The 71,764-nt window shown below is 47.6% G+C and overlaps 3 protein-coding genes across 3 annotated transcripts; 2 read left to right on the plus strand and 1 right to left on the minus strand.

Moving 5' to 3' along the window:
• The first annotated feature begins 15,277 nt into the window (after window positions 1-15,277).
• On the plus strand, window positions 15,278-16,255 carry LOC137159984 (olfactory receptor 52P1-like). The gene has a single exon (XM_067558447.1). It carries the CDS (start codon window positions 15,278-15,280, stop codon window positions 16,253-16,255), a length of 978 nt encoding a protein of 325 aa, XP_067414548.1.
• Window positions 16,256-27,027: 10,772 nt separating this feature from the next.
• Window positions 27,028-27,966, minus strand: LOC137159985 (olfactory receptor 52P1-like). The gene has a single exon (XM_067558448.1). The coding sequence runs from the start codon at window positions 27,964-27,966 to the stop codon at window positions 27,028-27,030; it is 939 nt and encodes a 312-aa protein (XP_067414549.1).
• Window positions 27,967-45,562: 17,596 nt separating this feature from the next.
• LOC137159991 (olfactory receptor 52P1-like) lies at window positions 45,563-46,501 on the plus strand. Its single transcript, XM_067558455.1, has one exon. It carries the CDS (start codon window positions 45,563-45,565, stop codon window positions 46,499-46,501), a length of 939 nt encoding a protein of 312 aa, XP_067414556.1.
• Window positions 46,502-71,764: the final 25,263 nt, after the last annotated feature.

Genomic DNA, 71,764 nt, shown 5'->3' on the forward strand with positions numbered 1-71,764 from the left:
TTCACCCTCCTCTGGACATCTCTGTGCAGTACTGAGCACCCATCTCAAACAGGATTTTGCAGAATTAGAGGGGTTGAAGGAAGGGCAACGAGACAGATGAAGGGACTGGGGAAATTCATCTAGGGAAAGAGGAGGAAAAACCTGGGATGGTTACCTTAGAAAGGAAGGAAATAAGAGGGGATTTGAGAAGAGTCTATTAAATACTGACTGGTAGAGAGTATATGAAGAATGTCTTCTCTCTGTCTTGTAACACAAGGTCAAGAGGACATTAAATTAAATCGAAACATGGCAAAGCCACAACTGATTACAAAATGAATGCTTTCTTCACTCAGTGCATAATTACACAGAGAAACTCATTGCCACAAGATGAAGTCAAGGGCAGGAGCTAAGGAAGAATCGGAAAGGTTTTTTGGACATTTACATGGATAGTAAGAATCTTCCTTTAGAATAGATACAGCTAAATAAATATCTGGAAAGCCTGTTTGCCTGCGTGTTTGAGGGCACAAGCCAATCTCTAGCTATTAGGCGTTAAGGTGACACACTCAAGACGGTCAGGTTTTCCCCCAACACCTTCTTCGGCAACCCCTGGGCAGTGGCTGTCAGAGAGAGGACATTTGACTAGAAAAACCATAGATTTGATCTGCAATGCAATTCCTCTTTTGGAAATGAGCCAAGTTTGTCCCATGGAAATACACATTACATGCCAGGCTGGGACTTTGTACTCTGTTACTTCCCTTTTTTCATTTGGTGATACACGTTTCATTATTCTGCTTTATTGAGTGACAAGAGTAAGCAGAGAAACCCATCAGCAACCCAGCTGCTTACCCTTCTCAGGATTGAATACTGATAATCTTTGCAAATGTCAGAAAACATTGAGGGATCATAAACAATGAATAGGGTGGGTCACTGAATAACAGCACTCAGGACTTGTGGCTAAACTGGGTCGAAGGAAAGGATATGTGTTCTAAGAACAAAGAAGGTAGGCGATACTTACACATTGCGGGACTCTCTTGTGGGAAGCAGTGACTCACAACAAGATCTAGTAGGTGTGAAGGGGTAATTAGCTAAACATGAGCTCCCTGCCTGACCCTGTGGCCAAACAAGTTAACACAATCTTAGGGTGCTAAACAGGGGAATCTCAAGTAGAGGGAGAGAAATTATTTTACCTCTTCCTTTGGCACTAGTGCAAGTGCTGCTGGAATAATGTGTCCAGTTCTGACGCCCACAATTAAAGTTGGATGTTCATACGCTGAAGAGGGGTCAGAGAAGATTCACAAGAATGTTTAAGGATTAGAAATCCTGCCTTACAGTGATAGACTCAAAGTGCTCAATCTATTTAGTGTACGTGAAATGGTTAAAGGGTGACTTGATAACAGCCTACAAGTACCCACACAGGGAACAAATATTGAATAATGGGCTTTTCAGGATAGCATAGAAAGGTTTAACACCATCCAATGCCTGGAAGTTGAAGTTGGACAATTTCTGTCTATAAATAATGTGTAAACCTTTTAAACAGAGAGTAATTAACCATTAGAGCAATTCACCAAGGGTCATGACAGATTCTCCATCACTGAGAATTTCTAAACCAAGGTTGGATGTTTCTCTATAGGCTCTGCTCTAGGAATTCCTTGGGGGCAGGTCTCTGGTCTGTGCTATACAGATCAGACTAGATGATCACAATGGTGCCTTCTGGCCTGGGGCTCTGTGAACACGTCCCTGCAGCACATACAGGAGTCAGCTGGAGGCATTTTGTTTGCAAGCTGGTGCCTGAGCCTAACTGAAGGCTTTTTTCTTTTACTCATGACAGTGCTGAATTTATTCCCACAGGCAAAGAGTCTCACGTGACTTTGAAGCTTTGAAAATGACACTCTAGGCGTGTTCTTCACAGGTGTGAGATTTCCTGTGAGCCAATGCATGAAAGAACATTTCAGATAAGAAAAATACTGACGTGACCCCTTAAAATCTGCACCTTGAGAAACGTATGTACAACTGTCCCCATTAATGGCAAACAGAGCTGGCTAACAAATGATCCCAAAGAGTCCCGGGTGCAGCGTCTGTGTCCCAGTGGCTCACTGTGTCAGCCAGTGGTCAAGGGCTCCTGCGCGTGGCAGCTGTATTTACCTAGGCTCTGACATGACCCAGAACTGCCAGCTCTCGTTATATACTGTGCACACTTCTCAGCTTGGTTCTTGTTCTCGTGTAGTGGGAGGAACAAGAGCAGCAGCCCAGGTGCCTTGACATCTGCTACTCAGGGTGTGACAGTCTTCACCAGATAGAAATCGTCCCTTTTGTCCCACTAGAAAAGAGAGGAGGTGGGACGGGAGCACTTCTCCCCTGCTTGGGGCAGCTTGGAGGTTGTGGGGGCCACAGGTCATTTTGAAGCATGAAGACGTTGGCACCCAGTATACTGTTGGAATCGGGGCAGCCTGGGAGGGGGAAGGAGTTTGTAGATAGGGTCAGAGCCAATGGGAGACAGAACCAGCTGAGGAGCAAAGATCAATGGTTCTTTCCACTGAGGAAATGCCTGAAGTTGCACAATTATCTTTCAACAACCATTAAAAAAAATTGAAAAAATGAGTAAATGAGTGACATCCAGGCTACAATTCTCTGGCTGGCCCAGGGAAACTGTCCCTGAGACCTGCCCAGACACACTCAGGTCCATGAAAGCTCCCAGCACTGGCCTGGGACCAACAATAAGAAAAAAAATTGAATTTCAACATTGCTGCCCCCTGTCATGCACCCCCCCACTCCCTACACCCACAACCTCCAGCGCTGCCACATTGTGATCCCGCTCATCCAGGACCAACATCAGGTGCTGGACACACCACACAGTGACAGCTTGTACAAATATCTACACAGCCTGGGTTAATCTCTGTGTCTGCCTGCACCAGTTAAAGGGGGGATAAAGGAGGAACAACCTGCACAGCCTGTCCGGGGGTGAAGAGAACCCCAGCAGCAACTCAGTGTGTGCAAGGAAGAGGAGAGGGGCAGACCCGAGGGGAGGGGAGAGAGGACATGGACACTAAAAGGAGCCAGCGTGAGTAACTCTTCCTCAAAACGACACAAAGCTTTAGCGTATTCCTGCCAGCTGGAAACAACTTCCTGATGCTGCCTTTACATGATGGCCACTGCTGAAGTTTTCAGGAAAATGTTGTTTGATTGGTCACAGGGGGAGGGATGGGCTAGAGCGAGGAAGGTGTCAGACACAATCTACTACAGTATGTCCACATTACAGACATGCATCTGGTCCCGGAGATTGCAGGAGGGCTAGTTACAGCTCTTTGGTGTGTGAAATAGGCAGGATGTCCATTCCCTATTTCGTCCTGAAAGAGTCTGAAGGAAGATGCCCATTTTATGTGGCTTTCTAAGACCGGGCATGAAAGATGGGGATTTCAAAACAAAGGGACCCTGATTTTGCTTAAATCAATGATGCCAGTGTCAATCTGGAGTGAGCCACTGAAGGCAGAATGTGAGAGCAGAATCCGGCCAATCTGTAAAGCCCTGTGTGACCCACTCATGTTCTGAAATTGGGTATTACAAATACCCACTGCAAAGGTCCTCGCTATACTTCTTAACCTGGCAGTAAAGTTGCTGAATTGTAGAACTTGAGCGTAGCACAGAAAAAAACCCACAGACCAAAAAAAGGGAGATACTGTGTCCTTCCATCTATCTCAGTAAGAGACAAGGTAATTATCTTAAAGAAAGTATTTGTCTAAACTATTTCCAATAAATCTTTAGTTCCACTTTTAAGTACCTTCGTGTTTCTGACAATATTAAACAGTTCAAGTCTCCATGGTGGAGAATTCCTGCCCAGATTTTTCTTGATTGGAACCTTCCCGAGCCCTTAGCACTAAGATTATTGCAGAAACAGGCAACTCACGAGAATCCCATGCAGCAGACAGAGGAAATCTTATTACTGCGACCCGAGAACGAGTGTATGAATCTCACGTCTGACACTCGCGGTGCTGGACAGGGACCTTTATGAGTCTCCTGTACAGTCCCTGAGGACTCTCAGGCTGGCCAGGACTCCGGGACAATTGCCTGAGCTCTGTGAGCAGTGGTAACAGCAGAAAATAGACCCTGGAGAATTTCAGCCAAAGAGCCTCCCCCGAGAGTGAAGAAATGATTCACTGATAACGAAGTCTCAGATTGTTGGAGCAAACTGAGTCTTGCAGACTTGCTAGAGTTGTCCTGCTCTGCTAAAACCCCAGAGAGAAAAGAAGAGCCAAGGGTTAGATGTGCTCATTTATCTCTCAGTATTTCTGTGCTGCTGCTCATTGTCATAGAATCTGAGCATCTGCTGCTACTCCTGGCTGATGAGCCCAGTGCTGAATCCGGGAAACCGCAACATGCACGTGGACAGGCTCTTGCGCATCCATGTCTCAAACGTAGGATTTCCACACTGAGTAACAGTCCCTCCCATCTGGTAGCCTCTCTGACAGAGGGCAGCACAGATTGCCCAAGCTTAGTCATAAACCCCTCGGTGCAATATCCTGTCATGGGGAAGCGCAGCTTCCTGATCCCTCTTCACTGAGTAGCAAGTGCCCTGAAGTCTGTGGACTGACGGCCTTTGTCTTTTTATCCCACCTAGAATAGCTGCACGGCTGTTCTTGGGGTAGGGAGGGTGCAGGGAGATGTTCAGAGGTGAGTTAAGTGTCCATTGTCCATCCACATTCAATGGGACTTTGCTTCCCACTGTGCTTGTGCCTTTGACAACCTCCCCCCGGGGTCTAGTGGATCATGCGCTGGTCTGGAACTCAAGGAGGAGGATGTGCAGTATCCAGACCACAGTAGAGCATAGTCCTGAAATAGGCAGTAATGTTGCTTGAGATAAACAAGCACGGCTGTACCTCTGGGTCCTCATATGGCCCTCCTCACTGTTGGTCCCCATATGGGTGCCCTACAATTAAATAATTTTTATCCTCACAATCCCCTGAGGCAGGGAAGTGCTCTCCCTATTTTACAGAGGGGAAACTGATGCCCTGTGTAGATTATGAGATGATATGTCCAAGGTCACACAGGACCTCTGTGGCCAAGTTTGGAATTGACCAGGTATCCTGAGTTCCAGACCAGCGCATGATCCACTGGACCAAGGGGGATATTGTGAAAGGCACAAGGGCAGTGGGCAGCAGAGTCCCATTGAATGTGGATGGACAATCGACACTTCACTTATCATCCAGGCCAGGGAAAAAACGGTTCGTGACCTTTCGTAACTGTTGTTCTTCCGTACGTCTGTCTCATGTCCGTTGCAATGTAGGTGTGTATGTGCCACACGCACCGCCGACGGAAGGCTTTTCCCTTAGTGGTATCTGCTGGTTTCTTCTAGTACTTCCTGGAGTCGTGTCCTCATGGCGCTCGTACATGGGACCCTGCCGACCCTCCACCTGCTCTGCTCTGTTCCTTCTTGCCAGGTCACTCCAACAGAGGGGCAGGCGGGGGGGTCTTGGAAAGGACACGAGCAACACATCTTGAAGAAGAGTCAGTGGGCACAGCCAGGGAACACTGCTAGGACATGTGAAATGACGCGGGGAGAGGAGAAAGGCGTCACAACCGCTGACTCCTCCGTCTCCCCACCAGGAGCTTCCTCATCCTGGATCCCACTGTCCAAGGGCCAGCAGGAGGCTGACGAGGCAGACAGGGGGTTGAGATTTTGTGGGGTCATGGGTGTGTGTATAGGAAGAGATGTGGGGTGGAAGAGCTTCCAGAACATCAGCAGGAGGCTTTGGGGGAGCAAGGAGGATCTGAGACCTGGAGCATCGCAGCTCTGTGTGGGCTGAGCTCTGCTTGTCCCACAGAATGGGCAGGTGTCGGGTGTCCGTGAACCACTCCAGCCACCTGCCCCTGCTCACAGTTCTATTCCTGACCCAACAACTGAAGCCTCCGTGGGCGTGGGGGAGTAGAGACTGGCCCATTGAGATCTGCTCTCCCATGGTGCCAAGGTGACCCCTGCTTGGTGTTGGGGTGGCCCACAGGCAAGGAAGTGCACTGTCTGCAGTAGAAGCATGGAGGTGTTCTCTGGGCATGGGTCATAGGCCAGCATATGACTTGCGGAGGGGGGTGCACAGGAAGAAGCTGGGGAGACACATGGGGCTCCTGGCCCAGTGTTGAGCTCTGGAGGGTCAGACAGCCTGTTGCAGCACCACCCTATTGCAGATGCTGCTTGAGATACGTGAGCAAAGCAGAGGCAAGGGGCCTTCGCTCCCTGGGCACGCAGTGGGTGTCATGGGAATTGGGTTCCCCATGTACTGGGCAAATTCTGCAGGGCTACCCCATCCTGGTGGCCATGAACCCATTTAGTAGCCTTTGGGGGCACGGTCTGTGCCTGTGTTGTCTGATTGAGCAGTGCTGTGTGTGGGTTGCTCTCTCATGCTCTCTCAGGCACTTCTACTTCTTGGGGACTGCCAGAAGTCAGTGTGACATAATTAGGCAAATCTGTCAGATAATCCAGACTTTGAGAGAGTCTTTCAGAAGGGTTTGAAATTTTTCAGCCTCCTACAGTCCTGAGGAAGAGACATGGAGCAATATGTGGAACACGGATACAGAGGAAAATTAAAGTGCTTGAAAGGAAATGGACCCTGCAGAGAATGTAGAACAGAGAGCGAGGGAGGGAGCCATGACAGAAGAATTAACATACGGATTAGGGCTCTCCTTTAAACTGGAGACAAAAATGAACTCATTCCATATCTAAAGCGTGTCTTCTGTACCTTCCTAGAGATGAGACATGACTCAGTATCACATCTGTTGGTATTGGGATGGGCCATATAATGCTCTGAGCTCTACCAATAACTGTTTCTGAAGACGAGACCTAAGTCTCTGGAAAGCTTATGTCTGCAAATATTAAATTTCATAGAATCATAGAATATTAGAGTTGGAAGGGACATCAGGAGGTCATCTAGTCCAACCCCCTGCTCAAAGCAGGACTAACCTCAGCTATATCATCCCAACCAGGGCTTTGTCAAGCCTCAGCTTAAAAACCTCTAAGGATGGAGATTCCACCACCTCCCTAGGTAACCCATTCCAGTGCTTCACCACCCTCCTAGTAAAAAACTTTTTCCTAATGTCCAACCTAGACCTCCCGCCCTGCAACTTGAGACTGTTGCTCCTTGTTCTGTCATCTGCCACCACCGAGAACAGCCTAGCCCCATCCTCCCTGGAACCCCCTTTCAGATAGTTAAAGGCTGCTATCAAATCCCCCCTCATTCTTCTCTTCTGCAGACTAAACAAGCCTAGTTCCCTCAGCCTCTCCTCATAAGTCATGTGCTCCAGCCCCCTCATCATTTTTGTTGCCCTCCACTGGATTCTCTCCAACTTCTCCACATCCTAAATGCGGCCTCACCAATGCCGAACAGAGGGGAAAAATCACTTCCCGTGACCTGCTGGCAATGTCCCTCCTAATGCAGCCCAATATGCTATTAGCCTTCTTGACAACCAGGGCACACTGCTGACTCATATCCAGCTTTTTATCCACTGTTACCCCAAGGTCCTTTTCTGCAGAGCTGCTGCCCAGCTCGGTTAGTCTTTAAAGTGCCACAGAACTCTGGTTGTTTCTGGCACTACACTCCTTTGAGCAAAGCGAGCAGATTTTGAGAAGAGCCAAAGAACACGGCAGTGAGCCTACGAAGACACAAAGGGCAGAGCTTACAAGCTTTAGCAACTACAACTTGAAAGAGTAACAGAGGGGTAGTCGTGTTAGTCTGTTTACAGCAAAAACTATGAGAGTTCTGTAGCACTTTAAGGACTAACAAATTTAATTTCAGAAAGCATAAGCTTTCGTGGGCTTCAGCCCACTTCTTCAGAAAGAGAAAAGCGCTGAATGAAGTTACAGCCTCTTAGGAGACCTTGGATAAGATAGACGGGGCATCCGGGTTAGGCTGATGTTGATTCATCAGGGCCTGCAATACAGAATACGGGAGATGAGTGAAGAGGTTAAAACCCGCACGATCCTAAATCTAGGGGAAGGTCGCCCTGAACCCCAGGAGGAGTCACATGGAGCCATGAGCCAAATACAGAACCTCAAGACACTAAACATAAAGAAGAAAATCAAGAAAGAGAACTTCTAGGACAATGATACCCAGAGAGTCCAGAGGAACAACTTGATCAAGTCACTGAGAGGGATCCTACTTGTACAATACCCTTTAGACACACATCTTGCAAAGATTTTCATGACTTCTCGATGAGCAATCAGCCAATGCTGAGACAGTTATGTGCTACAGAGAAATATGCTTGGCACAACAGGAAGAAGCGCAGTAGGAAAGGACAGACTGCATGTAAACAGGTACAGGCAAAATTTGATTTACATTTATTTTTGAGGCCGTTCCACCTGTTTTATTTATAAAAGAAGAAAGAAACTGTACAATAGAAACTGTACCTCCCCCTCCTGAGGCTTCAACCCCCCAGCAGCATCCTCTGTTTAGTAACTTGAAATATGGTAACCCTACCCAGGAGTGTGAGGTCTGTAGTCAATAAGCTGGCATGGGCTGGGGGTAAGTCACTGCCCTGTCTGCTCCCCAGGACCCACAGCCTGACGTCATCTCAAAGACGGACAGACAGACACTCATGCGGGCACCAGTAATAAGTGCCAGCCACCCACTTGGAAGATCATGGTCCCTGAATGGGAATCGTGCACGATGAGATGGAGCCAGGCAGCATGAGATACCCCCTTCAGCAGGCGGAACAAAAAACGCAGGGTGCCCAACCTGGAGGCGACACGCACAAGGGCAGTGGGCAGCAGAGTCCCATTGAATGTGGATGGACAATGGGCACCTCACTCGCCTCTGAACATTTCCCTGCACCATCTCTACCCCAATGACAGTCTGTGCAGATACTTTAGCTGGGATAAAGAGACACAGGCCATCAGTCCACAGGCTTCAAGGTACGTGACTGATCAGTGAAGGGGGATCAGGAAGCTGCACTTCCCCATGGCAGGATATTGCTCCCGGAGGGGTTTATAACTAATGTGGGGCAATCAGTGCTGCCCTCTGTCAGAGATGCTAGCAGATGAGAGGGACTCTTACTGTGTGTGGAAATCCTACGTTTGAAACAAGGATGCACAAGAGCCTGTCCACATTCATGTTACGGTCTTGGGGATTCAGCACAGGGCTCATCAGCCGGGAGTAGCAGGAGATGCTCTGATTCTATGACAATGAGCAGCAGCACAGAAATGCTGATAGATAAATGAGCACATCTAACCCTTGGCTCTTCTTTTCTCTCTGGTCTTTTAGCAGTGCAGGACAACTCTAGCAAGTCTGCAAGACTCAGTTTGGCCTGACAATCTGCGCCTCAGTTATCAGTGAATCATTTCTTCTCTCCCAGGAGACTCTCTTAGGTTGAAATTCTCAAGGGTCTGGTTTCTGCACTTCCCGCTTCTCACGGACTCCGGGGAATTGTCCCCGAGTCCTGGCCAACGTCAGAGTCTGCAGGGACTATACTGGAAAATCATAAAGGTCCCTGACCAGTATTGGAAGTGTCAGATGTGAGATTCGTACACTGATTCTCAGGTCACAGTAAGAAGATTTCCTCTCTGCTGCACTGGATTTCGGTGAGTGGCCTCTTTCTGCAATAAAGTTAGTGCTAAGGGCTTGGGAAGGGTACAAGTCAAGAACAATCAGGGCAGGAATTCTCCAGGATAGAGATTAGGGTTTTATTGTAAATAGGTCAGACAAATATTTGATTTTAAAACTATTTCCTTTTCTGTTACTGTGTCCTTCTGTCTGTCTCTGTAGCTCCCTTTTTTGATCTGTTTGTTTTTTTTCTCTTGTTCACTCAAGTTTTCCAATTCAGAAACTTTACTTCCAGGTTAAGAAGTGTAGCCAGAACCTCTTCAATTGGTACATTTGATAACTGAGATTTCAGAACAAGAATGGGTCACACAGGGTTTTACAGATTGCCCAGATTCTGCTCTCACATTCTGCCTTCAGTGGCTCATTCCACATTGACGCTGGCATCACTGAGAGCAAAATCAGGGCCCCTGTGTTTTGAAATCCCCATCTTTCATGCCGGGTCTCACAAAGCAACATAAACTGGGATCTTCCTTCAGACACTTTCAGCACCTTAACAGAATAGCTCTCGCTGTTGCAGGACCTGAAGCCAGGATCTTCACAGCAGGGAGCCTAAAGTTCAACACTAAGGGTGAAATCTTGGTCCCATTCATTTCAATGGCAAAACTACCATCAGGGGCAGGATTTCACCATAAATGCACATTTAGGGACTTAAAAAAAAGGCCTGATTTTCACCGTCCTTGATCCTCAAGTGACTTCAACGGGAGTCGTGCTGTGGCATCTGAGGATGGGTGAGCTCAACTGGACCAGAGAAGGACTGACACGAGAGTAGCTGAAATCTTAAACTCACAGTTTAGAGGTTCAAAACAATTAGGGTGACAACTTATTTCGGCCAGGGGGCTGCTCTCTCTGTTCTCCTGCATCTCTGGTTCTGTAGAGGACGAGAAGCACCAAAATGCAATAAAAATAAAAGCATGAAGCAGAAGCAGAAGAAACCAGGCAGGGTTGGAAATCTGACTGGGGGAGACACAGGCACACACAGTGTGTGTGGGGAGTGGGATGTACAGAATTCAGATCACAGTGGCTCGGAGTCCTGACACAGAGTGAAATTGGGAATGGACATCCTATTTCATTTCTTTTCAAGAAAGAAAAGTGCAGAGTCCTCCACTTAGGAAGGAAGAATCCCATGCACAGCTATAGACTGGGAACCGATGAGCTAGGCAGCAGTTCTGCAGAAAAGGACCTGGGGGTAACAGTAGACAAAAAGCTGGATATGAGTCAGCAGTGTGCCCTGGTTGTCAAGAAGGCTAATAGCATATTGGGCTGCATTAGGAGGAGCATTCCCAGCAGGGCGCGGGAAGTGATTATTCCCCTCTATTCGGAATTGGTGAGGCTGCATTTAGAGTATTGTGTTTTGGGCCCTCCACTACAAAAAGGATGTGGACAAGTTGGAGAGAGTCCAGCAGAGGGCAACAAAAATGATTAGGGGGCTGGAGCACAGGACTTATGAGGAGAGGCTAAGGGAACTGGGCTTGTTTAGTCTGCAAAAGAGAAGAGTGAGGGGGGATTTTATAGCAGCCTTTAACTACCTGAGAGGTGGTTCCAGGGAGGATGGAGCTAGGCTGTTCGCGGTGGTGGCAGATGACAGAACAAGGAGCAATAGTCTCAAGTTGCAGTGGGGGAGATCTAGGTTGGACATTATGAAAAAGTTTTTCACTAGGAGGGTGGTGAAGCACTGGAATGGGTTACCTAGGGAGGTGGTGGAATCTCCATCTTTAGAGGTTTTTAAGCTGAGGCTTGACAAATCCCTGGCTGGGATGACATAGCTGAGGTTAGTCCTGCTTTGAGCAGGGGGTTGGACTAGATGACCTCCTGAGGTCCCTTCCAACTCTAATATTCTATGATCCTGCCTAATTCACACACCAAAGAGGTGTAACTAGCCCTCCTGCAATCTCCGAGACCTGACGAGCGTCTGTAATGTGGACACACTGCAGTACATTGTGTCAGACACATTCCTCGCTCTAGCCCATCCCTCCTCCTGTGACCAATCCCACAACAGCCTCATGGAAACTTCAGCAATTGCCAGCATGGAAAAACAACATCAGGAAGTTGTGGCTGGGTTTCTAACTGGCAGGAATACGCTAAAGCTTTGTGTGTTTTGAGGAAGAGTTACTCGCGCTGGCTCCTTTTAGTCTCCACGTCCTCTCTCCCCTCCCCTCGGGTCTGTCCCTCTCCTCCTCCCTGCCCACACTGAGTTGCTGCTGGGGTTCTCTTCACCCCCAGACAGGCTGTGCAGGCTGCTTCTCCTCCATCCTTCCTTTCCCCGGTGCAGCCAGACACAGAATTTAACCCAGGCTGTGTAGATATTTGTACGAGTTGTCACTGTGTGGTGTGTCCGGCACCTTGTGTAGGTCCTGGGTGAGTGGGATCATTGTGTGGCAGCGCTGGGGATTGTGGGGGGGGGGGCAGGACGTGGGGGCACAGACAGGCAGGCAGCACTGGGATGTTGGGGGATGGAAGGGGCTCTACATGGACAAGTGGGTGGCGCTGGGAGAGGTGGTGGTAGGGAATGGGAGATACACGACAAGCGGTCAGCACTGATGTAATTCTAATTTTCTTCTGATTGTTGGTCTCAGGCCAGTGCTGGGAGCGTTCCTGGCCCCGAGTGTGCCAGAGAATTATAGCCTGGGTGTCACAACTTTTACTCATTTTTTTTTAAATGGTTGTTGATTGTTAATTACACAACTTCAGGCATTTCCCCAGTGGAAAGACCCATTGATCTTTGCTCTGCAGCTGATTCCGTCTCCCATCAGATCTGACCCCGTCGATAAACCCCATCCCAGGCTGCTCTGATTCCAACACTACGCTGGGTGTCATAGTCTTCTCCAGGATTCCCAGTCACCCATGGCCCCCACAGCCTCTGAGCCGCCCTAAGCTCCCCAAAACTCTTCCTCTGCAGAGGTGAGGTGCCCCCGTCCCACCTGCTCCCTTTCCTAGGGGGACAAAAGTGGCAGTTTCTCTCCGGTGAGGAACATCACACCCCAAGTAGCAGATGCCAAGGCACCTGTACTGTGCTGCTGCTCTTGTTGCTCCCACACACACTGGGTGGGGCTTCGGGGGCTGCTGCACACGAACAACGAGCAAGCTGAGAAGTGTGCACAGTCACGTCAGTGCCTAGGTAAATAAAACTGCCATGTGCAGGAGCCCTTGACCACTGGCTGACACAGTGAGCTACTGGGAGACAGACGGTGCATCCAGCACTCTTTGGTATCATTTGTTAGGCAGCTCTGTTTGCCATTAATGGGACAGTTGTACATGCATTTCTCAAGGTGCAGATTTTATGTGGTAACGTCAGTATTTTTCTTATCTGAAATGTTCTTTCATGCAGTGGCTCACGGGAAGCCTCACACCTGTGAAGAACACACCTAGAGTGTCATTTTCAAAGCTTCAAAATCACATGAGACTCTTTCACTGTGGGAATAAATTCAGCACTGTCATGAGTAAAAGAAAAAAGCCTTCACTTAGGCTCAGGCACCAGCTTGCAGACAAAATGCATCCAGCTGACTCCTGTATGTGCTGCAGGGACATGTTCACAGAGCCCCAGGACAGAAGGCACCACTATGATCATCTAGTCTGACCTTCTGCCAAGCGCAGGCCAGAGACCTGCCGCAAGGAATTCCTAGAGCAGAGCTTATAGAGAAACATCCAACCTTGGTTTATTTATAGTCAGAATTCGTATAACTTCAACTTCCAGGCATGGGATGGTGTTAGACCTTTCTATGCTAGCCTGAAAAGCCCATTGTTCAATATTTGTTCCTTATGTGGGGACTCGTAGAATGTTATCAAGTCACCCCTTAGCCAATTCTCTTCCACTAAATAGATTGAGCACTTTGAGTCCATCATTATAAGGCTGGATTTCTAATCCTGAAATATTCTTGTGAATCTTCTCTGAATCCTCTTCAGTGTATGAACATCCATCTTTAATTGTGGGCACCAGAACTGGGCAAATTATTCTAGCAGCAGTTGCACCAGTGCCAAAGAAAGAGGTAAAATAACTTCTCTCTCTCCACTTGAGATTCCCCTGTTTATCATGCTAAGATGATGGCCAAAGGGTCACACAGGGAGCTCATGTTTAGCTAATTACCCCTTCATGCCTCCCAAATCACATTCAGTGTCACTGCTTCCCACAACAGAGTTCCCAATTGTGTAAGTATCACCTACCTTTTTCTGTTCTCTTCATAGCTATATTAGAACACATATCGTTTGTTTCGACTCAGTTTCTCCACTGGTCTAGATCGCTGTGAATCAGTGTATTGTCCTATTCATTCTTTGCGATCCCCCAATTTTTGTTAACAAGTGCAAACATTATCAGTATTCAGTCATAAGAAGGGTAAGGAGCTGAGTTGCAGACGGCTGTCTCTGCTTCCCCTTGTCAATTAACAAGGCAGAATAATGAAACCCCTGTACTTCTTTTGTCTCAGGGAAAAGTAGATGTCTTTAAGAATGTGTCTCACCAAAAGAAACAAGGGAAGTAACAGAGCACAAAGTCCCAGCCTGGCATGATAATGTGAATTTTTATGCGGAAAACTTGGCTCATTTCCAAAAGAGCAATTTCATTGTAGATCAAATCTATGGTTCATCTAGTCAAATGTCCTCTCTCTGAAAGCCACTGTCCAGGAGCTGCTGAAGAAGATGTTGGGAGGATAACCTGGACCGTTTTTAGGGTGTCACCTAAACACCTAATAGCTAGAATATGGCTTGTGCCCTGAAACACGCACGCGTACAGGCTTTCCAAGATATTTATTGAGCTCTATTTATGGGAAAGGAAGATTCTTACTATCCATGTAAATGTCCAAAAAACCTTTCACAGAGCTGTAAACCATTACACCGGTCCCTGCCCTGAGTTCAGGCAGTTAAATTGAAACCTGTAACTGTTTAAAGAGTAATCTGTTTAAGGAGTTCAAGTTTTTCCCTCTGGTAGGCATCTACGTTGCACTTATTGACATTGAACGTCATCTCCCATCGTGCTCCTCATTCACCGGGCTTGGTTTGCTCCCTCTGAGAACATCCCTGGACTGGACTATGGCCTAACTAATTTGGTGCCATGTGGAAATAACAGAATCAAAGAATATTAGGTATGGAAGGGATCCCAGGAGGTTGTCTTGTCCAAACCCCTGCTCAAAGCAGGATCAACCTCAACTAAATCATCCCAGCCAGGGCTTTGTCAAACAGCATATTAAAAACTTCAAGGGATGGAAATTCCACCACCTCCCTAGGTAACACATTCTACTGTTTCACCACCCTCCTAGTGAAAAACTTTTTCCTAATATCCAACCTAGACCCGCCCCACTGAAACTTGATATCACTCCTCTTAGTTCTTTTATCTGGTGCCACTGAAAACAGCCTAGCTCCATCCTCCATGGAATGCCCTTTCAGGTAGTTAAAGGCTGCTTTGAAATCCACTCTCATTCTTCTCTTCACAGACTAAACAAGCCTAGTTCCCTCAGCCTCCCCTCGTAAGTCATGTGTTCCAGCCGCCTAACAATTTCGTTGCCCTCATCGTGACTGTCTTCAATTTCTCCTCATCCTTCCTTTAGTGGAGGCCTCAAAAGTGGACAGAAAACTAAATGTAGCCTCTGCAGTGCTGATTAGAGGGGAATAATGTTGCCATCTGACTGCTCACCCACCTTTCCAAATTGTCAAAACTAGAAAATATTTACCGTGTTACTTGTAATCTTGTGTGTAACCCCCTTGCTGGGCGTCTCTCCCTTCACAGGAATATGGGCATTTCAGATGGTCATTGGCGAATCAACCAACTCATGGAGGCTTTCAACCTTACCTCGTCCAGCCCACCAACGTTCATCCTAAATGGCATCCCGGGTCTGGAAGCTGCTCATATCTGGATTTCCATCCCTTTCTCTACATGCTACATCATCAGTCTCTTGGGAAATTTCATAGTTCTGTTTGTTGTCGCCAAAGAGGAGACCCTGCACAAGCCCATGTACCTGCTGCTCTGCATGTTGGCGCTCACCGACATCGGCATGTCTTCCTGTGTCATGCCAAAGGCACTGTGCATATTTTGGTTCGGTTTTAAAGGCATCACTATAGATGGTTGTATCACCCAGATTTTCGTCATTTACGTGCTTGCTCTTACGCACGCAGCCATCCTTGTGACAATGGCCTTCGATCGCTACGTCGCCATATGTGACCCTCTGAGATACACCACCATCCTCACCAACGCACGAATCGCTAAGCTAGGGCTAGTGGGTTTGATACGAGCTGTTGTCTTGATTCTGCCAGTCCCCCTGCTACTGCGGAGTCTGCCATTCTGCACCAATCGCGTTATCGCCCACACATACTGCGAGCACATGGCTGTGGTGAAGATGTCATGTGGGGATACCAGAATTAACCGGACATACAGCCTGGGGATAACATTTGTGATCAGTGGTTTAGACCTGACACTCATTGGCCTGTCTTACGGGTTGATCATCAGGGCTGTCCTCAGGATCAACTCCAAGGAAGCCCACCGGAAAGCCCTCAACACCTGCACAGCCCACATCTCTGTGATGCTGGTGAATGGTACCCTAACCCTTTTCTCCATCCTGACACACTGGTTTGGTCAAGGCATTGCTGCTCACGTTCACATCCTCTTGGCCAACCTCTATCTCTTTGTGCCCCCCATGCTCAACCCTATCATTTATGGGGTCAAAAGCAAAGAGCTTCGTGAGAAAATGGGAAAATACACCTGCAGAATGTGATCACCTGGGGCCACTGACTTTAAACCTCTGTCACAAGAGGGGGAAAGGATGTGTCCTTGTTAATCAAGGCTTCTTTGTCCCAATTTTGTTAAACTCAGCTTTGAGGAATTTCACAGTCTGAGAAGTTCCTCACATCTAATGTCTTATCCCTCCATCACTAAGCACTGCTCTCTCCATTGCTAAGTTCCACTTCTCTAACCATCACCTGATCTCTCTCAGAAACACCTGTCGTCCCCCACTCCCACACATCCTGTCACTCGGCCTTTCTGTGACTTCCCGACCACTAGTGCTGATGATTTCTTATATGCTCTCAGACCTATTTTTCAGCACTATGTATGTTGATTCTCACCATGCCTCACTCTTCTCCATCTTTGACTCTTTTGCCCCTCTCTGCCATCACAAGGTCCCCAGCTCTGCCATGCACCAGGCCCCAGCAATGTCTTTCAGTCCTGAGTCTTCCCAAATCCATCTCTCTGAATTCTTAACTAGCAGACACTTGGAGTTTGCACCTCTGCTTCGTCCCCCACAAAGCCATGAAACCCACCCTCCATTATCAGTTCATTTTGGTGCACACATTGTACACAGACTGGAGACAAAATAAGCAAAAACTCTATTTCATAGAAAAATCCCAGATGCAAAGATGAAGGATGGAAGAATGCTATGCACTGCTACAGACTAGGGACCGACTGTCTAGGCAGCAGTTTGGCAGAAAAGGACCTAATGAAATAGTGAGGATAGATAGATACATAGACGAGTTACACAGAAAATAAACAAAAATGCAACCTCAGGCTTTCCAGTTCTATGCTAGTCAAATTCCCTTTTCTAGTGCAGGTTCCGATTTCTAACGTAAGTTATCTGTGGTCTCTGAAGAGTTTCCCATGTGCCCCCTGTCTTCAAGGGGATTCAACATTTCCCAGACAGCACCCTGCTTAGCTGCTACAGAGTGGCATTGTGTGTGACATTTTTGGCATCACCTAAACCAGTGAAGGGCTCCATCACCACCTGTAACCTAGGGGGCCATAACACTGTGCTGTGATTGCTCACGGCCCTGCACCAGTAACCAGCTCACAAGTATCATGGTCTCACCCTGGCTTCCAGCAGCCGACTTACTCCTTGCAGGGTGATGCCAACAGCCTCTGCAAATCCATCTCCCCAAGTTCTCATCCAAGGGAAGTCCAGAAGGGATGGGAAATCTTCTGGGGTTTCCTTCATTTTCTCCCATGCTGGTGGAGGACATTATTTGAAGGACATTACTGCCCGGGAAGGAGTGGGACTTTAAAGCAATCCAGCTGCAGGGGCAGATCCTGAATTCAGGAGAGCTGGGAAAATCCACAAGGGGCGCTCTGGAGCTGACAGGCTGCCGTCATTCACCGTTTGTAGTTTGAAACATCTGCCAACCCTCCGGGCAGGGGGGGGCACAAGTACCAGGACTGATATTCTAAGTTTGAATTTGATTGTCCGCTCAGAGCTTTGTGGCTAATGTGGACCTACTCCTGCCGGGGCTTGTAGCACAGCTTGAATTACATAAAAAAAATCTGCTTCTCTAATGAAAACTTTCCTTTGTTATTCGATGTAGAGACCAATGTGTTAATAACAAAAGATTTGTTTCAATACCTAGCTTTTGGGCTAGTTTTTAAAGGACTTTGAGCCATGGACACATTAGAAATCTGGCAACCGTGTGTAGGGCAGAGCTAATAAAAGAGCAGCTGCCCGAGTGGAGCTGTGGGCAGATCAGCAAGGTGGGGCACTCTGCAGAGGGCCCAGCACAGGGAGATGTTGCCAGACGAGATGTTGCCTCGTAGGCTGGCTTTGACTGTGCAGTGGGGGAGACATGACCCTGACGGGGGCCGATGCCGGGGAGAAGAAGACACTGACAATACTGCAGCTTTCTGACTCTAGGTGGCTTTCCATCTGTCCCTTGGCATCAGCACAGCACAGCCAGAACATGGGAGGGAGGCCTGGGATGTGTAAGGGACAGACTGTGAAGTTTACTTATGTCCCACAGACTGTCGGTAGAGTGTCCCGATCCCCACAGGGCAGGGCTCAAGTTTCCTTTAACCTTCCCCTTTTTTTCCTTAATTTTCTTACAGCTGCTGTTTAACAAGTTGTATCAGGTTTGAACTTAATGTAGTGATCAGCAAGTCAGGGACATGGCAGGGAGGAGGGAGCTACCCAAGCTCTTCTCATAAGTGACCACGACATGGTTGTGGATCGAGCCCCCCAGGGATCCTGGGCCCAGCCTTGTTGGTGTTTCAGGGACCCCACCACACAAGAGAGTGGGAGGGGAGCCCTCGAGGCCAGGTGAGCCTCTGGGGAAAGGAGTGGAAGAGAGGACTCAGATCCTTCTGCTAGCCAACTCCCCCAGGAGTAGTGTGTGAACCAGGAAAGTTTCCCAAAATAGCAGGGAGAGGATCTGGGGTCCCTTGCCATCAGCACCCCTGCACGTCACAATCTAGGTTTAGGTTTAGAAACTCTACTAGGGAAAGAGATTGAAAAGATTGTGATCGTTATCTTAGAAAAAAAGAGAAATAAGATGGGATTTGAGAAGAGTCTATTAAATACTGACTGGTAGAGAATATATGAAGAATCTGTTCTCCCTGTCTCATAACACAAGGTCAAGAGGACATTCAATTGAACTGAAACATGACAAATTGAAAACCAATTAAAAAAAGAATGCTTTCCTCACTCAGTGCATAATTAGACAGAGGCAGTCACTGCCACAAAATTAAGTTGAGGCCGGAAGCTGAGCAAGAATCAGAAAAGTTTATGACATTTACATGGATAGTAAGAAAGTTCCGTTATAATAGGTAAAGCTAAATAAATATAATGGAAAGCCTGTTCACCAGCATTTTTCAGGGCACAAGCCAATCTCTGGCTGTTAGACGTTAATGTGACAATCTCAGGAAGGTCAGGTTATCCCCCAACACCTTCTTCAGCAGCCCCTGGGGTTGTTGCTGTCAGAGAGAGGACACTAGACTGGATGGACTATAGGTCTGATCCACAATGCAATTCCTCTGTTAGAAATGAGCCATATTTTCCCTATGGAAACAGAAATTATCATGCCAGGCTGGGGCTTTGTGCTCCGTTACTCCCCTTGTTTCTTTTGGTGAGACATATCTCTGAGAGAGTTGGGTGCTTTCATGAAAGTAACAAGTACAGTGGTTTAGTTATTCTGCCTTGTTAACTGACAGGAGTAACCAGAGATGCCCATCAGCAAACCAGCTACTTACCCTTCTCGTAGACACATGGACTCTAAGGTCAGAAGGGACCAATATGATCATCTAGTCTAACCTCCTGCCTACACAGGCCACAAAGCCTCACTCCTCCACTCCTGTATTAGACCCTGACCTATGACTGAGTTATTAAAGTCCTCAAATCATGGTTTAAAGATTTTAAGGTACAGAAAATCCACCAGCAAGTGAGCTGTGTCCCATGCTACAAATAAAGGCGAAAAAGCCCCAGAGCCCTTGCCAATCTGTCCTGTGGGAAAACTCCTTCTCAACCCCAAATATGGCGTCAGTTAAACCCTGAGCATGTGGCAAGACTCACCAGCCAGACACCCAAGAAAGAATTATCTGTAATAACTCAGAACCGACCCCCCTCCCCCCATCTAACATACCTTCACGGGTTATTGGCATATCTACCACAAATAGTCAAAGATCAGTAAATTCCCAAACTAGGCTGTTCCACCATACCATCCCCTCCATACATTTATCAAGCTCAGATTTGAAGCCAGCAAGGTTTTTTGCAATCACTGCTCCCCTTGGACGGCTATTCCAGAACTTTACTCCTCTCATGTTTTTAAAGAAGAGTCTCATTTCAAGTCTAATCTTCCTATTGGCCAGTTTATATCCATTAATTTTTGTGTCTGTGACCCTTCCGTGCCTAGGGTAGCCACCTTAAAATGCCAACGTCAGGGCAGGCTGCAAAAAGAGAGCAGATTCTCCCAACATTGGTGGGTGACACTGAAGTCAGACTTCCCAACCAGCCACAAACTGTGCTTCTCATTCTCCACACTGGTTATCAAGAAGCCAGTATACAAAGACACACAGCCCCCTCTACTGTATTTCAGTCTCCGGTTCCCAATGAGCCACTAGGTCCAGTAAAGAGACCATTTATTTAAACTCTATACTCTTTACCAAAAAGGTTTCTCCTGACCCCCAATCCCTTAGTAAATAAAATTAAAGGTTTATTTTAAAAAGAAAGAAACAAACTAGAAGAGAAATGCGAAAGGATTTAAGCAATCAGATACATACAAATGATTTGAAAGTCCATCTATATCAGGTTTCCAGAAGAATTGTGGAGTTTGCAGGCTAGTATAATTCCTGCGGTGTACATCCACTGCCTGGATGGGTCTCAGTCCTTTGTTTCACAGCGTCAGCTGCACATGAGTTGATCCAGAGGTAGATAGGTGGCTGAAGGCTGAACAGGATTGAAGACAAAATGGATCCCAGGCATCTGCCTTTTATGTCCTCTGGCCCTTGCCATTGTAGCCTGATTTTATAGTTATTAATTTATTGAATAGGGTAATAGGTTTGCCAATTTCTTTAATTAAAGGATCATGAGGTTCGTGTCCTAAATCAGGCTTCAGGTAAGTTTTATAAGGACCCCGGGTACAACACAGGAAGAATTTCAGTGATAAACAGGATTTGTATAATTTTATAAATTTATTAAAACAACACAAAATAATAAACAAATGATTACTATAGAGAAAATAAAATGAATAATCAAATTGATAATAGATTAATACAAAGACTTATTTGATAGATAAATTTATGATATGCTTTAAACTAGTATACTCACACCCTTCCTGGACTTGGTTGAAAAAGATGTCTAATTTCTTAAGTTGGAGTTGAGTGGAATAAGAGCTGCTTCAAAGCTAAGAGCTATAAGCTAAGACTAACATTAGAACTTTAAGAATATAAAATAAAGAATGAAGCTTAACACTAAATAAAACTTTAAGCAGGGATAGCTGACAGTCGACTGCCCCGATGAGCTGGATTTGATCTTTCTTATACCCCCAAGAATATGGATCCTCCTTCCAGGCCCATACTTGGTCTTTCCACCTCCAAACTTTTGGGGTACATGTTGTCTATTGGCTACTAGGTTCATACGTATTATTGACGTATCCACATCCTTCTTCAGGTGGTCTTTTATCTCACCTTTGTTATTTCTAGCTTATTGTGGGTTCTGTGGTGTTCTTGTGAAGTTTCAAGACAGCCCCTTCCCCTTTTAATGTCTCTTGACTTATCTAGGGTAAAGGTTATGACCATATATGTCCTATCCTGTCCTACATTGATACTTATCTAAGCCAAAGGTTGACGTAACCTGTCTAGGGTAAAGGTTATGACCATATATATATCTTATCCTATTCTACATCTATCTAAACCAAAGGTTGAATATATATATACCTTAACAGTAGCTGTCATCCAGGATGTGGCCTGGAAGGTACCTTGCATTACAGCTGAATAAAATATCTAATTTTATTATTTCATCACACAATCATATCAAAATATATATGAAAATATCTCTAATAATAATAATGCAAGCAAGCAGGCTAGTTCTATAGGCTACACCATGCTGCCTGTGGAATTTCACAGAAACCAAAATGGAGTCCAGAGTCACATGAGGAAGTCCTGATGATTCATCAGGTCTATCCCTGGCATCTCTCCTGGGCCCCTTGCACCTGAGAAGCTCTTAATGGGCCATTAAGCAGGCTATTGTTCTGTAGCCATCCTGTCTGGGGTGTGACCCAGACAGCACAATTTGAAATACAAATATCTCAAATATATCCATAACTTCCATTACACAAATACCACACGGACATAAACATCAGCATCTTAGCACTTTACAGCCTTTCTAACAGTACCTGACATGACACATCTCACACGAACAATTATGATTTTGACATACTGATGTCAAACTATATACTAAATGCCCCCCCATCCAGCCAACTTGACACCCCCAAAGTGAGACTGGTGTAGAAGGGAGTAATCAGAGCTCCTGAATACACCTCAAAGCCCCCCAGCCCAGCCAGCGTGACAGTGTCCACATTGGTGCTGAGCTTAAATAATTCCTGTCCCTCCCTGGTATTCATCCCTCTGATGTATTCATAGAGAGCAATCATAGCTCCCTCCACCTTCTGTTGGTTAGGCTAAAGGAGCTGAGCTCTTTAAATCTCCTCTCACAAGGCAGGTTTTCCATTCCACGGTTCATCTTAGTAGCCCTTCTCTGCACCTGTTCCAATTTGAATTCATCTTCTTTAAACATGTGATCAACCAATACGCCCTGGTCGTTCTCCTCCTCTGTCACTTGCAACTAATACATCCACAGCTTATAGCAGAAATTCTTGTTATTAGTCCTTAAATAAATGACCTAGCACTTTCCACAGTTACATTTCATCCTATTTCTATAACCCCAGTTTACAAGGTCATCCAGATCTTCCTGTATGATATCCTGAACTGTCTCTGTATTCTCATGCTTGAATACTTATAAAGTTTGCAGATGCCACAAGACTTGGGAGATTGTAAATAATGAAGAGGACAGATCACGGATTCAGAGTGATATGGATCGGTTGGTAAACTGGGTCGAGGCAAAGAAAATGTGTTCTAATACAGCTACATAGATGTATACCTCTAAGAACAGAGAAGGCAGGTAATTCTTACACACTAGGGGACAGTATCGTGGGAAGCAGTGACTCTGAAGAAGATTTGAGGGACATGAAGAGGTAATTAGCTAAACATGAGCTCCCAGTGTAACCCTGAGATCAAAAGAGTTAATGTGATCCTGGGATGATAAACAGGGAAATTTCAAGAGAGGAAGAGAAGTTATTTTACCTCTTTCTTTAGCACTGGTGGAACTGCAGTTGGAAAATATCTCTGGTTCTGGTGTGCACAATTAAAGATGCATGTTGCTACAAAGAGATGGTTAAAGGGTGACTTGATAACAGTCTACAAGTACCCACATAGGCAACTAATATTGAATAATGGGCTTTTCAGGCTAGCCTAGAAGGTCTAACACCATCCAATGTCTGGAAGTTGAAGTTAGACAGATTCTGACTATAAATGATGTCTGCACTTTTTAAAGAGAGAGAGTAATTAACCAGTGGAGCACTTTACCAAGGTCATGGCAGATTCTCCATCACTGAGAATTTGTAAACCAAGGTTGGATGTTTCTCTGTAAGCTCTGCTCGAGGAATTCCTTGGGGGCAGGTCTCTGGCCTGTGCAATACAAGAGGTCAGACTAGATTATCACAGTGGTGCCTTCTGGCCTGGGCCTCTGTGAACACATCCCTGCAGCACAGATAGGAGTCAGCTGGAGGCATTTACTCTACGAGCTGCTGACTGACTTTACTGAAGGCATTTTTTTCATTCATGACAATGCTGAGTTTAGCCCCAAGGGGAATCTCATGTGACTTTGGAGCCTTGAAAACGATACTCTAGGTGTGTTTTTCACACCGCTGTGGCATTTCATGAGACATTAAATGTATGAACACTGCAGATGAGAAAAATACCGATACGACCGCATAAACTGAGGAATGTATGTACAACTGTCCCATTAATGGCTAGCAGAGCTGGCCAACAAATGATCCCAGAGTCCCGCGTTTACGCTCTGTGTGCCAGTGGCTCACTGTGCCAGCCATCGGCCAGGCGCTCTGTACAAGGCAGCTGTATTTACCTAGTGTGGCAAACAGCCAGCTCCTCCCTTGTGGATCTCATACTTCAACCCCTTGCAGTGGGCCAGGGAGTCCCCAGTTACCCTGTCTCCCCTTGGAGGTACCTTGCTCCAGCTTCCCTCTGCTGGCTGGGGCCAAAGGTTGTCTCCTTCCCTGCCCCTCTGGCTGTAGAGAAGCCCTGTCTCCTGGCCTGGAGGGGGGGAGTTTTTCCTCAAGCTGCTACCAGCCTTCTAGCAGCTTCCTTCTCCTCTGCTTCTCCCCCTCCCTTTAGGGAAGGCAGGGTTTAAGTACACCTGGACTAACCCTTCATTGGGTCCAGGTGTCTCTAATTGTCCTGCAATAATCTCTCCCCTGACTGCAGGAAAAAGGGGTTTTGGCCTTCTAAGGCTCACACTCTGGCCCTGGTATGCCTTTTTTGCAGCCCTCTGGCCTGACTTTATCACACATCCTCCTCCCCTGCTCAACACCATGGGGTTGAGCTACTTGGGTCAGATAACCATTGGAGTCCTCCCTCCTGACCTCAGCATCGCTACCCACCGGGGAGTCTCCCACGGGAAGTAGGGACCCAAACCCTGGGAAATCCCGGCCTATGAGGACTGGGTAGGGAAGTTTTGGGACGACGCCAACCATTACCCTCATGGTCCGCCCCTGAATCCCAATCTGGACCAGAGTGATCAGGTACAAATTGACCGTACAGTTCACACAGGTTATTCCAGTGCGTTTGTCCCGGGACAGCGGGTCCTGGCCCACCAGTTTCCCTGAGACCAGAGTAATGGCGCTCCCCGAGTCCACTAGAGCAATGGTTCCTATGCTGTTCACTTTGACTGGCCGGGTGTATCTCTGGGTGGTCTCCGCCTCCCCCACCGGCTAGACCAACCTGCAGGGACTGGCAAACTCACCCATCCCACATTGCATGGGTTCCCCTGCATTTGGGCATTGGGCGACTAGGTGCCCTCGCTCCCCACAGGTGTAGCACCTGTACCCTGGTCGAGAAAGCCCCCTATCTGTTGGGCTGCCAGACTTCGGGCCAGAACCCCCCTCCTGGGGTCCCCAAAGCCCCGTGTAGGCCCAGGCCACACTCCAGCCCCCCTGCTCTCCAGCATGGGCTTGCCCGCTGCTTTGGGAGTCCGAGCCCCAGGGTCATGGAATCCCCTCTTATTCCGAAGCTCTTATTCCCTGGCAGTCCATGAAATCTCCCTGTCTGCCAACTGTCTCTGAACAAGGGCAACTAAGTCATCATATGCGGTGGGGTCAGTCCGCCAAACCACTCCCTGCAGGTCCAGCAGCAGCCCTCTCATGAACCTGTCCATCACCAGGAGCTCCAGCATCTTCTCGGTGCTGAGGGCCTCTGGGCACAGCCATTTCCGTGCCAGGTGAATCAGGTTGAAGAGTTGGGACCTCGGTCCTTGGCCCTCCCGGTACCTCTACTCGTGGAACCTCTGTGCCTGGGTGGTGGTAGTCACTCCCAGCCTGACCAGGATTTCAGCCTTCAGCTGGGGGTAGTCCGCAGCAGCTTCCGCCACCATATCATAATATGCCTTCTGGGCCTCTCCCTCTAGGAAAGGGGCAAGGATGCTGGCCCACTGATCTCGGGGCCAGTCCTCCCTCAGGGCTGTCCTCTCAAAGGCCAGAAGATATGCCTCTATATCATCCTCCCATGTCATTTTCTGTAGGCAGTTGCTGGCCCATATGGTCCACACCCCATCTTGGCTGCCACCTCGCTCCTCCAGGACTTTCAACTGCCCTACCACCTCCTGAAGTAGGGCTCGGTCCTGGGCAGCCTGGCTCATCAGCAAGCGGTTGGTCTCCTGCTATAACCGTACGGCCTCTGGCTGGGCCACTGCCTGGACCTGGGTAGCTTCCTGCTGGGCAGTTGTGGCTTACACCAGGGCTTTTACAACCTCATCCATTTTGGGAGTGGGGTGGGTTAGGATTGCCCTGGTTTAAGTCCACTGCATGATAGATCCCACTGCTGACACCATGGGTGGCAAACAGGCAGCTCCTCCCTAGTGGGTCTCACACTTCAACCCCTTGTAGTGGGCCAGGGAGTCCCCAGTAACCCTGTCTCCCCTTGGAGGTCCCTTGCTCCAGCTTCCTTCTGCTGGCTGGGGCCAGGGGTTTTCTCCTATAGCTGCAGAGAAGCCCTGTCTCCTGGCCTGTGGGGGGGGGAGGGGGAGCTTCTCTTCCAGCTGCTACCAGCTTTCTGGCAGCTTCCTTCTCCTGTGCTTCTCTCTCTCCCTTTAGGGAAGGCAGGGTTTTAGTCCACCAGGACTAGCCCTTCATTGGGTCCAGGTGTCTGTAATTGCCCTGCTATCATCTCTCCCCTGCTTGCAGGAAAAAGGGTTTTTGGCCTTCCAGGGCTCACACTCTAGCCCTGCTGTACCCTTTTGAGGCCCTCTGTCCTGACTCTATGACAGTCCCTAGTCTGTAGCAGTGCCTGGCATTCTTCCATCCTTCATCTTTGCACCTGGGATTTTTCTATGGAATGGACTTTTTGTTTATTTTGTCTCCAGTCTGTGTGCAATATGTGTCCCAAAATGAACTGATAATTCAGGTTGGGTTTCATGGCTTTGTGGGGGATGAAACAGAGGGGCAAACGCCAAGTGTCTGCTAGTTAAGAATTCAGAGAGATGGATTTGGAAAGACTCAGGACTGAAAGACATTGTTGGGGCCTGGTGGATGGCAGAGCTGGGGACCTTGTGATGGCAGAGGGGGCAATAGAGTCAAAGATGGAGAAGATGACGAATGGTGAGAATCAACATACATAGTGATGGAAAATAGGTCTGAGAGCATATAAGAAATCATCAGCACTGGCGGTCTGGAAGTCACAGAAAGGCCGAGTGACAGGGTATGTGGAGCTGGGGGACGACAGGTGAGTCTGAAAGAGATCAGGTTATGGTTAGAGAGATGGAACTTAGAAGTGGAGAGGGCAGTGCTTGGGGATGGAGGTATAAGACATCAGGTGTGAAGAACTTCTGAAACTGTGAACTTAGTCAAGGCTGATTTCAATGAAATTAGGACAAAGCACCCTTGATTAATGAGGAGACATCCTTTCCCCCTCTTGTCAAACAGGTTTAAAGTCAGTGGCTCCAGGCAATCACATTCTACAGGTGTATTTTCCCATTTTGTCATGAAGTTCTTTGCTTTTGACCCCATAAATGATGGGGTTGAGCACGGGGGGCACAAGGAGATAGAGGTTGGCCAAGAAGATGTGAACGTGGGCAGCGATGCCCTGACCAAACCTGTGTGTCAGGACGGAGAAGAGGGTTAGGGTACCATTCACCAGCATCACAGAGATGTGGGCTGTGCAGGTGTTGAGGGCTTTCTGGTTGGCTTTCTTGGAGTTGATCCTGAGGACAGCCCTGATGATCAGCCCGTAAGACAGGCCAATGAGTGTCAGGTCTAACCCACTGATCACAAATGCTATCACCAGGCCGTACATCCGGTTGACTGTGGTGTCCCCACACGACATCTTCACCACAGCCATGTGCTCACAGTACGTGTGGGGGATAATGCAGTTGGCGTAGAATGGCAGCCTTCGCAGTAGCAGGGGTAATGGCAGAACCAGGAGAACAGCTCGTATCAAACCCACTAGCCCTAGCTTAGCGATTCGTGCATTGGTGAGGATGGTGGTGTATCTCAGAGGGTCACATATGGCAACGTAGCGATCAAAGGCCATTGTCACGAGGATGGCCGAGTGCGTAAGAGAAAGCATGTAAATGAAGAAAATCTGGGTGATGCAACCATCCATGGTGATGCCTTTAAAACCAAACCAAAATATGCATAGTGCCTTTGGCATGACGCAGGTAGACATGCCGATGTCTGTGAGCGCCAACATGCAGAGCAGCAGGTACATGGGCTTGTGCAGGGTCTTCTCTTTGGCAACAACAAACAGAACCATGACATTTCCCAACAGGCTGATGATGTAGAACATAGAAAAAGGGATGGAAATCCAGATGTGGGCAGCTTCCAGCCCAGGGATGCCATTTAGGATGAATGTTGGTGGGCCGGACGAGGTAAGGTTGAAAGCCTCCATGAGGTGGTTGAGTCACCAATGTCGATGTGAAATGGTTATATTTCTGTGAAGGGAGAGACGCCCAGCAAGGGGTTTACACATGAGATTACAAGTAACACGGTAAATATTTTCTAGTTTCAACAATCTGGAAAGGTGGGTGAGCCGTGAGGTGGCAACATTATTCCCCTCTAATCAGCACTGCGGAGGCTACATTTAGTTTTCTGTCCACTTTTGAGCCCCCCACTAAAGGAAGGATGAGGAGAAATTGAAGAGAGTCCAGAGGAGGGTGACAAAATGATTAGGTGGCTGGAGCACATGACTTATGAGGAGAGGCTGAGGGAATTAGGCTTGTTTAGTCTGCGAAGAGAAGAATGAGGGGGGATTTGATAGCAGACTACAACTACCTGAAAGAGGGTTCCAGGGAGGAAGGAGCTAGGCTGTTTTCAGTGGCAGCAGATAAAAGAACTAAGAGGAATGATATTCAGTTTCAGTGGGGTGGGTCTAGGTTGGACATTAGGAAAAAAAAATTCACTAGGAGGGTGGTGAAACACTGGAATGGGTTACCTAGGAAGCTGGTGCAATTTCCATCCCTTGAAGTTTTTAATGTGCTGTTTGACAAAGCCCTGAATGGGATGATTTAATTGGGGTTACTCCTGCTTTGAGCAGGGGCTTGGACAAGACGACCTCCTGAGGTCCCTTCTAAACCTAATATTCTATGATTCTGTGATTTCCACATGGCATCACATTAGTTAGGCCATCGTCCAGTCCAGGGATGTCCTCAGAGGGAGCAAACCAAGCCCGGTGAATGAGGAGCACGATGGGAGATGATGTTTAATGTCAATAAGTGCAATGTAGACGCCTACTAGAGGGAAAAACTTGAACTCCTTCAACACTTTACAAGGTTTCAATTTAACTGTCTGACATTTGCGGACATTTGAGGACATTGAGGACATTTGACTAGATGAACCATAGATTTGATCTACAATGAAATTCCTCTTTTGGAAATGAGCCAAATTTTCTCCATAAAAATACACATTATCATGCAAACTGGGACTTTGTGCTCTGTTACTTCCCTTGTTTCTTTTGGTGAGACACATTCTTAAAGACATCTTCCTTTCTCTGAGACAAAAGAAGTACAGTGGTTTCGTTATTCTGCCTTGTTAATTGACAAGCGGAAGCAGAGGCACCCGTCTGCAACACAGCCCGTTACCCTTCTTACGACTGAATATTGATAATGTTTGCACTTGTTAAAAAAAAATTGGGGGATCGTAAACAATGAATAGGACAAGTCACTGATTCACAGCGATCTGAACCAGCGGGCAAACTGGGTCGAAACAAATGATATGTGTTCTAATATAGCTATGAAGGGGAAAAAAAAAGGTAGGTGATACTTACACAATCGGGGACTCTGTTGTGGGAAGCAGTGACATTGAAAATGATTCGGGAGGCACGAAGGGGTAATTAGCTAAACAAGAGCTCCCTGTGTGACCCTGTGGCCAAAAGTGTTAACGTGATCTTAGCATGATAAACAGGAGAATCTCAAACAGAGGGAGAGAAGTTATTTTACCTCTTTCTTTGGCACTGGTGCAACTGCTGCTGAAATAATGTGTCCAGTTTTGACGCCCACAATTAAAGCTGGATGTTCATACACTAAAGAGGATTCAGAGAAGATTCACAAGAATTTTTAAGGATTAGAAATCCTGCCTTACAGGGATAGACTCAAAGTGCTCAATCTATTTAGTGGAAGAGAAATGGCTAAGGGGTGACTTGATCACAGTCTACAAGTACCCACACAGGGAACAAATATTGAATAATGGGCTTTTCGGGCTAGCATAGAAAGGTCTAACACCATCCCATGCCTGGAAGTTGAAGTTAGACGAATTCTGACTATAAATAAACCAAGGTTGGATGTTTTTCTATAAGCTCTGCTCTAGGAATTCCTTGGGGGCAGGTCTCTGGCCTGCGCTTGGCAGAAGGTCAGACTAGATGAGCACAATGGTGCCTTCTGGCCTGGGGCTCTGTGTACACGTCCCTGCAGCACATACAGGAGTCAGCTGGAGGCATTTTGTTTGCAAGCTGGTGCCTGAGCCTAAGTGAAGGCTTTTTTCTTTTACTCATGACAGTGCTGAATTTATTCCCACAGGGAAAGAGTCTAACGTGACTTTGAAGCTTTGAAAATGACACTTTAGGCGTGTTCTGCACAGGTGTGAGATTTCCTGTGAGCCACGGCATGAAAGAACATTTCAGATAAGAAAAATACTGATGTTACCCCATAAAATCTGCACCTTGAGGAATGCATGTACAACTGTCCAATTAATGGCTAACAGAGCTGGCTAACAAATGATCCCAAAGAGTGCCGGGTCCACCGTCTGTGTCCCAGTGGCTCACTGTGTCAGCCAGTGGTCAAGGGCTCCTGCGCGTGGCATTCTGTTAGGTTAATGAAAGAGTCTGAAGGAAGACCCCCAGTTTATGCGGCATCCTGAGACCAAGCATGAAAGATGGGGATTTCAAAACACAGACTCACCAGAATCCCATGCAGCAGAGAGAAGAAATCTTGTTACTGCGACCCGAGAATAATTGTATGAATCTCACGCCTGACACTCGCAATGCTGGACAGGGATATTTATGAGTCCTCTGTACAGTCCCTGTGGACTCTCAGGTTGGCCAGAACTCCGGGACAATTCCCTGTGCTCCGTAAGCAGTGGTAACAGCAGAAAATAGACCCTGGAGAATTTCAGCCAAAGAGCCTCCCCTGAGAGAGAAGAAATGATTCACTGATAACGAAGTCTCAGATTGTTGGAGCAAACTGAGTCTTGCAGACTTGCTAGAGTTGTCCTGCACTGCTAAAACCCTAGAGAGAAAAAAAGAGCCAAGCGTTAGACGTGCTCATTTATCTATCAGAATTTCTGTGCTGCTGCTCATTGTCATAGAATCTGAGCATCTGCTGCTACTCTCGGCTGATGAGCCCGGTTCTGAATCCCTGAGACCCTGATGTGCGCATGGACTGGCTCTTGCGTATCCATGTTTCAAACATAGGATTTCCACACTGGGTAACAGTCCCTCCCATCTGATAGCATCTCTCTGACAGAGGGCAGTACAGATTGCCCCAGCTTAGTCATAAATGCCTCAGGATGCAATATCTTGCTATGGGGAAGTGCAGCTTCCTGAGCCCCCTTCACTGATCAGCACATGCCCTGAAACCTGTGGACTGACGGCCTTTGTCTTTTTCTCTCACCTAGAGTAGCTGCATGGGCTGTCGTTAGGGTAGGGAGGATTCAGGGTGATGTTCTGAGGTGAGTGAGGTTCCCATTGTCCATCCACATTTAATGGGACCTTGCTACCTGCTGCCCTTCTGCCTTTGACAACCTCCCCCTGGGGTCTAGTGGATCATGCGCTGGTCTGGAACGCAAGGGGACCTGGTCGGTTCAGAGGTTGTTTGCAGAGGTCTTGTGTGACCTTGGACGTGTCATCCCCTAAGCTACTCTGGGCCTCAGTTTCCCCTCTGTAATGTAGGGAGATCACTTCCCTGCCTCAGGGGATTGTGAGGATAAAAATAATTTAATATTGGGGCACCCATATGGGGACCAGCAGTATGGAGGGCCATATGAGGACCCAGAGGTAGAGCCGTGCTTGTTTATCCGAAGCAGCATTACTGCCTATTTCAGGACTCTGCTCCACTGTCACTGTACACCCTGCCCCGCACACTGTGTGTTCCTCCCGCAGTCAGTGCAGGAACAGTCCTGTGCCCCTATTCTCCCCCTGCAGGATCCCCACAACTCCTGCTAATATCCCCAATCCAGACTTGTGGGAACTTTGTGTAAGCAAGGTCTGAGTGTCTGAGTAAAGGGGGGCACTTTATTTGGGACTAACCGACCTCTGCTAAGAGCATCTGAGAGTGAGTCTGAAGAGGAGGATATTCCCATAGTGTATCCCAGGGTGGAGACCAGATCTCGGCCTCTGTCAGAGGAACCCAGCCAGAGCTCCAATTCGTCAGCTCTGAACCCCATGGCAGAAGCATTCAGGCCTGTTGTTGATGCACCCACATTGACAGCAAGCCCAGGTTGAGATTATGAGCTTGGCCTCCAACATACTCAGAGCCTGAGGCAGCACAACAGACCAGTGATGACATGGCTAGGCTGTTGGACTGTGAGAGGACACAGGTGAGAGGTGTCCCTGACGTCCTGGATCTGCCCGGATCGGAGCAAGAGATGCAGGGGCCTGTGCTGTACTCGAGGGACCCTACAAGGAACCCTCATCATCCTTAGTCCAAGAAGAAGCTTCCCCGGCCCCTGACAGACCCACGCTCAATAGGCGTGATAGAATTATAAGGCCAGTCATCAGGTTAACGTATGATGCACCTGGAGTGAATAGTGAGGAAGTAATACACCTAGCTCACAGACTTGTGGCAGCCATAGTAGGTTTCCTTAGACCTGCCCATTCTGAGGGACAAGCAGAGCTCAGCCCACACGGAGCTGCGGTGCGCCAGGTCACAGATCCTCTCTTGCTCCCCCAAAGCCTCCTGCTGACGTTCTGGAAGCTCTTCCCCCCACATCTCTTCCTATACACACGCCCATGGAAACAGGTGGAGATAAAAAAGCACAACTGTACCTCTGGGTCCTCATATGGCCCTCCTCACTGTGGGTCCCAATATGGGTGCCCCACAATTAAAGGATTTTTATCCTCACAACCCTCAGGCAGGGAAGTGCTCTCCCTATTTTACAGAGGGGAAACTCTGCTCTTCCCACTGCTCACAGAATGCAGGGAATTGCCCCGGAGTCCAGGCCAACCTGGGAATCCACAGAGAGTGTACAGGAGAAACATAAATGTTCCTGTCCAAAATGCAGTAAAAATAAAAGCATGTTTCTGGCTTAGAGGAAGCCAGGCAGGGTTAGAAATCTCACTGAGGGAGATCCAGGAACGCACAGTGTGTGTGTGGGCGGGCAGGATGTACTGTATCCAGGTCACAGTGGCGCAGAGTCCTGAGACAGGGTGAAATAGGGAATGGACACCCTGCCTAATTCAAACACCGAAGAGCTGTAACTAGGCCTCCTGCAATATCCCAGGGCAGGTGGGTGTCTCAGACTGTCATGTAAAGTGGACACACTGTAGTAGATTGTCTCTGACACTTTCCCCATCCAGCCCATCCCTCCTCCTGTGACCAACTCCAATTCCCAACATGGAAAAGCAACTTCAGGAAGTTGTGTCTGGGTTTTGTAACTGGCAGGAATACGCTGAAGCTTTGTGTTGTTTTGAGGAAGAGTTACTCGTGCTGGCTCCTTTTAGTCATACTTGCCGGACTGGGGGGCCTTTCACGTGTATTCAGGAGCTCTGATTACTTCCTTCTACACCAGTCTCGAATTGGGGGTGTCATGTTGTCTGGATGGGGGAGGGGGAGCATTTAGTATATTGTTTGATGTCAGTGTGTCAAAATCATAATAATTCGTGTGAGATATGCCATGTCAGGTACTGTTAGAAAGGCTAGAAAGTGCTAAGTAAGATGCTGATGTTTATGTCCGTGTGGTATTTGTATAATGGAAGTTATGGATATATTAGATATATCTGTATTTCAAATTGTGCTGACTGGGTCACACCCCAGACAGGATGGCTACAGAACAATAGCCTGCTTAATGGCGCATTAAGAGTTTCACATGTGCAAGGACACAGCGGGAGATGCCAGGGATAGACCTGATGAGTCACCAGGACTTGCTCATGTGACTCTGGACTCCATTTTGGTGCCTGTGAAATTCCACAAGCAGCATGGCAAGGGCCTGAGGACATAAAAGGCAGATGCCTGGGATCCATTTTGTCTTCAATCCAGTTCAGCCTTCAGCCACTTATCTACCTCTGGATCAACTCATCTGCAACTGAAGCTGTGAAACAAAGGACTGAGACCCATCCAGGTACTGGATGTACACCAGAGGGATCATACAAGCCTGCAAACTCCACAGTTCTTCTAGAAACCTGATATAGATGGACTTTCAAATCATTTGTATTTATTTGATTCCTTTAATCCTTTCGCATTTCTCTTCTAGTTTGTTTCTTTCTTTTTACAATAAACCTTTAGTTTTATTTACTAAGGGATTGGCTGGCAGCATGGTATTTTGGGTAAGATCCAAACTCATATTGATCTGGTACTGTGGCTGACCCTTTGGGAACAGGAGAAACTTTTTGGTAAAGAGCATAGAGTTTAAATAAATGGTCTCATTACTAGACCTAGTGGCTGATTGGGAGCCGGAGACTGAAATGCAGTAAATGGGGCTGTGTGTCTTCGTGTACTGGCTTCTTGATAACCAGTGTGGGGAATCAGAAGCACAGTTTGTTGCTGGTTGGGAAGTCTGACTTCAGTGTCAGCCACCAGTGTTGGGAGAATCTTCTTTCCTTTTGCAGCCTGCCCTCTCCTTGGCATTTTCAGGTGGCTACCCTGGGCACGGAAGGGTCACAGACACAAAAACTAATAGATATATAGTGGTCCTCAGGAAGTTTAGACTTGAAATGAGACTCATGTTTATAAAGATCAGAGGAGTAAAGTTCTGGAATAGCCTTCCAAGGGGAGCAATGAGGGCAAAAAACATATTCAGGGTTCAACTGATGGACATATTTGGGGTGGAATAGGAATTTTCCCACAGGGCAGATTGGCAAAGGCTCTGGGGCTTTTTCGCCTTTCTTTGTAGCATGGGACACAGCTCACTTGCTGGTGAATTTTCTGTACCTTAAACTCTTTAAACCATGATTTGAGGGCTTTAATAACTCAGTCATAGGTCAGGGTCTAATACAGGAGTGGATGAGTGAGGCTCTGTGGCTTGCATTGTGCAGGAGGTCAGACTAGATGATCTTATTGGTCCCTTCTGACCTTAGAGTCCATGTGTCTACGAGAAGGGTAAGTAGCTGGTTTGCTGATGGGTGTCTCTGGTTACCCTTGTCAGTTAACAAGGCAGAATAACTAAACCACTGTACTGGTTACTTTCATGAAGGCACCCAACTGTCTCAGAGATATGTCTCACCAATAGAAACAAGGGAAGTAATGGAGCACAAAACCCCAGCCTGGCATGATAATTTCTGTTTCCATAGGGAAAATATGGCTCATTTCTAACAGAGGAATTGCATTGTAGATCAAACCTATAGTCCATCCAGTCTAGTGTCCTCTCTCTGACAGCAACAACCCCAGGGGCTGCTGAAGAAGGTGTTGGGGGGATAACCTGACCATCCTGAAGGTGTTATCTTAACGTCTAACAGCCAGAGATTGGCTTGTGCCCTCAAACATGTGAGTGTACAGGCTTTCCAATATATTTATTTGGCTGTACCTATTATAACGGAGCACTCTTACTATCCATGTGAAGGTCCTAAACTTTTCTGATTCTTTCTCAGCTTCCGGCCTCGACTTAAATTTGTGGCAGTGACTTCCTCTGTCTAATTATGCACTGAGTAAAAAAAGCATTCTTTTTTTAATGAGATTTGAATTTGCCATATTTCAGTTTAACTGAATGTCCTGTTGACCTTGTGTTATGAGACAAGGAGAACAGATTCTTCATATACTCTCTACCAGTCAGTATTTAATAGACTCTTCTCAAATCCCCTCTTATTTCTCTTTTTTCTAAGGTAACGATTGCAGTCTTTTCAATCTCTTTCCTTAGGAGAGTTTTCCAGACCCTTGATCTTTCTTGTTTACCTTCCCTGAACCCCTCTAGTTCTCCAGTATCCTATTTGAGAAGGGTTCTCAGGACTACACAGAGATCTCCGGAGGAGGATGAAACATTGACTGATTGATCTCATGGCATTGTATTTTCAGCATTACTCCTCATCCCACTCCTCCTGTGTCCCAAGATTTTGCTTAGTTTTTGTTCATGTTGGCAATTTGAGCTGGGTTTCACAGAGCTGTGTACCATGACACCAGGGTCTTTGTGCTGAGTTCATACAGTTAAATTAAAACCTTATAAGGTGTTTGAGGAATTCACGTTTTTCCCTCCAATGGGCATATATGTTGCACTGATTGACATCAAACCCCATCTTCCACCATGCTGCTCGTTCACTGGCTTCGTTAGCTCCCTCTGCGGACATCTCTGGATTGGACTATGGCCAAAATAATTTGCTGTCATCGACAAATGTTGCCATCTCGCTGTTCACCTGCCTTTTTATATTGTTACTAACTACAAAATATTTACCGTGGTATTCATTATCAAGTGCCTAACCCCCCTCATTGGACTTCTCTCCCTTCACAGGCACCCTGCATATTACTGAGTCTAATCGGTGCTTCAACTGTCTCATGTTGGCTTTCAACCTCACCTCCTCCAGCCCGTCAACATTCATCCTAAACGGCATCCCGGGGCTGGAAACTGCCCACATATGGATTTCCATTCCTTTCTCTATGTTCTACATCATCAGCCTGTTGGGAAATTTCATAGTTCTCTTGGTTGTAAGCAGAGAGCAGACTCTGCACAAGCCCATGTACCTGCTTCTTTGCCTGCTGGTGCTCACAGACTTCGGCATGTCTACCTGTGTCGTTTTGGTTCGGTTTCTAAGACGTTACTGTTGATGGCTGCCTTAACCAGATGTTCTTCCTTCATGCTGTTGCTACTATGCAATCAGCCGTCCTCGTGACAATGGCCTTTGATGGCTACGTCGCCATATGTGATCCTCTGAGATACGCCACCATCCTCACCAACTCACGAATTGATGAGACTAGGGTCAAAATAAATAAAATTTCTATTTAATAGAAAAATCACAGACACAAAGATGGAGGACGGAAGAATCCCATGCATTGTTACAGACTGGGGACCGACTAGCTAGTCAGTAGTTCTGCACAAAAGGACCAGGGGGTTACAGTGGATAAGAAGCTGGATATGAGTCAACAGTGTGTCCTTGTTGCCAAGAAGACTAATGCCATATTGGGCTGCATTAGTAGCAGCACTACCAGCAGATCCAGGGAAGTGATAATTCCGCTCTGTTTGTCACTGGTGAGGTCACATTTGGAGTATTGTTTCCTGATTTGGGTCCCCCACTATGGAAAAGATGTGGACAAATTGGAGAAAGTCCAGTGCACTGTAACAAAAATTATTAGAGGGCTGGAGCACAAGACTTATGAGGGAAGGCTGAGGGAACTGGGCTTGTTTGATCTGCGGAAGAGAAGAGTGAGGGGGGATTTCATAGCAGGCTTTAAATACCTGATGAGGGTTCCAGTGTGGATGGAGCTAGACTGTTCCAAGTGGTGGCAGATGGCAGAACAAAGAACAATTGTCTCAAGTTGCAGTGGGGGAGGCGTAGGATGGATATTAGGAAAATATTTTTCACTGGGAGCATGGTGAAGCACTGGAATGGGTTATCTTGGGAGGTGGCGGAATCTCCAGCCTTAGAGGCATGGATTCAAAGTGGCCTGAAAGGCCTTAGCTTGGGATCGTGGGTCTCCGGGAGAAGAGGAGTTGCCTCCACCAAGAGGCGGGGGTGACCGAACAAGAATACAAACAGGGCTTTAACTGAAGCAATATGGTTCATTTATTTATAAATAGAGCGCATAAACATAACTAATACAAACATAAAACGAGAGAAAAATACAGAGGCCTAATATCTGGGGGTTATTGACTCAGGCACCAGCCCGGCTTGAGGGCCGGGGGCTGTAAACTAATTTTCTCGCCCTGCCGATTGGAAGGCCGGGGGCTACAGACTACGCTGATTGCCCTGCATGTTGGAAGACCGGGGCACATTGACTGCTTCCCCGCCCCGCAATGTCTGAGGGCCAGGGGCACCAGACCGCTTAACAGCCCCGCCTGTTGGAAGGCTGGGGTCTATAGACTGCTTCACCTGCCCTGCCTGTTTGAGGGTTGAGGGCTACAGACTGCTTTCCAGCCCCGCCTTGTTGAGGGCCAAGGTCCATAGCCTACATGTGCTTGCCAGCCCTGCTTGAAAGCCGGGGGCTAAAGACTACTTTGCCTGCTCTGCCCTGCCTGAGGCTCACCCTCCCCGCCTGTTGGAAGGCCCGGGTCATGGGCACTGTACGAGCCCTGCCTTACATGAGGGCCAGGGGTCTATTGACTGCTCGAAAAGCCTGCACCACCTGGAGCCGGGGCTAAAAGAATCATAAGCCAAAAGCTTTTTTTCCATCAGACAAAGGTGCGGTGACCTTCCTCGGAGGCTGGGCCCGAAGAAGGGTCACGACTCCTCCAGCTGAACCGTGCCACCAGCCTACAGTTGGTATAAAAAGGATGGTAATTAATTGTACTCCAAGTCCACAGAGGGTGGGAGAAGAAGTAATCAGCTCACTTTGTGGGAAGGGAGATTTTGCTTGGATATTAGGACACATTTTCTGTGAATAAGGAGTGTTAAGCACCAGAATAGCTTACCTGGGGAGGTCGTACTTCCTTTCATCCTGTCAGCACATTCCTCAAGGGCACATGCTTCTTCAGCAGCATTCCTGGCTCAGATCCTGATCCAGGACACCTGCAACATGATCTCAAGTCCACACATTTGCCTTTCACTGAGCCATCACTCGACAAGCCAGAGACGTGCAGTCTGTGCGCCAACAAATGCTAATCTCTCCTCCTGGAAAATGGCTTGGGAGTCACCTACATTGGAATCGACATGAGCAAGCTCTCAAATAAGAAAAAACGGTTCCTAACATTTTGTAACTGTTGTTCTTCGAGATGTGTTACTCAGGTCCATTCCAGGACACCCCCCGCCAACCCCTCTGTTGGAGTTAGGTGGAAGGAACTGAGCGGGTGGAGGGTCGGCAGGGTCCCATGTATCAGCACCATGAGGGGATGATTCCAGGGAGCACAAGAGCTGACCCACGGATATCATTAGGGGAAAAACCTTCCATCGGCGTGGAATGGACATTAGACACACATCTTGAAGAACAACATTTACGAAAGGCTAGGAACCGTTTTTTCACTGGCCTGGATGATAAGTGATTCCCCACAGCCATATTTTATGGACAGTTGAAAATGGGACACAAATGCTGAGAGGCCAATGCAAACGATACAAGGAGATTCTCAAAGCTGTAGATGAACTGAAGTTCCCACAATACTGGATTGGGGATATTAGGAGGAGTTGTGGGGACGCTAGAGGGGGATAATAGGGGCACAGGGCTGTTCCTGCACTAACAGAGGGAGGAATGCACAGTGTGCGGGGCAGGGTGTGCAGTATCCAGATCACAGTGGCGTGTAATCTTAAAAGAGGCAGGAATGCTGGTTGAGATAAACAAGGACGGCTGTACATCTGAGTCCTCATAAGGACCTCCTCACTGCTGGTCCCCATATGGGTGCCCCACAATTAAAGGTTTTTTATCCTCACAACCCCCTCAGACATGGAAGTGCTCTCTCTATTTTACAGAGGGGAAACTGAGGCCCTAAGTAGATTACAAGATGACACGTCCAAGGTCACACAAGACCTCTGTGTCTGAGCCATGAATTGTCCAGGTCTCCTGAGTTCCAGACCAGTGCATGATCCACTAGACCCCAGGGGGAGGTTGTCAAAGGCAGAAGGGCAGCAGGTAGCAAGGTCCCATTAAATGTGGATGGACAATGGGAACCTCACTCGCCTCAGAACATCTCCCTGCACCATCCCTACCCCAATGACAGCCCGTGCAGTTACTGTAGCTGGGATAAAGAGACAAAGGCTGTCAGTCCACAGGTTTCAGGGCATGTGCTGATCACTGAAGGGGGCTCAGGAAGCTGCACTTCCCCATAGCAAGATATTGCACCCTGAGGCATTTATGACTAAGCTGGGGCAATCTGTACTACCCTCTGTCAGAGAGATGCTATCGGATGGAGGGACTGTTACCCAGTGTGGAAATCCTATGTTTGAAACAAGGATGCACGAGAGCCTGTCCATGCACATGTCACGGTCTCAGGGATTCAGCACAGGGCTCATCAGCCGGGAGTAGCAGCAGATGCTCAGATTCTATGACAATGAGCAGCAGCACAGAAATGCTGAGAGATAAATGAGCACGTCTAACCCTTGGCTCTTCTTTTCTCTCTGTTCTTTTAGCAGTGCAGGACCACTGCAGCAAGTCTGCAAGACTCAGTTTGGCCTGAGAATCTGAGCCTGTGTTATCAGTGAATCATTTCTTCTGTCCCAGGCGAGGCTCTGAGGTTGAAATTCTCAAGGGTCTGTTTTCTGCACTTCCCGCTGCTCTCGTAGTCCGGGGAATTGTTCCCAGGCCCTGGCCAACGTCAGAGTCTGCAGGGACTCTACAGGGGAATCATAAAGGTCTCTGCCAGCACTGCAAGTGTCAGACGTGAGATTCGTACACTGATTCTCAGGGCAAAGTGAGAAGATTTCCTCTCTGTTGCGTGGGATATAGGTGAGTTGCCTGTTTCTGCAATAAAGTTAGTGCTAAGGGCTGGGGAGGGTTCACGTCAAGAACAATCAGGGCAGGAATTCTCCAGGATAGAGATTGGGGTTTTATTGTAAATAGTTTATACAAATATTTGTTTTTAAAACCATTTCCTTGTCTGTTACTGTGTCCTTCTGTCTGTCTCTGTAGCTCCCTTTCTTTTTTTTGGTCTGTTTTTTTTTTTTTTCTCGTTTGCTTAAATTTTCCAATTCAGTAACTTTACTTCCTGGTTAAGAAGTGTAGCCAGAACCTCTTCAATGGGTACGTGTGATACCTGAGATTTCAGAACAGGAATGGGTCACACAGGGTTTTACAGATTGCCCAGATTCTGCTCTCACATTCTGCCTTCAGTGGCTCACTCCACATTGACACTGGCATCACTGAGAGCAAAACCAGGGCCCCTGTGTTTTGAAATCCGCATCTTTCATGCTTGGTCTCAGGACGCCACATAAACTGGGGATCTTCCTTCAGACTCTTTCAGCACCTTAACAGAATAGCTCTCGCTGCTGCAGGGCCTAGAGCCAGGATCTTCACAGCAGGGAGACCAAAGTTCCACATTACGGTTTAAATCTTGGTCCCATTCATAGCAATGGCAAAACTACCATCAGGGCCAGGATTTCTTCCTTAATCCACATTTAGGGACTGAAATAAAAGGCCTGATTTTTTCCAGCCATGAGCCTCCAGTGACTTCAACTGGAGTCGTCCTGTGGCCTCTAAGGATGGGTGAGTTCATCTGGACCAGAGAAGAACTGACAGGAGAGTAGTTGAAATCTTAAACCCATAGTTTAGAGGTTCAAAACAATTAGGGTGACAATTTCTTTCAGCCGGGGGGCTGCTCTCTCTGTTCCTCTGCATCTCTGGTTCTGTAGAGGACGAGAAGCACCAAAATGCAGTAAAAATAAAAGCATACTTTTGACTTAGAGGCAACCAGGCAGTGTTGGAAATCTGACTGGGGGAGACACAGGATGTGCAGTATCCAGATCGCAGTGGTGCAGAGTCCTGAAACAGAGCGAAATAGGGAATGGACACCCTGCCTAATTCACACATTCCTGGGACAGGGCAGTGTCTCAGGCTGTAATGTAATGTGGACACACTGTAGTAGATAGTCTCTGACACCTTCCTCCATTCAGCCCATCCCTTCTTCTGTGACCAATCCCACAACAGCCTCATGGCAACTTCAGCAACTGCCCCCATGTAAAAACAACATCAGAAGTTGTGTCTGGGTTTCCAGCTGGCAGGAATTCGCTAAAGCTTCGTGTCCTCTCTCCCCTCCTCTCAGGTCTGTCTCTCTCCTCTTCCCTGCACACACTGAGCTGCTGCTGGCGTTCCCTTCACAGACACAGAGTTTAACGCAGGCTGTGTAGATATTTGTACGAGCTGTCACCGTGTGCTGTGTCCCGCACCTGGTGTAGGTCCTGGGTGAGTGGGATCACTGTGTGGCAGCGCTGGGGACTGTGGGGGCAGGGAGCGGGGGGCAGAGACAGGTGGTGTGGATGGGAGGGGGCTGTACATGAATAAGTGGGTGGTGCTGGGGTAGGTGATGGTAGGGAATGGGGGGTACACGACACGTGGGCAGCGCTGCTGAAATTCAATTTTTCTTCTGATTGTTTGTCCCAGGCGAGTGTGTCTGGGCAGGTCTCAGGGACTCTTTCTGCTGGAGAGCCAGAGAATTGCAGCCTGGATGTCACAACCTTTACACATTTTTTTTCCAATTTTTTTTTTAATGGTTGTTGAATGTTAATTATGCAACAAAAGGCATTTCCCCAGTGGAACGAACCATTGATCTTTGCTCCTTAGCTGGTTCCGTCTCCCATCAGATATGACAGACTGTCTATAATCTCCTTCTCCATCCCAGGCTGCCCTGCTTCCAACACTATGCTGGATGCCAGCATCTTCTCCAGGCTTCCTAGTTTCCCGAGTCACACCAAGCTCCCCATAATACATCCTCTGCAGGGATGAGGTGCCCCCGTCCCACCTGCTCCCTTTCCTAGGGGGACAATAGTGACGGTTTCTCTCCGGTGAGAATATCACACACTGTGTGGGGCTTCGGGGGCCGCTATACAGCGACAACGAGCAAGCTGAGAGGTGTGCACAGTGTATAACGAGAGCTGGCATTTCTGGGTCATGTCAGTGCCTAGGTAAATACAGCTGCTAGGTGCATAGCCCTTAACCACCGGCTGACACAGTGAGCCACTGGGACACAGACGGTGCACCCAGCTCTCTTTGGGATCATTTGTTAGCCAGCTCTGTTAGCCATTAATAGGACAGTTGTACATGCATTTCTCAAGGTGCAGATTTTCTGCGGTAACGTCAATATTTTTCTTATCTGAAATGTTCTTTCATGCAGTGGCTCACGGGAAGCCTCACACCTGTGAAGAACACACCTAGAGTGTCATTTTCAAAGCTTCAAAGTCACATGAGACTTTTTCCCTGTGGGGCTAAATTCAGCACTGTCATGAGTAAAAGAAAAAAGCCTTCAGTTAGGCTCAGGCACCATCTTGCAAACAAAATGCCTCCAGCTGACTCCTGTATGTGCTGCAGGGACGTGTTCACAGAGCCCCAGGCCAGAAGGCACCACTGTGATTACCTAGTCTGATGTGTACAGCACAGGCCAGAGACCTGCCCCCAAGGAATTCCTCAAAAAGTGTTTATAGAGAAACATCCAACCTTGGTTTAGTAATTCTCCGTGATGGAGAATCTGTCATGACCCTTGGTGAATTCCTCCAATGATTAATTACTCTCTCTGTTTAAAAACTGAACACACCATTTATAGTCAGAAATCATCTAACTTCAACTTCCAGGCATTGGATGGTGTTAGACCTTTCTATGCTAGCCTGAAAACCTCATTCTTCAATATTTGTTCCCCTCTTACACTAAATAGATTGAGCTCTTTGAATCTATCACTGTAAGGCAGGATTTCTAATCTTTAAATGTTCTTGTGAATCTTCTCTGACCCCTCTTCAGTGTATCAACATCCAGCCTTAATTCTGGACACCAGAACTGGACACATTATTCCAGCAGCAGTTACACCAGTGCCGAAGAAAGAGGTAAAATAACTTTTCTCCCTCTACTTGAGATTCTCCTGTTTATCGCCCTAATATTGTGTTAACTCGTTTGGCCACAGGGTCACGCAGGGAGCTCATGTTTGCTAATTACCCCTTCACGCCTCTCAGATCTTGTTCTTAGTCTCTGCTTCCCACAAGAGAGTCCCGCAATGTGTAAGTATTATCTACCCTCTTTGTGACACATATCCTTTGTTTAGATCCAGTTTACCCACAAGTCCTGATTGCTGTGAATCAGTGACCCATCCTATTCATTATTTATGATCCCCCATTTTTTTTGACAATTACAAACATTATCGGTATTCAACCCTGAGAAGGGGAAGCAGCTGGCAGGTGTCTCTGTTTACCCTTGTCACTTAAAAAGGAAGAATAACAAAACCACTGTACTTCTTTTGTCTCAGAGAAAGCTAGATGTCTTTAAGAACGTGTCTCACCAAATGAAACAAGAGAAGTAACAGAGCACAAAGTCCCAGCCTGGCATGATAATGTGTATTTCTATGCGGAAAAATTGCTTATTTCCAAAAGAGGTATTGCATTGTAGATCAAATCTATGGTTCATCTACTCAAATGTCCTCTCTCTGATAGCCACTGCCCATGAGCTGCCGAAGAAGGTGCTGGGGGATAACCTGACCGTCTTGAGGGTGTCACCTTAACGCCTAATAGCTTGAGATTGGCTTGTCCCCTGAAACATGCATGCGTACAGGCTTTCCAAGATATTTATTTAGCTGTAAGTTTTGTAAAGAAGGATTCTTACTATCCATGTAAATGTCCAAAAAACCTTTCCGATTCTTCATTAGCTCCTGCCCTCAACTTCATATTGTAGCAGTGAGTTTCTCTGTCTAATTATGCACTGAGTTAAGAAAGCATTCATTTTGTAATCAGTTGTGGCTTTGCCATGTTTCGATTTAATTTAATGTCCTCTTGACCTTGTGTTATGAGACAGGGAGAACACATTCTTCATATGCCATCTACTACTCAGTATTTAATACATTCTTCTTAAATCCCCTATTTCCCTCCTTTATAAGGTAACAATCCCTGTCTTTTCAACCTCTCTCCCGAACAGAATTTCCCCAGGCCCTTGATCTTTCTTGTTGCCCTTCCCTGAACCCCTCTAGTTCTGCAATATCCTGTTTGAGAAGGGTGCTCAGTACTGCACAGACAATTCCAAAGGAGGATGAAGCATTGACTGATTGATCACATGGCATTATATTTTCGGTATTATTTCCCCATCCCACCCCTCCTGTGTCCCAACGTTTTGCTTAGTTTTTGTGAATACTTGCACATTGAGCAGGGTTTCACAGAGCTGTAAACCATTACACCAGGTCCCTGCCCTGAGGTCAGACAGTTAAATTGGAACCTTGTTCAGTGTTTGAGGAGTTCAAGTTTTTCCCTCTAGTAGGCGTATACTTTTCACTTATTGACATCGAACGTCATCTCCCATCATGCTCCTCATTCACCAGCTTGGTTAGCTCCCTCTGAGAACATCCCTGGACTGGACTATGGCCTAACTAATTTGGTACTATGTGGAAATCATAGAATCATAGAATATTAGGTTTGGAAGGGACCTCAGGAGGTATCTAGTCCAAGCCCCTTCTCAAAGCAGGACCAATCCCAACGAAATCATCCCAGCCAGGGCTTTGTCAAACAGCACATTAAAAACCGCAAGGGATGGAAATTCCATCACCTCCCTAGATAACTCTTTCCAGTGTTTCACCATCCTCATAGTGAAAAAACATTTTCCTAATATCCAACCTAGAGCCCCCCACTGAAACTTGATACCATTCCTCTTGGTTCCTTTATCTGCTGCCACTGAAAACAGCCTAGCTCCATCCGCCCTGGACCCCCTTTCAGGTAGTTGAAGGCTGCTATCAAATCCACCCTCATTCTTCTCTTCGCAGACTAAACAAGCCTAGTTCCCTCAGCATCTCCTTACAAGTCATGTGCCCCAGCCCCTAATCATCTGTTTCCCCTCCTCTGGGTTCTCTTCAATTTCTCCTCATCCTTCCTTTAGTGGGTGGCTCAAAACTGGACAGAAAACTCTAAATGTTGCCTCTGCAGTTCAGAGGGGAATAATGTTGCCACCACACTGCTCACTCCCTTTTCTAGATTGTTGGAACTAGAAAATATTTACCGTGTTATTTGTAATCACGTGTGTAACCTCCGCACTGGGCATCTCTCCCTTCACAGGAATCTGAGCATTCCAGATCGTCATTGGCGACTTGAACATCTCATGGAGGCTTTCAACCTTACTTCCTCCGGCCCACCAACGTTCATCCTAAATGGCATCCCGGGCCTGGAAGCTGCTCACATCTGGATTTCCATCCCTTTCTCTACGTTCTACGTCATCAGCCTGTTGGGAAATTTCATGGTTCTGTTTGTTGTTGCCAAAGAAGAGACCCTGCACAAGCCCATGTACCTGCTGCTCTGCATGTTGGTGCTCACAGAGATCGGTACGTCTACCTGCATCGTGCCAAAGGCACTGTGCGTATTTTGGTTCGGTTTCAAAGGCATCACCATGGATGGCTGCCTCACCCAGATTTTCTTCCTTTACGTTTTTGCTATTACGCACTCAGCCATCCTCATGACAATGGCCTTCGATCGCTACATCGCCATATGTGACCCTCTGAGATACGCCACCATCCTCAGCAACGCACGAATCGCTAAGCTAGGGCTAGTGGGTTTGATACGAGCTGTTCTCTTGGTTCTGCCATTGCCCCTGCTATTGCAGAGGCTGCCATTCTGCACCAACCGTGTTATCCTCCACACATACTGCGAGCATATTGCCGTGGTGAAGATCTCGTGTGGGGACACCACAGTCAACCAGATGTACAGCCTGGTGATAGCATTTGTGATCATTGGGTTAGACCTGACACTCATTGGCCTGTCTTACGGGCTGATCATCAGGGCCGTCCTCAGGATCTCCTATAAGAAAGCCAACCAGAAAGCCCTCAACACGTGCACAGCCCACATCTGTGTGATACTGATGTCTTATACTCCCAGCCTTTTCTCCGCCCTGACACACAGGTTCGGTCAGGGCATTGCTGCCCACGTTCATATTCTTTTGGCCAACGTGTACGTCCTTGTGCCCCCCATGCTCAACCCTATCATTTATGGGGTCAAAACCAAAGAGCTTTGTGACAAAGTGGGAAAATACACCTGCAGAATGTGATCGCCTGGGACCACTGAGTTTAAATCTGTGTGACAAGAGGGGAAAAGTATTTCTCCTTGTTAATCAAGGGTGCTTAGTTCCAATTTCATTGAAATCAGCCTTGAGGCATTTCCCAGTTTCAGAAGTTCCTCACATCTAATGTCTTATCACTCCATCACCAAGCACTGCCCTCTCCATTGCTAAGTTCTATCTCTACAATCATCACCTTATCTCTTTCAAAATCACCTGTCGTCCCCCAGCCCCACATATCCCGTCACTTGGCTTTTCTGTGACATCCCGACCACCAGTGGTGATGATTTATTTTGTGCTCTCAGACCTATTTTCCTTCACTATATATGTTGATTCTCACCATTTCTCATTCTTCTCCATCTTTGACTCTTTTGTCTCTTTTTCCCCTCTCTGCCATCACAATGTCCCCAACTCTGCCATCCACCAGGCCCCAACAATGTATTTCAGTCCTCAGTCTCCCCAAATCTGTCTCTCTGAATTCTTAACTAGCAGACGCTTGGAGTTTTCTCCTCTGTTTCGTCCTCCACAAGGCCATAAAACCTGCCCTCAATTATCAGTTAATTTTGGGGGACACATTGTACATGGACGGGAGACAAAATAAACAAAATTCTATTTCGTAGAAAAATCCCAGATGCAAAGGTGAAGGATGGAAGAATCGCATGCACTGCTACAGACTAGGGACCTACTGACTACGCAGCAATTTGGCAGAAAAGGACCTGATGAAGTAGTGAGGAAAAGCAAACATAGATGAGTTACACAGAAAATAAACCAAGATGCAACCTCAGGCTTCCCAGTTCTATTCTAGTCGAATTCCCTTTTCTAATGCAAGTTATCTGTGGTCTCTGAAGAGTTTCCCACGTGCCCCCTGTCTTCAAAGGGATTCAGTGTTTCCCAGAGAGCACCCTGCTTAGCTGCTGCAGAGTGGCACAGTCTGTGACATTCTGGGCAGCAACTTGACCAGTGAAGGAGTCTGTCAGCACCTGCCTTGTAACCTTGGGGCCTTAACACTGTGCTGTTATGGCTCATGGCCCTGCATCAGTAACCTTAAGCATCATGGTCTCACCCTGGCTTCCAGGAGCCGATTTACTCCTTGCAGGGTGATGCCAACACCTCTGCAAATCTGTCTCCCCGAGTTCTCATCCAAGGGAAGTCCTGAAGGGACGGGAAATCTTCTGGGGTTTCTTCCATTTGCTCTCATGCTGGTGGAGGACATTATTTGAAGGACATTACTGCCCAGGAAGGAGTGGGAGTTCAAAGCAATCTGGCTGGAGGAACAGGTCCTGAATTCAGGAGAGCTGGGACTATCCACAAGGGGCGCTCTGTAACCGCCAGGCTGCCGTCATTCACCGTTTTTAGTTTGAAACATCTGTCAACCCTCCAGGGAGGCACAAGTACCAGGACTGGGGTTTCTATTTTGAATTTGATGTCCGCTCAGAGCTTTGTGGCTAATGTGGAGCAACTCCTGCTGGGGCTTGTAGCACAGCTTGGATTAAATAAAAAAAAACTGCATCTCTAATGAAAGCTTTCCTTTGTTATTTGATTTAGAGACCAATGTTTTCATAACAAAAGCTTCATTTCAATAACTAGCTTGGGCTACTTTGAAGCTAGTTTTTAAGGGACTTTGAGCCATGGACACTGTAGAAATCTGGCAACCATGTGTAGGGCAGAGCTAATGATAGAGCAGCTGCCTGAGTGGAGCTGGGTGTAGAGCAGCAAGGCAGGGCCCTGGGTAGAGGGCCCAGCGCAGGGAGATGTTGCCAGACAAGAAGGCCTTGTAGTTTTCTCACGTCCCAGAGACTGTCGGTCGGGGGTTTCCATCCCACAGGGCTCTTTCTTTCCTTTAATCTTCCCCTTTTTATCCTCAATTTTCTTACAGCTGCTGTTTAACAAGTTGTAGCAGGTTTGAACTTCATGTAGTGATCAGTGGGTCAGGGACGCGGCCGGTGAGAAGAGAGTTACCCTAGCCCCAGTCCTAAGTGACCATGACATGGTTGTGGATCGAGCCCTCCAGAACACTGGGCCCAGCCTTGTCGGAGTTAGAGGGATCCTGCCACACAGGAGAGTGGGAATGGAGCCCTCGAGGTCAGGCAGGCCTCTGGGGAAAGGGAATGGGAGCGACGACTCAGATCCCTTTTCTAGCCAACTCCCCCAGGAGTAGTGTCTGAGCCAGGAAAGTTTCCCACAATAGCAGGGAGAGGATCTGGGATCCTTTGCCATCAGCCCCCTGCATGTCACAGCCTAAACCCTGGCTACTAGGCGGCACTCCCCTGCCAACGGAACGCGAACGAGGGCCATCACAAGGTGAAAGATTTGCCGACTAGGAAAGATTTTTTCCTACGTGAACGTGTTTTAAAGGCGTCTCGACAGAATAAATGCACAGCTTTCCAATAGCTTTCATCGCCCACAGAGAGCTGCTGATCTACTCACCATCATTCAGCCAAATACGCTGAACTGTGACCGGTCAGCCTCACTTCAATCCCTGGAGAAATCATGGAGCAGGTCCTCAAGGAATCCATTTTAAGGCACTTGGAAGAGAGGAAAGTGATCAGGAACAGTCAACATGGATTCACCAAGAGAAAGTCATGCCTGACCATCCTGATTGCTTTCTATGATGAGGTGACTGGCTCTGTGGATGTGGGGAAAGTGGTGGATGTGATATACCTTGACTTTAGCAAAGCTTTTGATACTGTCTCTCACAGTATTCTTATCAGCAAGTTAAAGAAGTATGGGTTGGATGAATGGACTATAAAATAGATAGAGAACTGTCTATAGCATAGGGCTCAACAAGTAGTGATCAATGGCTCCATGTCTAGCTGGCAGCCAGGCACAAGCGGAGTGCCCCAGGGGTCAGTGCTGGGGCCAGTTTTGTTCAACATCTTCATTAATGATCTGGGGGCTGGGGTAGATTGCACCCTCAGCAAGTTTCCAGATGACACTATGCTAGGGGGAGTAGTAGATACCCTGGAAGGTAGGGATAGGATACAGAGTGAGCTAAACAAACTGAAGGATTGGGCCAAAAGAAATATGATGAGGTTCCACAAGGACAAGTGCAGAGTCCCCCACTTAGGACGGAAAGATCCGAGGCACAGCTACAGACTGGGGACCAACGAGCTAGGCAGAAATTCTGCAGAAAAGCAGCTGGGGGTAACAGTGGATAAGAAACTGGATATGAGTCAGCAGTGTGCCCTGGTTGCCAAGAAGGCTAATAGCATATTGGGCTGCATTAGTAGAGAGTCCAGTGGAGGGGAACAAATGTGATTCTGGAGCACAAGACTTGACAAGGGCTGGAGCACAAGACTTATGAGGAGAGGTTGAGAGAGCTAGGCTTGTTGTGTCTGCAGAGGAGAAGAGTGAAGGGGAATTTGATAGCAGCCTTTAACTACCTTTGGTGCTATGTGAAGCTCTTCCTGTATATGAACATCAGAGAGCTCAGAGATGTGCGGCTTGCCTGCAACACTTTCAAGAACCACCTGTAGGGCAATGGTGTGTCGGTTATTACAGAGAATACGACAGTGATGTTCTAAATAAACAGACAGTGTGGAGTACACTCCTCTCCTTTGTGCCAGGAAGCGCTCCGCCTGTGAGAATTCTGTATGACCCCCTCAATCCATCTTGAGAATTCTTGTCTTCCAGGCACACAGAAAGAGCCAGTGGATCATTTCAGAAGATACACAGAGTTCTGCTGAAGGTCAGGAGGGAAGGAACTTCCATGATCTTGATTAAACCCTAGCCTGGCCTCGTCAACGTTGGCTCTCCACTCTTCTGAATCTTTAGGCCTGGAAGCTCCATGGCTGAACTCCTTAGAGTTACCATGCTTTGTACCCACTAGAGAGGTCCTTCTAGGGAGTAGAAAGCCATCCAGTAGAGTGATGTATCAGGAGAAGTGGAAGAGGTTCTTGATCTGGCCTGTGGAGAAATATTTTACCCCTGTAGGCATCCAGACCATTCATCATGGGCTACTTACTATACGTGAATAGCAGGAGTTATCGGTCTCATTGCTGACCACGTACCTGGCTGTGATTCAGTGTTCCATTCGTGGGTCAACTGCCGATCAGTTTTCACCAACTCAATTACCAGACTTTTTCTAAAGGGCCTAGACAGTCTGTACCCCAAATGTGCCAGCTGAGCCTAGCCTGGGATCTCACTCTAGTACTATCTAGGCTCATTGGGCCCCCATTTCAACCCCTGCTGATGCGCTCTCTCCTCTACTTTCATAACTGTTCTTCTTACAGATGTGTTGTTCATCTCCATTCCAAGACACCCACCTCCCCGGCTGCCTCTCTGTTGGAGTTAGGTGGTGAGAAGGAACTAAGTGGGTGCAGGGTAGAAAGTGACCCATATACCAATATGACCCCAGTGAGCACTAGAGTTGACCCAATGGATACCAGTAATGTGGGTGGAGTGCGCACACCTACATTGGAATGGACACAAGCCACGCCTCTTGAAGATCAACAGTTACAAAAAGCTAGGAACCATTTTTTCATGGGGTGGATGAGATATGATTCCCCACAGCCACATTTTATGGACAGTTGAAAATGTGAGCAATGAAAACAGTACAAGGAGACTTTCAAAGAAGTAGACTAAATAAAGTTCCCAAAAAACTGCACTGGGGATATTAGCAGAAGTTGTAGAGACTCTGGAGGGGGAGAATAGGAGTGCAGGACTGTTCCTGCACTGACTGGGGGAGGAACACACAGTGTGCGGGGCAGGGTGTGGAGTATCCAGATCACAGTGGGGTGTAATCCAAAAATAGGATAAAGGAAATATCTTGAGATAAGCAAGCACGGCTGTACCTCTGGGTGTTCATATGGCCATCCTCACTGTTGGTCCCCATATGGGTGACCCATAATTAAATGTTTTTTTATCCTCACAACCCACTGAGACATGGAAGTGCTCTCCCCATATTACAGAGGGGAAACTGAGGCCCAGAATAGATTACAAGATAACACGTCCAAGGTCACACAGGACCTCTGTGGATGAGCCAGGAATTGTCCAGGTCTCCTGAGTTCCAGACCAGCGCACGATCCACTAGACCCCAGGGGGAGGTTGTCAAAGGTACAAGGGCAGTGGGCAGCAGAGTCCCATTGAATGTGGATGGACAACGGGCACCTCATTCACCTCTGAACATCACCCTGAATCCTCCCTACCCCAATGACAGTCTGTGCAGCAACTCTAGCTGGGATAAAGAGACAAAAGCCGTCAGCCCACAGGCTTCAGGGCACGTGCTGATCACTGAAGTGGGTTTAGGGAGCTGCACTTCCCCATGGCAGGATATTGCACAGAGGGGTTTATGACTAAGCTGGGGCAATCTGTACTGCCCTCTGTCAGAGAGATGTTATCGGATGGGAGGGACTGTTACCCAGTGTGGAAATCCTATGTTTGAAACAAGAATGCACAAGAGCCTGTCCATGCACACGTCACGGTCTCAGGGATTCAGCACAGGGCTCATCAGCCGGGAGTAGCAGCAGATGCTCCGATTCTATGACAATGAGCAGCAGCACAGAAATGTTGATAGATAAATGAACACGTCTAACCCTTGGCTCTTCTTTTCTCTCTGTTCTTTTAGCAGTGCAGGACCACTGCAGCAAGTCTGCAAGACTCAGTTTGGCCTGACAATCTGAGCCTCAGTTATCAGTGAATCATTTCTTCACTCCCAGAGGAGGTTCTTAAGTTGAAATTCTCCAGGGTCTATTTTCCACTCTTCACGCTGCTCATGGAGCGCAGGGAATTGTCCCTGAGCCCTGGTCAACCTGAGAGCCTTCAGGGACTGTGTGGGGGAATCATAAAGGTCTCTTTCCAGCATTGCAAGTGTCAGATGTGAGATTCATACACAGATTCTCAGGTCACAAAAAGGAGATTTCTTCTCTCTGCTGCATGGGATTTGGGTGAGTTGCCTGTTTCTGTAATAAAGTTAGTGCTAAGGTATCGGGAAGAGTTCAAGAGACTTGAATTGTTTGTATTGTCAGAAATATCAAGGGATTTACCTCATAAAAATGGTCCTAAAAGTTTATTGTAACTAGATTAGACTAACATTTGTTTTTAAGATAATTTCCTTGTCTCTTAAATTGTCTTTCCATCTGTCTCAGTATGTTCCATTTTTTGGTCTGTGTGGTTTTTTCTCTGGTTTGCTCAAGTTCTCCAATTCAGCCACTTTTCTGCCCGGTTAAGAAACGTAGCCAGAACCTTTGCAATGGCTATCTGTGATACCCGAGATTTCGGAACAATAATGGGTCACACAGGGTTTTACAGACTGGCCAGATTCTGTTCTCACATTCTGCCTTCAGCAGCTCACTCCAGATTGACACTGGCGTCAGTGAGAGCAAAATCAGGGCTCCCCATCTTTCATACCTGGTCTCAGGAAGCCACTTAAACTGGGGGTCTTCCTTCAGACTCTTTCAGCACCGTAAGAGGAGAGCTCTTCCTGCTGCAGGTCCTGAAACCAGGATCTTCACAGCAGGGACCCTAAAGTTCCACACTAAGGTTTAAATCTTGGTCCCTTTGAGATCAATGGCAAAACTCCCATCAGGGCCAGAATTTCATCCTAAATCCACATGAACCTCCTGTGACTTCAACTGGTGTCGTCCTGAGGCCTCTGAGGATTGGTGAGCTCATCTGGAGCAGGGAAAAAGTGACAGGAGAGTAGCTGAAATCTTAAACTCACATCTTAGAGGTTCAAAATAATTAGGGTGACAATATCTTTGTGGGGGGGTGCTCTTATCTCTGTTTTCGTGCAACTCCTGTTCTACAGAGGACGAGGAGCAATAAAAAGCATTAAAAATAAATAAAGTCAGGCAGAAATCTGGCTGGGGTAGTTCCAAATACGCACAATGTGTATGTGTGGGTTGGGACGTTCAGTATGTAGATCACAGTGTCACGGAATGTTTAAACAGGTGAAATAGGGAATGGACATCCTGCCTAATTCACACACCAAAGAGCTGTAACGAGGCCTCCTGCAATCTCCCAGAGCAGGTGGGTGTTTCAGACTCCAATGTACTGTGAGCAAACTGTAGAAGATTGTTTCTGACACTTTCCTCAATCCAGCCCATCCCTTCTCTCGTGACCAATCCCACAACAGCCTCGTGGCAACTTCAGCAATTGCCAGCATGGAAAAGCAAGATCAGGAAGTTGTGTCTGGGTTTCTATGTGGCAGAAATACACTAAAGCTTTGTGTCATTATGAGGAAGAGTTACTAGCACTAGCTCCTTTTCATCTCCACGTCCTCTCTCGACACCCTGGCCGCTGATTGACACAGTGAGCCACTGGGACACAGACGCTAAACCCAGCACGCTCTGGGATCATTTGTTAGCCAGCTCTGTTAGCCATTAATGGGACAGTTGTACATACATTCCTCAAAGTGGAGAATTTATAGGGTCACGTGAGCATTTTTCTTATCTGAAACTTTCATCCATGCCGTGTCTCACGGGAAGCCTCACATCTGTGAAGAACCTGGAGTGTTGTTTTTAAAGCTTCAAAGTCACATTGGACTTTTTCCCTGTAGGGATAAATTCAGCACAGTCATGAGTAAAAAAAGTCCCTTCAATTAGGTTCAGGCACCAGCTGACTACTGTACGTGCTGCAGGGACATGTTCACAGAGGCACAGGCCAGAAGGGACCACTGTGATCATCTAGTCTGACCTGTATTTCACCAGCCAGAGACCTGCCCACCAGGAATTCTTAGAGCAGAGATTATACAGAAACATTCAAACTTGCTTTAGGAATTCTTAGTGATAGAGAATCTGCCCTGACCCATTGATACATTGCTTCAATGGTTAATTACTCTCTCTGTTTAAAAGGTGTACACCTTATTGATACTCAGAATTTGTCTAACTTCAACTTCCAGACATTGGATGGTGTTAGATCTTTCTATGCTAGCCTGAAAAGCCCATTCTTCAATATTTGTTCTGTAGCCTGATTTTAAGTGTATTAGTTATTTCATAGAGTTATAGGTTTGCCAATTGATTGGATTAGAAGGTTCTTGTCCTAAATCAGGCTCCAGAAGAATTTTATAAAGACCCCCAGGTGTACAACAGGAAGTTTCTTAGTGATAACCAAATTTGTATAATTTTAGAAGTTTTATTAAGATAACATAAAATGATAGACAAATAACTGATATAGGAAATAAACAATCAAATGGATAATGGATAATACAATCTTAATTTTAGAGACTCATATGATATATATATATATATTTATGATATGTTTTGAATTAATATACTCACTCCCTTCCCTGGTTGAGAGAGATGTTTGATTCCTTAATTTTTGAGTAGAGGGGTGGAATAAGCACTGCTGGAGAGCCAAGAGCTAAGAACTAAGACTACAAATAAGACTAAGTATAGAATAAAGAAGAAATCTTAACACTAACTAAAAGAAGCTTCAAGCAAGAGTAGATGACGATCGCACCAAATAGCACGATCTTCCCCTTCTTATACCCTAAGAATATGGGTCCTCCTTCTAAGTCCATATTTGGATTGTCCACGCCCAAATTATTGAGGTATGCATATTTTATAGGCTGGTAGGTTCATGAATATTAAGGATATCCACGACAATTTACTTCCCATTTCAAAGATTCCATTACCTCACCTTTTATGCCTGACATCATTACTTTCAATACTTATCTAGGCCAAAGGTCCCAAGTATGTCTGCTAACTGCTAACTCATTTAGGACAAACATGACCATATATGTCTTGTTTTTGTTATACCATCAACACTTTCAACACTAGTTCCCGAATATGTGTATAAGAATAATAACGTAGATGTCATCCAGGATGTCCTGTAAGGTACCTTGCATTACAGCAAAATATATATAAATGTATAATTCTATTATAAATCACACAATCATACTTAAATCTATAAGAAAAGATACATATCTATATAATGCAAGCAAGCAGGCTAGTTTTATAGGCTACAGTTCCCTAGGTGGGGACTTGTAGACTGTTATCAAGTCATCCCTTAACCATTTCTCTTACACGAAATAGATTGAGCTCTTTGAGTCTGTCACTATAAGGCAGGATTTCTAATCTTTAAACATTCTTGTGGGTCTTCTCAGAATCCTCTTCAGTCTATCAACATCCAACTTTAATTGTGGGCACCAGAAAAGGACACATTATTCCAGCTGCTGTTGCACCAGTGCCCAAGAAAGTGGTAAAATAACTTCTCTCCGTCTACTTGAGATTCACCTGTTTATCAGGCTAAGATCACGTTAACTCTTTTGGCCAGAGGGTCACGCAGGGAGCTCATGTTTAGCTAATTCCCCCTTCATTCCTCCCAATTCTTGTTCAGAGTCATTGCTTCCCACAACAGAGTCCCCGATTGTGTAAGTATTGCCTTTTTTGTTCTCTACCTAGCTATATTAGAACACATATCGTTTGCTTCGACCCAGTTTACCCACAAGTCCAGATCGCTGTGAATCAATGACGCGTACTATTCATTCTTTATGATCCCCCAATTTTTTTAACAAATGCAAACATTATCAGTATTCGATCATAAGTAGGGTAAGCAACTGGGTTGCCGACGGGTGTCTCTGCTTACCCTTGTCAGTTAACAAGGCAGTATAATGAAACCACTGTACTTCTTATGTCTCAGTAAAACCTGTATGCATTCAAGAAAGTGTTTAACCAAAAGAAACAAGGGAAGTAACAGAGCACAAAGTCCCAGCCTGGCATGATAATGTGTATTTTCATGGGGCAAACTTGGCTCATTTCGAAAAGAGGAATTGCATTGTAGATCAAATCTATGGTTCGTCTAGTCATATGTCCTCTCTCTGACAGCCACAACCCAGGGGATGCTGAAGAATGTGCTGGGGGGATAAACTGACCATCATGAGGGTATCACCTTAATGCCCAGCAGCCAGAGATTGGCTTGTGCCCTGAAAAATGCAGGCATACAGGCTTTCCAAGACATTTATTTAGCTTTAAGTACTGTAAAGATGATTCTTACTATGCCTGTAAATGTCCAAAAAGCCTTTCCGATTCTTCCTTAGCTCTTGCCCTCAAATTTGTCTTCTGGCAATGAGTTTCTCTCTCTAATTATGCACTGAGTGAAGAAAGCACTCATTTTTGGCTTTGCCATGTTTCAATTTAATTGAATGTCCTCTTGACCATGTGTTATGAGACAGGGAGAACACATTCTTTATAAACTCTCTACCACTCAGTATTTTACAGACTCTTCTTAAATCCCCTCTTTTTTCTCTTCTTTCTAAGGTAAATCCTAGTTATTTTAACCTCTTCCCTAGGAGAGTTTCCCCATACCTTTGATCTTTCTCATTGCCCTTCCCTGAACCACTCTAGTTCTGCAATATCCTGTTTGAGAAGGGTGCTCAGTACTGCACAGAAAAGTCCAGAGGAGAGTGAAGCATTTACAGATTGATCACACGACATTGTATTTTCGGTATTATTCTCCATCCCACTCCTCCTGTGTCCCAATGTTTTGCTTAGTTTTTGTCAATACTTGTACTGTGAGGAGGGTTTCATAGAGCTGTAAACCATTACATCAGGTCCTTTCCCTGAGTTCATACAGTTAAATTGAAACCTTGTAAGGTGTTTGAGGACTTGAAGTTATTCCCTCCAGTAGACATATATGTTTCACTTATTGACATCCAACATCATCTCCCATCCTCCTCCTCATTCACTGGGCTTGGTAGGCTCCCTCTGAGAACATCTCTGGACTGGACGATGGCCTAACTAATTTGGTGTGATGTGGAAATCATGGAATATTAGATTTGGAAGGGACCTCAGGAGGTCATCTAATCCAACCCTGTACTCAAAACAAGAACAACCCCATGTAAATCATCCCAGCCAGGCCTTTGTCAAGCCAGGCCATAAAAACCTCAAGGGATGGAGATTTCATCACCTCCCTAGGTAACCCATTGCAGTGCTTCGCAACCCTCTTAGTGAAAAAGATTTTCATCATCTCCAATCTAGACCTCCACCACTGCAACTTGCTTCTAATTCTTTCATCTGCTACCATTGAAAACAGCCTAGCTTCATCCTCCCTCGAACGCCCTTCAGGTAGTTAAAGGCTGCTATCAAATTCCCCCTCACCCTTCTAATGTGCAGACTAAACAAGCCCAGTTCCATCAGCCTCTCCTCATAAGTCTTGTGCTCCGGGCCACTAATAATTTTTGTTGCCCTCCGCTGGACTCACTCCAACTCTCCAACTTTTTGCAGTGGGGGCCCAAAACTGGACACAATGCACCAAATGCGGCCTCACCAATGCCGAATAGAGGGGAATAATCAACTGTTATGAAATTCCCCCTCATTCATCTCTTCTGCAGACTAAACAAGCTTAGTTCCCTCAGCTGCTCCTCATAAATCATGTGCCCCAATCTCCACATCATTTTTGTTGTTCTCCACTGGACTCTCTCCAATTTCTCCACATCCTTCCTGTAATGGGGGGCTCAAAATTGGACACAATACTTCAAATGTTGCCTCACCAGTGCCGACTAGAGGGGAATAATGTAGTCATTTCACCCCCATTTCTAGATTGTTGGAACTATAAAATATTTACCATGTTATTTGTTATCATGTGTGTAACCCCTGTGCTGGGCTTCTCTCCCTTCACAGCAGTCTGAACATTTCTGAGTGTTATCAGCGACTCGACCACCTCATGTCGGCTTTCAACCTCACCTCCTCCAGCCTGCCAACATTCATCCTAAATGGCATTCCGGGGCTGGAAGTTGCCCACATCTGGATTTCCATCCCATTCTCTGTTCAACTTGTTGGGAAATTTTATGCTTCTGTTTGTTGTAAGCAAAGAGCAGACCCTGCACAAGCCCATGTTCCTGCTGCTCTGCATGCTGGCGCTCACAGACATCGGCATGTCTTCCTGCGTCATGCCGAAGGCACTGTGCATATTTTGGTTCGGTTTCAAAGACATCACTGTAGATGGCTGCCTCCCCAGATGTTCTTCCTTCACACAGTTGCTGCTATGCAATCAGCCGTCCTCGTGACAATGGCCTTCAATCGCTATGTTGCCATATGTGACCCTCTGAGATACGCCACCATCCTCACCAACGCACGAATCGCTAAGCTAGGGCTAGTGTGTTTGATACGAGCTGTGCTCTTGGTTCTGCCAGTGCCGCTGTTGCTGCGGAGGCTGCCATTCTGTGCCAACCATGTTATCCTCCACACGTACTGGGAGCCCATCGCTTTGATGAAGGTGTCATGTGGGGATACCACAGTCAACTGGATGTATGGTCTGGTGATAGCATTTGTGATAATCGGGTTAGACCTGACACTCATTGGGCTGTCCTATGGGCTGATCATCAGGGCCGTCCTCAGGATCTCTTCCAAGAGAACGCACCGGAAAGCCCTCAACACCTGCACAGCCCACAACTGTGTGATGCTGATGTCTTATACTCCCTACATCTTCTCCGTACTGACACACAGGTTCGGTCAAGACATTCCAGCCCATGTTCATATCCTCTTGGCCAACCTCTATCTCCTTGTGCCCCCCATGCTCAACCCTATCATTTATGGGGTCAAAACCAAAGAGTTTCATGACAAAGTGGTAAAATACCCCTGCAGAATGTGATAGCCTGGGGCCATGGATTTTAAACGTTCATCACAGTAGGTGGAAAGGATGTCTCCTCGTTAATCAAGGGTGCTCTGTCCCAATTTGGCTGAGCTCAGTCTTGTGGCAGATCAGAGTCTGAGAAGTTCCTCACACCTGATGTCTTAGCACTACATCACCATGCACTACCCTCACCATTTCTAAGTTTCATCTCTCTGACCATCACCTGATCTCTGTCAAAATCACCTCTCATCCCTCAGCCCCACATTCCCTATCATTTGGCCTTTCTGTGACTGCCAGACCACCATCGCTGATGATTTTTATATGCTCTCAGACCTATTTGCCATCAATATGGTTGTTGATTCTCACCATTTCTCACTCTCCTCCATCTTTGACTCATTTGCCCATCTCTGCTATCACGAGGTCCCCAGATCTGCCATGCAGCAGGCCCCAACAATCCCTTCCAGGCCTGAGTCTCCCCAAATCAGTCTCTGTGAATTCTTATCTAGCAGAAACGTGGAGTTTTCCCCTCTGCTTTATCCCACACAAAGCCATGAGATCTGCCTTTAATTATCAGTTCATTTTAGGACTCACATTGCACAGAGACTTGGCTCAAAATAAACAAAAAACTTATTGAACAGAAAATCACTGATGTGAAGATGAAGGACGGAAGGCGGGATGCCTGGGACCGCCAAGACCCAGAAGGGCGCCAGCCAGGTCTACAGTGGAGACCCTAGCTGTCCAGTTCCTTCGCCCCACTCCATAACATGATGTCCCCCTGCTCGGGTCCAGAGGGTTGCCCCCCCAGGGCACCAAGATGAGTGGCTGGGCCCTGCCAGTCCTGCGGAGGAAAGAGAGCCAGAGCCGCCATTGTTGGGCACTGGTGGGGATCTCGCCTCACGGGTAGTTTTGTGTGAAATCAGTGTTTCCCATTGCAATCCAATTCTGAACATTTTTATGCATTTATAGTAAATCTAGTGAAAGGGTTAATGGATCAAACCATTTTCATTAAAAACCCCATTATTATGGATTTTTTTTAAAATGGAAAAAAAATGAAACTAGAAAATAATAAATCCTCAAACCCACAATAAAAACCACATTTCATTGGATCCTGGGTCTGGGCTTCCTGGTGCGGTCCAGAGAGAACCATCTGCAGGAACAGCTGTGGCATTCCCACAGGAACAGGGCTACCCACAGCAATGCAAAACCTGAGATCCACCAGGATGAGCGGCAAAGGGGCAGGAAATGAGGGAGTCCTGCCGACACGTTATGGAGCAGCACGACATGCTGTCTGGAGTCGCTCCCAAGACCTGTCCCTTTTACAAAGAGCTCGATGCTGTATTGAGCAGGGATTCTCCCACTGCCCCTGCAGTCACCAGGGACTGTTCCCGCCCTCTGAAGAAGGCCATCTTGAGACTGGTGGACAAGGCGATAGCATTCAGCACTGCTCAGGAAGGGGATGACCAGGAGGCTGGCAGGAGGCTGCCTGAAAACAAGGTGCCAGCTTGCTTTCAGCGGAAAAGAAGATGAAGAACAGTAGCTGAAGTTGGATGCCAGTGCGCAGGGAGTAGCGAGATGCTGCTGGAGGAGACACAGAAGGGCAGAGGTGCTAGGAGACGTGCTGCAGATATGGCGATAGCAGGGACAGCTGCAGCATCCTGTGAAGCAGGGAACTCCTCCTGTGGATACGCGTATGTTTAAGGAAAAGCCATGGTGCGATTCCAATCAGAGAAGCCGATTAAAATAGCCCTGCTCAGAGCCATCGTCACCCTTGGAAGTCTCTGCCAGACTTCTCCTCTCGATGTACAGTTTGGTCTGTCAGGGGAGGGCACAAACCTGAACACCCGAAAGGGAGAGACCTCACTGGATTCTACCCCAGCAGATGGGCTGTCGCTGACGGCCATTAAACATGTAAGCACCGACTGGACCTTTTCCGACATTCAGTGCATAGCTGGGGAGACTCTCGTGTGTGGATTGTCTGAAATCTGGAGCAGGAGAAGAGGATAGTGGAGTCTGAGGAGTACTTGTAGATCCTGTGCTGGGAAGGAAAGCACCACTGGGTCTGTTTGTTTTTTGTCTCCTGGAAGGCTGCACGGCTGGGACAGTAGAGCCCTGAGCAGAACTGCAATTCCCGGCATGCCCTAACAGCGGTGTGCATGTTTACTCAAGAGGTGGAGCAGACGTGTCATGTCAGAAAGAGCAGTTTATCATCTGTGTGCAACTGCAGTGTTGAACACCCTGACAGAGATACGCAGTGAGTGGGTGCATGCCAGGCTGAACTTAGAAGTTCCTCTAGCGTTTGATTTATTTTGCTGAATTTGATTTGTAGCAAAAACCTTTGAGTTGGATGAAGTGACCTAAGAAGTGAACAGTACCCTCAGCAAGTTTGCAGATGACACTAAAATTGGGGAAGTGGTAAATAGGCTGGAGGGTAGGGATAGGATACAGAGTGACCTTGAAAAATTGGAGGATTAGGCCAAACCAAATGACAAGTGTAGATGCTACAGACTGGGGACCAACTGGCTAGGCAGCAGTTCTGCAGAAAAGGGCCTGGGATAACAGTGGACAGAAATCTGGATAGGAGTCAACTGTGTGCCTTTATTGCCAAGAAGGCTAACATAATATTGGGCTGCATTAGTAGGAGCGTTGCCAACAGATCGAGAGAAGTGATTATTCCCCTCTATTCGGCATTGGTGAGGCTGCATTTGGAGTATTGTGTCCAGTTTTGGGCCCCCCACTATGGAAAGGATGTGGACAAATTGGAGAGAATCCAGTGGAGGGCAACAAAAATGATTAAGGGGCTGGGGCACAAGACTTATGAGAAGAGGCTGATGGAACTGGGCTTGTTTAGTCTGCAAAAGAGAAGAATGAGGGGGGATTTGATAGCAGCCTTTAACTACCTGAAAGGAGGTTCCAGGGAGGATGGAGCTTAGCTGTTCTCAGTGGTGGCAGATGACAGAACAAGGAGAAACGGTCTCAAGTTGCAGTGAGGGAGCTGTAAGTTGGATATTAGGAAAATCTTTTTCACTAGGAGGGTGGTGAAGCACTGGAATGGGTTACCTAGTGTAAGGGTCTGTCGGCCCCTCACTGAGACGGAGCCGGTCTGTTTGGCTGGCATTTCTGGAGGGAGCAGGCCCTGAAACAGACACAGCCCCAGGGCCAGTGCAGAGAGGCCAACTGAGGCCAGCCTGATTGACAGGTCGGCCCAGCCAATGAGGAGCCAGGAGAGCAGGGGGAGTCCCGTCCTCCGTGTGAGCTGCAGCTGCCTGGCCTGGGCAGAGAGGGGAGCTGAGCTAAGGACAGAGCAGCCGGCAGCTGGAGGCAGGAGGAGAGGCCCAGGGAGCTGAGCTGAGCCGGGCAGGGGTCGTCTGGGCCGGGTGCGTCAGTGAGCGGCTGGGCAGCGACGTGGGGCTGACCCTGGGCAGGGCCCGGCACAGGGAGACGCCCCCAGCCCAGAGGCTGCGCAGGCCGGACTCAGGGGTCGTGACCCCGATGGGGGGGCTGACGCTGGGAGAAGGGCCCTGCCCCCTAGCGCCTGGGGCCTGTGGCTGCCCCACAGCCCGTGTGCGACCCACGGCGTCCCTGTCCCACAGCCAGGCCTGGGCAGGGCCTGCGACGTGTGACCCAGACTGTGAGCATCCCTCACACCCCACAGACGCCGTGTGTGGGGCCGGGCCAGGGGCAGCGCTGGGTGTTTGCCTTTCACCTTCCCCTCTTGTCTGTGTGTGTATCTGCTGTCCAGTTGGTGTATGTGTAACACGTGGTGTGGCTGTGCACTGCATGCACTGATCAGTGGGGCAGGGATGCGCCCGGTGCAGGGTTATTGCCCGCGGTGGGGCACCCTTGCCCCTGCCCTACGGGACCACGGCAAGATTGGGGGGTTCAGCCCCAGGGATCCTGGGCCAGCCTTGTCGGGGTTACGGGGACCCCACCACAAAGGAGAGTGGAAGGGGACCCCTCGAGGTCAGGCCGACCTCTGAGTATGGGGAGTGGAGCAAGGACTCAGATCCTGTCGCTAGCCAACTGCACCAGGGTTATGTGTGAGCCAGGAACGTACCCCACAACAGCAGGTCCATTCCCCGCTTACACTAGGGAGGTTCTGGAATCTCCATCCTCAGAGGTTTTTAAAGTGCGGCTTGACAAAGCCCTGGCTGGGATGATTTAGTTGGGGTTGTTCCTGCTTTGAGCAGGGGGTTGGACTAGGTACTTCCTGAGGTCCCTTCCAACCCTAATATTCTGTGACTATGGGGCGTAGGCACTGTGCCAGCTCCTGGAATTGCTTCTGTTCCCGGTATAAATATTAAGCATATGGATAAAGTGGGAAATGCAAGGATAGTGAATATGGGGTTTCAAGGTTTTCTACACGTCCTGTCCCAACTTTCTGTGTAGGGGGACTGTGAGCTTCTTTTGAGGGAATTCCAGAAAAGGATGAAACAGTTCTATGAATATGCACAGACGTAGTTAATTTAGGTAGGGTGTGATGAGAAGGGTGAAGTATCATCATGCTTCTGGGTATAAACTGATTGCCATCTGGGGTCAGGAAGGAATCTTGCTCCCTCTCCATGGGTCGTATTGTACCATTTGGTACATAGCAACAGCTTGAGGTCCTTCTCTGATGTATTTAACACTGGGTGCTAGAAAAAGGTCATAGTGTTGTTATTAATTATTTATCTTTTTAGGGAAACACTCAAGGATGGATTTTCCTCACTAACTGGAAGTCAGTTTGTGATGATTCATTCATATGAAATCTGAGAAATCTGCACCTGCCTCCTCATTTTAGTGCAACACTCAGTGGCATTTTCAGGACTTTTGAAAGAACAAAAATAGCTACCTCTTATCTAGGTCTCAAAGGGCTTTACGAAACCCCTTCACCTGCCACTTCTTGGGTGGAAAACAATGTTTTTAACAGTGCACAGCAACTCTACACAGTAATTTTACAACAGAAAAGGAAGAATACTGTGTTTGGGCTTAAGTTGTCTTACACACTTTTAGATTTGTTTTGGAAATCAGTTCAATAGAATAAAAGTCAATACAGAAAAATGCACAGTCGTACACTTAGGAAAGACAATTAAAATGCACATCTATAAAGTGGGGAATAATTGACTAGGTGGTAGTACAGCTGAAGGAGATCCAGGGGTTATAGTGGATATTTCCTACAGTTCAGTTGTTCCCCGCCTTCCCACACTCCCCCCACCATCTCACTTCAGAATCCCTACTCATGTGCAATTTCTAATCCAGGAAGTGCAAACACACTGTGACAGAGTGGAGGGTGGTAAGCCCCTTGGCTGCCTCTGTCGCCCCTAAACCAGTGGGCTGGACTGAGCTGAGGCAGTGCAGGTCAGTGAAGCCAAGAACTGAAAGGGGAGCAGACAAAGTTACAAAGCTGACCGCACTGATTAGGCAAAGCCAGAGCCCTGACTAAAGAGGCAAAGGGGGAACAGCTGGCTACCTGGCCAGGGAAGGTACATAGGCCAGCTCAGGAAGCCAGGAGCGGGAAGGCGTGGCCAAGCAGGACAGGGAGGTCTGCAATTCACTCTGCCTGCTGGCCAGGAGGGGTGAGCAACCTTGAACCTCTGAGCCCCTAGAGCGCCTGCGGCAGGGACTGGGTGACTGCATGGGTGACTGCAATGCAGATGGCTGTGAGTCCTTTGTACAAAGTGGAAGAACCCCGAGGGCCAGGAGGGCCTGGCCACGCAATGTGCTACATGCCCCTAAAAGAGGGAGCAGTACAGAAGGTTCCTCTGGAGCTAAGGGGTAAGGCTTTCTACTCCCATTATTTCCTAATCCTGAAAGCCAAGACTGGTCTCAGACTCATCCTGGACCTGCAAAACCTCAACAGGTTCATGAAGAAGTTGAAGTTCCTCTTGGTCTCCTTGGCCTGCACCAAGAGAGGTGCAAGAAGAGGAGCAAGAAGAGGAGAGGGGTGCAAGAAGAGGTGCAAGAAGAGGAGAGGGGCAGACCCGAGGGGAGGGGATAGAGGACGGAAGGACTAAAAGGAGCCAGCGTGAGTAACTCTTCCTCAAAACGACACAAAGCTTTAGCGGATTCCTGCCAGCTGGAAACAGCTTCCTGATGCTGCCTTTACATGATGGCCACTGCTGAAGTTTTCAGGAAAATGTTGATTGGTCACAGGTGGAGGGATGGGCTAGAGCGAGGAAGGTGTCAGACACAATCTACTACAGTGTGTCCACATTACAGACATGCATCTGGTCCCGGAGATTGCAGGAGGGCTAGTTACAGCTCTTTGGTGTGTGAAATAGGCAGGATGTCCATTCCCTATTTCGTCCTGAAAGAGTATGAAGGAAGACGCCCATTTTATGTGGCTTTCTGAGACCGGGCATGAAAGATGGGGATTTCAAAACAAAGGGACCCTGATTTTGCTTAAATCAATGATGCCAGTGTCAATCTGGAGTGAGCCACTGAAGGCAGAATGTAAGAGCAGAATCTGGCCAATCTGTAAAGCCCTGTGTGACCCACTCATGCTCTGAAATTGGGTATTACAAATACCCACTGCAAAGGTTCTCGCTACACTTCTTAACCTGGCAGTAAAGTTGCTGAATTGTAGAACTTGAGCGTAGCACAGAAAAAAACCCACAGACCAAAAAAAGGGAGATACTGTGTCCTTCCATCTGTCTCAGTAAGAGACAAGGTAATTATCTTAAAGAAAGTATTTGTCTAAACTATTTCCAATAAATCTTTAGTTCCACTTTTAAGTACCTTCGTGTTTCTGACAATATTAAACAGTTCAAGTCTCCATGGTGGAGAATTCCTGCCCAGATTATTCTTGACTGGAACCTTCCCGAGCCCTTAGCACTAAGATTATTGCAGAAACAGGCAACTCACGAGAATCCCATGCAGCAGACAGAGGAAATCTTATTACTGCGACCCGAGAACGAGTGTATGAATCTCACGTCTGACACTCGCGGTGCTGGACAGGGACCTTTATGAGTCTCCTGTACAGTCCCTGAGGACTCTCAGGCTGGCCAGGACTCCGGGACAATTGCCTGCGCTCTGTGAGCAGTGGTAACAGCAGAAAATAGACCCTGGAGAATTTCAGCCAAAGAGCCTCCCCCGAGAGTGAAGAAATGATTCACTGATAAAGAAGTCTCAGATTGTTGGAGCAAACTGAGTCTTGCAGACTTGCTAGAGTTGTCCTGCTCTGCTAAAACCCCAGAGAGAAAAGAAGAGCCAAGGGTTAGACGTGCTCATTTATCTATCAGCATTTCTGTGCTGCTGCTCATTGTCATAGAATCGGAGCATCTGCTGCTACTCCTGGCTGATGAGCCCGGGGCTGAATCCGGGAAACCGCAACATGCACGTGGACAGGCTCTTGCGCATCCATGTCTCAAACGTAGGATTTCCACACTGAGTAACAGTCCCTCCCATCTGGTAGCCTCTCTGACAGAGGGCAGCACAGATTGCCCAAGCTTAGTCATAAACCCCTCGGTGCAATATCCTGTCATGGGGAAGCGCAGCTTCCTGATCCCTCTTCACTGAGTAGCAAGTGCCCTGAAGTCTGTGGACTGACGGCCTTTGTCTTTTTATCCCACCTAGAGTAGCTGCACGGCTGTTCTTGCGGTAGGGAGGGTGCAGGGAGATGTTCAGAGGTTAGTTAAGTGTCCATTGTCCATCCACATTCAATGGGACTTTGCTTCCCACTGTGCTTGTGCCTTTAACAACCTCCCCCTGGGGTCTAGTGGATCATGCGCTGGTCTGGAACTCAAGGAGGAGGTGTGCAGTATCCAGATCACAGTAGAGCGGATTCCTGAAATAGGCAGTAATGCTGCTTGAGATAAACAAGCACGGCTGTACCTCTGGGTCGTCATATGGCCCTCCTCACTGTTGGTCCCCATATGGGTGCCCTACAATTAAATAATTTTTATCCCCATAATCCCCTGAGGCAGAGAAGTGCTCTCCCTATTTTACAGAGGGGAAACTGATGCCCTGTGTAGATTATGAGATGACATGTCCAAGGTCACACAGGACCTCTGTGGCCAAGTTTGGAATTGACCAGGTATCCTGAGTTCCAGACCAGCGCATGATCCACTAGAACCAAGGGGGATGTTGTGAAAGGCGCAAGGGCAGTGGGAAGCAGAGTCCCATTGAATGTGGATGGACAATCGACACTTCACTTATCATCCAGGCCAGGGAAAAAACGGTACTTGACCTTTCGTAACTGTTGTTCTTCCGTACGTCTGTCTCATGTCTGTTGCAATGTAGGTGTGCATGTGGCACATGCACCGCCGATGGAAGGCTTTTCCCTTAGTGGTATCTGCTGGTTTCTTCTAGTACTTCCTGGAGTCGTGTCCTCATGGCGCTCGTACATGGGACCCTGCCGACCCTCCACCTGCTCTGCTCTGTTCCTTCTTGCCAGGTCACTCCAACTGAGGGGCAGCTGGGGGGGTCTTGGAAAGGACACGAGCAACACATCTTGAAGAAGAGTCAGTGGGCACAGCCAGGGAACACTGCTAGGACATGTGAAATGACGTGGGGAGAGGAGAAAGGCGTCACAACCGCTGACTCCTCCGTCTCCCCACCAGGAGCTTCCTCATCCTGGATCCCACTGTCCAAGGGCCAGCAGGAGGCTGATGAGGCAGGCAGGGGGTTGAGATTTTGTGGGGCCATGGGTGTGTGTATAGGAAGAGATGTGGGGAGGAAGAGCTTCCAGAACATCAGCAGGAGGCTTTGGGGGAGCAAGAGAGGATCTGTGATCTGGTGCACCGCAGCTCCGTGTGGGCCGAGCTTTGCTTGTTGCCACAAAACGGGCAGGTGTCATGTATTCGTGAACCACTCCAGCCACTTGCGTCTGCTCACGGTTCTATTCCTGACCCAACAACTGAAGCCCCCGTCGGAGCAGGGGGGAGTAGAGACTGGCCCATTGAGGTCTGCTCTCCCATGGTGCCAGTGTTACCCCCTGCTTGGTGTTGGGCTGGCCCAGAGGCGAGGAAGTGCTCTGTCTGCAGTAGAAGCATGGAGGTGTTCTCTGGGCATGGGTCATAGGCCAGCATATGACTTGGTGAGGAGGAGGGGTGCACAGGAAGCAGCTGGGCAGACTCATGGGGCTCCTGGCCCAGTGTTGAGCTCTGGAGGTCAGGTAGCCTGTTGCAGCACCACCTTATTGCAGATCCTGCTTGAGATATGTGAGCAAGGCAGAGGCAAGGGGCCTTCGCCCCCTGGGGCACGCAGTGGGTGTCATGAGAATTGGGTGACCCGTGTAATGGGCAAATGCTGCAGGGCTACCCCATCCTGAGGCCATGAATGTGTTTAGTAGCCTTTGGGGGCACAGTTTGTGCCTGTGTTGTCTGATTGAGCAATGCTGTGTGTGGGTTGCTCTCTCAAACACACATTCTCGAAGTCTGTAAAATGTACCTGTTGTAAACTCTGTTAGTGTCATGTCCAGGCCTTGTTACATAGGTCAGTCTGCTCTGTGGCTTCAGATCTTTGGATGCTCTTTGTGTCAAGTGAGGCAGCATCACATACGGGAATCTCTGCAGCCAGAAACTGCTGTTTTGGGAATCCTCTGGCCCATCAGACACCCCAGAACGGTGGGCAGAGTCTGCCAGGTGCTAGCGGCCCAGGACTGGGAATCCACTTCTGCGAACATGATGGGAATGCTACTGGCCCTGCCCGCTCCACCTACAAAGGAATCCAAGCAGATAGCCATTATGGCCAGTGCCAGGAGGAGTTTGATGACTTGACGGTGTGACCCTGCTGCTAAGGGTATGGTTCTGCACCGAGGGGCTTCAGCTAAGAGCTGTCCCGTTCCATAAAACACACAGCGTTTATGGAGTAACACACAGCACACATACACAATAGTAAAAATGCCCTGTGCGTGGTTTACCTTACCTAGCTCTGTTCTTGCTGCCAGAGGTCCTCTGGATCACAAGGCCTGGTGTTCCCTGCTTGTCATTCAGTGTCTGTGGAACAAAACAACTCCTCTCTGTGCCCTGCCCGCTACATTCCCCTGCTGGTATTAAAATTTAGTAGGGAAAGGCTGAATTGGACAGGTAGCAAGACACCTGGATTCTTTTACGAGGACTCCGAGATCGATGGGAAAGAACACCCCAGGTTGAATCAATGAATAATTTTATTAATTGATTACAAGCAACAAGACAATTGACAAGACTTCTTACAATCAAACAGTTATACAATTAAGATTTACATTTATTCATTACTATTTATGGTACCTTATCTATTACCTATCCTTATCCTCCTTATCCTAAAAGCATTGTTTTTTTAGCAATTGCCTAGGGGAGACGTGATCCACAGATCTCAATTAAATCCCCCCGATTCCCTGAGTCCATAGACTCCTGAACTATCCATATACTATACTCACAGCCAGCCTCTGCCTCAGCCTCTGGTCTGGGTCCTTGCTTCAAAACCCTCATCCTCGACAGGTGATCACTGGGATCTGGAGCTCGCAAGCTTCTTAGGGTTGGTGTCCTCTCGATAGACTCAAGAGTAGACACCCCCTCTTGAGCCGGGCTGCAGTCCACTGAACCCCTGTCTTCTCTGAGTATTGATTTACTTTTCCGACACTCTGTGGTTAAACATTTCACGTGGGTTTTGGCTGTCTTGCAGAAGTCTGCCCTAAGCACATCTGGCGTTCTGTGGGTGTTCACCTCGAGCAGATGAACTGCCAATGAGCACATCTTCCAGTTGAGCATATTTCTGTGGTTCTGGTTTAGCTCTACCTCCAGCAGATGGCCTGCAGTTGAGCGTATTCCTGGCATTACTTGTTGTAAGTTCCTTATACTACCTTGGTTTGTTGTAATTTCCCTAAGCCGTGTGGTCAACTGTTGTAAGTTCCCTGTGCACATTGGTCAATTATATTTTGCAAGGCTTTGCATTTTATCAGGCCTGCTGTCCAATTTCAATTACATCACGACCCCAAGGCAAACAATCCCCTGCACACATACAAACTTACAAATCAACCTGTCTGGGGTCAAACGTTTCTTATTGTCCCACCAATAAACAATGGTAAATGCCTACAATCAAACCATTGTCTATGAACTCTGGATGTGGCAGAGCCACGCTGCCTGCCTAGTTTTGGTCTCGGTGCACGGTCCAAGGGCACAGTTAACTTACTCTGCAGTGGGGCCATGGATGCAGGAGGCGTACAAGTCCTGTTGGGTTCCCCAGTCCTGGTACCCACAGTCCTGAAGGTGAGGTGAGAGGGACTCTGCCACCAGCGCAGGGAGAGTGGGGGTTTGGCAGACGGGCCGGGAGGAGGTTTGCACTATTGGCAGTCACCATGGATCTGGTTCCAGAGACCAGCTTCCAGGTCAGATAGAAAATCAGCAGCTGCGAGGGTTGTTCTAGCAAGGAGGGATTAACCCCATTCCCTTCTCACACCTGCTTTGACAGAGCCAGAAGTCCCTGTCCAACCTTTCTGAGTGAAAGCCCCACTAGTTAGCACTAGGTAAAAGATGCACCCTGCTCTCCCAACTCCTCACCGGCCATAAACACATAAACATCATAACATTAAATTAGATGAAACTAATAAAAAATCACTCTTACCTGAGTAAGAAGCTGATGTAAGTGGGAGGATGGTTCCGCTACTGTGTGGAACTTTCCTGGCTCACACACTACCCGGGGAACTTGGCTAGAGAAAGAATCTGAGTCCTCACTCCCACGCCCTTTCCCCAGAGACCAGCCTGACCTTGAGGGCTCCCCTCCCACAGTCCTGAGTGCCAAGGTCCCTGTGACCCCGACAAGACTGGGCCCATGATCCCTGAGGGGCTCAACACCCAACCTTGTCATGATCATTTAGGACAGAGGCTTGGGAGTGCCCACCCCAGGGTGCTCTCTGCACTGGGCATTTCCCTGACCCACTGACCGCTGCGTATCGTTCAAAGCAAAGACAATGTATTAAATAGACACCAATTAAAAAGAAAGAAATTTGAGAAAGGTAAAAAGAAAACACCCAACGTGTCTCAGGGGTATGAGGGATGTTCACAGTCTGGCTCTCACACATTGTAGGTCCCCTGCCCAGGCCAGGGATGCCGCTGGTGGGATATGTTCTCTGGCAGTGGCCACACCCTCAGGCTTTAGGGGGCAGGGCCCTTCTCCCAGTGTTGCCCCCGTCGAGGTCATGACCCCCTCCCAGACCGGCCTACACGGCCTCTGGGCTGGGGCATCACCCCACACTGGGATCTCCCCAGGGCACTCCTCGACCTCCCCAGCCATTCACCGCCTTTGCTTCAGTGAGGCTTGGCTCAGCTCTGCTCAGCTCCCTGGCCTGGCTTCTCTGATGTCCCAGGAGAGGCTGAGGGAACTGGGTGTGTTTAGTATACAGAAGAGAAGAGCGAGGAGAGATTTGACAGCAGCCTAGAATTACCTGAAGAGGATTCCAGGGAGGATGGAGCTAGGCTGTTCTCAGTGACGGCAAATGACTGAACTAGGAGCAATGGTCTCAAGTTGCAGTGGGGGTGGGTCTAGGTTGGATATAAGGAAAATGTTTTTCACTAGGAGGGTGGTGAAGCACTGGAATGGGTTACGTAGAGAGGCAATGGAACCTCCATCCTTAGAGGTTTTTAAGGTCCGGCTTCACAAAGCCCTGGCTTGTATGATTTAATTGTATTGGTTCTGCTTTGAGCAGGGGGTTGGACTAAATGACCTCCTGAGGTCCCTTCCAACCCTAATCTTCTAGGATTCTATGAGTCTATGCAATAATGAGGAAAGCAAACATAGATGAGTTACACAAAAAATAAACAAAGACGCAACCTCAGGCTTTTGACATCT

Source organism: Emydura macquarii, unplaced genomic scaffold (assembly GCF_026122565.2).
Source record: "Emydura macquarii macquarii isolate MOO-44397 ecotype Brisbane River unplaced genomic scaffold, CSIRO-AGI_Emac_v2 contig_2065, whole genome shotgun sequence".
NCBI classification, from domain to species: Eukaryota; Metazoa; Chordata; order Testudines; family Chelidae; genus Emydura; species Emydura macquarii.

Excerpts from the sequence above, each read along its gene's own strand:
- LOC137159984 (XM_067558447.1), top strand. The coding sequence starts at position 15,278 with ATGGGCATTTCAGATGGTCATTGGCGAATCAACCAACTCATGGAGGCT.
- LOC137159985 (XM_067558448.1), bottom strand. The coding sequence starts at position 27,966 with ATGGAGGCTTTCAACCTTACCTCGTCCGGCCCACCAACATTCATCCTA.
- LOC137159991 (XM_067558455.1), top strand. The coding sequence starts at position 45,563 with ATGGAGGCTTTCAACCTTACTTCCTCCGGCCCACCAACGTTCATCCTA.